The 53,672-nt window shown below is 35.4% G+C and overlaps 1 protein-coding gene and 1 non-coding gene across 2 annotated transcripts; both read left to right on the plus strand.

The window, feature by feature from the left end:
* The first annotated feature begins 24,426 nt into the window (after nucleotides 1–24,426).
* Nucleotides 24,427–30,736, plus strand: LOC112748608 (uncharacterized). Its single transcript, XM_025796835.3, has 6 exons — nucleotides 24,427–24,508; nucleotides 26,698–28,451; nucleotides 28,543–28,593; nucleotides 29,209–29,304; nucleotides 29,981–30,118; nucleotides 30,562–30,736. Exons 2-6 carry the CDS (start codon nucleotides 26,751–26,753, stop codon nucleotides 30,724–30,726), a joined length of 2,151 nt encoding a protein of 716 aa, XP_025652620.1. The 5' UTR covers nucleotides 24,427–24,508; nucleotides 26,698–26,750; the 3' UTR covers nucleotides 30,727–30,736.
* A 10,890-nt stretch (nucleotides 30,737–41,626) lies between these two features.
* LOC112752572 (small nucleolar RNA R71) lies at nucleotides 41,627–41,734 on the plus strand. The gene has a single exon (XR_003177003.1). It is a non-coding gene; the product is annotated as a small nucleolar RNA R71 (small nucleolar RNA).
* The last annotated feature ends 11,938 nt before the right edge of the window (nucleotides 41,735–53,672 follow it).

The raw sequence follows: 53,672 nt of genomic DNA on the forward strand, positions 1-53,672 counted from the left end.
GGACAATTAGCTGACATCTTCACAAAGCCTTTGTCTCCTCAACCCTTCCATCTTAATCTCAATAAGCTTGGAGTTCTCGATATCTTTCATCCTCCAGCTTGCGGGGGGCATATTAAACCATTCTTCTACCTTAGCCCATGACAACAACAAAGAAGTCTCATAGCCCACAAATTCAGCCCAACAGAATACATAAATTCAATTATAATTTTAGTCTTTATTATCTTTATCTTATCTTTAGTTGTTCTTATCTTCTTATCTTATCTTTATTTGCTTTTATCTTTTATAAGACAATGCTCTATATATATGTAGTCACTTCAGTACAATTCAATCAATCAACAATCAATAAAAGTTCTTTTCTTTGCTTTTCCTACTCTTTCACAATTTTATTAAGTAGTCTTTTTTAAAATATTTATACTTTATACTCTGCTCCATATTTTTTTGTATATGTAAAAGTTCTTTTTTTTTTTTTTTCTAATATTTCAATTTGGACCCACATTTTCTTCTCCTTTAGGTGATGTGAAGGAAGAGGTGTTTTTGTTCATTTTAATATCAACTCACTGCATGCCAATCTACAACACAAGAAAGAGAACAATAAAAATGAACCGGTATAGATTATGCGAATCTTATTAAGGATGATGTGATCACTGGAAGCCAAAATCAAGATCAAGAAGTAGTTAACAATTAGTTAGTAGCTGTTATAGTTATGTTAGTAGGTGACTTAGCTTAGTGTTGAATAAGTCAGTGGCATTTGTGTATAAATTAATTGTTCTTGCTGCACTTTTTTTTGCAGATTCATTTGTTCTACTTCCGTTATACATTGTTCTTATTTTTGTCTAACCTAAGCAATCTAAATTTGGAATAATTCTAAATGGTATCACGAGATTCTAGAATATGAATCATGGATTTTTCTTCAGTGAATTTCAATCCTGCAAATTCACATCCGTCTAATTCTGCATACAACAACAACAATGTGATCATCAACAATCTCAATTTTCCACTACACTTTCTAAATTCTCGTCCATTCACACCTATTAATGGAGACAAGCTTGGAGAGTGCAATCACAAAACATGGGAGTAACAAGCCTTAACTGTGATTTGTGGTAAGGACTTAGAAGATCATCTTTATTTTTCAAAAGTTCCTCAACATTATGCTTCTTTAGAAGATCAACAATCTGGTGTTGAATCTGCAGCTTACAAACAATGGCTTTAAGATGACTACAATCTTCAATCATGGTTGTTGGTATCTATTGACACTGATTTCAAGAATAAGATGGTTGAATGTGTCTTTAGTTATCAGATTTGTAACAAGATTGAAGAATATTTTGCTCAATCAACAAAGTATCGTGTTAATAAGCAATTGAAAGTACAACTCAAGAACATAAAAAAACATGGATTATCATCTTCTGATTATGTTCACAAGATCAAAAGTATAGCTGATTATCTTGTAACTCTTGGCTCTCCTTTAACATCAGAAAAACATGTGGATGCTCTTCTTGAAGGACTTAACGAGAAATATTAAATGTTGCTCACTACTGTAACTGCAGATTCTTCCACATTCTTGCAATTTTCAGAATACACAAGACCAGATCAAGTGCATATAAGAAATGTATCAGGTTTACCTATTACCAAAATTGACAATTCTATATGTTATATGCCATAGATTTCAAAAGATACTTTTTATTACAAGATTTAATTTACTCACCTAAAATAACTAAGAATCTTATTTTTGTTTTTAAATTTGCAAAAGATAATGAGGTGTACTTTTAATTTCATGCAAGAATTTACTCGGTTAAATGTGAACATACTAATAAAGTGTTGTTGCAGGGATTTAGAGATGCTGGTATCTAAAGATTTTATAATGTATAGCTGTTTCTTTTATTTCTAACTCAAATAGTTTCACTCAACCTCATAATTTTAGTATATATTTACTCTCTTTGGAGTTGTGACATTTAAGACTAGGCCATTACATATTATGAAGACAGACTTATCTATTATTTTCAATTGTAACATTGCTATTCAGAATAATGACAATTCTCTACAATCTGACATATGTAAAAATCGTATGAATGCAAAAATGTGGATAAAGAAGTAATTGTTAACTACTTCTTGATTTTGATCTTTATCTTGGCTATCAGAGTAAATCATAGGCCAAGCAGGTTGGTCAAAATGGCGGAGTGCATCTGGTTTTATATGCGACAAAAAAGTACCTTTAAAACTTAAAGGTAAATTTTATCGCACCGCTATAAGACCGGCTATGCTGTATGGTACGGAGTGTTGGGCGGCTAAAGGGGAGCACGAACATAAGCTGAGTGTGGCAGAGATGAAGATGTTGAGATGGATGAGTGGTCATACGCGATTGGATAAAATAAGGAATGAAGATATAAGGGAGAGAGTTGGAGTAGCACCCATTGTGGAAAAGATGGTTGAATCGCGTCTCAGGTGGTTTGGACATGTGAGAAGAAGACCGATAGAACATCCAGTCAGGAGGGTGGATGAGATGGAAGATGGATAAAGGGCGAAAAGCAGAGGAAGACCTAAGAAGACCATCCATGAGGTAGTCAAACAAGACCTACATGTAAACGGTCTCTCTGTAGACATGATACATGACAGAGCACAATGGCGTCGTTTGATTCATGTAGCCGACCCCACTTAGTGGGACAAGGCTTTGTTGTTGTTGTATCAATGTACACATCACATTTAATAAATCTCAATCGGTATGAAAAAACTTGATGAGTTTGGAAAACTCTAAATTAATATTTGTGATGTCTAAACATTATTAATTATATTAATTACAAAATTATTAATTTGATTTTCATTTAACCTATGTTAATTAATAATTTTGTGTTGCAGGTTTATTATTGGGCCGAAAAATAAAACAAAAGTTGCAAGCCCAAATCAAAATTTACATTCAACCTTATTGAATGCTTCTATATTATATGGCTGAATTGATTGTTATGTTACTTGGGCCAAATTGATCCATTATTGCTACAAGCCCAAGTTAATCACATTTTGCCATACACCCCAATGCATGATCCGAAAAATAATTCATCAGGAAAGCAAATATTATTGTTTGCCTTATGCCTTCCAACGGATCTCAACTTTTGCCATATGATGGATTTCAAATTCACTCAATTTTCATTAATTGCATGGGAACTATGAGAGAGAAACTGTCATTGATTAGATGGCTTGACTTGATGAGGCATGCTACCTAAAAGCTAAGGGAAGTAAAAGTAAATCATTTTTCTTAATCAATGTATCAATATCCATTGTTTGCTTTTCTTTTCTTCTCTCTCTCTCTCTCTCACTTTCTTCATCTTGTTTCGGTCATTACCCAGCAACCATGGAAGCTACACCTACCCACCAAAAAGAAGATGGAGCAAGCAACAAGACCATCTCAATGATGGCAAGAAAACATAAAAAATATAGTGGCTAAGATCTTTAACCATGAAAGGAAAGATATGGTGATGAGATCTCAACATCTCCATACCAAAAATGGATAAGGAAGATTTCGGCCAGCAAGGAGAAGATCTTGGAGAAGATGGCTTGTCACTGCTTTTGGGTTCACTCATCACAGAAGGTAGTTAGGGTGGCTACGTGAGGGAGGAAGCAAAAGTGGAGCAGAAGAAGCCATCATCATCATGAAGCATCAAGGGCCAGAAATCCATCTTGGAGAGCAAGCCAAGGATGGAGCGCTCGGATTGATGAAGAGTGATGACCAAGGAAGGACTAGAGGTAATTGCATGTTGGGTTTTGCATGGGTTATCTCTTCTCTCTCTCTTGCCGAACCGGTTCTGTTTCTTAGAGAAGAAGAAGTTGGCTTAGTTTTTTAGCTTCAAATGTGGAGGCTTCCCTCTTCTATAAAAAGAGAGAACAACCACGGTTTGAAGCAAGGAGAAAGTGTGAGAGTGCAAGGCACAGAGTTCTCAGAGCTACCTGAACTAACAGATTTCTCTTCTCCTTCAATGTATTCTGTTTTGTAATTTTCTGTTTAATTTTGTCATGTCTTGAGTCTCATGGAAAAAGGCAAACAGTGAGGTTTGTATGAAAAAGCCATAGAGCGAAAAAAGGCAGAGAGTGCAAAATTAAAAGAAAAAGCCATAGATGTCCTTAGAGTTTCTTTGTTCATCTATTTTGTGTTTCATGATTCTGTGGGAATCCCCTTGTAAGTTGGGTTAGCACTTTACAGTCTGTAATCAAGAAGATTATAGTGAAATCCCATCATGTTTGTGATGGAGACTGGATGTAGGCTGCACTGCACTTAGTAGCTGAACCAGGATATATCTGGGTGTAATTTTCTCTCTTCTCTACTACATTTCTGTTTCTACTGCACAGGAGCAAAAACAAAAAATATCTCGTATCAAGTGACGAGACAAAAAAGAAAAGTCTCGTGGCTAGTCATGAGATAAAAAGACAAAAAGTTTCCAAAATTAGTTTCAAAGGTCAGCAAGTATTATCAAGCAAAAAGGGAGCTAAGATTCAACCTCTTCTCTTAGCCACTAATATCCATCAAAACTTTTTAAAAAAATTTAAAGAGTACATGAATGATTATAATAAAAGAAATAATGTATAAATTATAAATATTTTTTAGAAGACAATAGGTAATTTTTTTAAAAGCAGTTATCAAATCCAAACCTTATAACAAAGAGTAGATATGCATTATATTTTCTTCTTCCCCCGTTTTGAGAAAATTTAAGTTGCTTGATTTTGTTGTTCTAATTTCTAAAACCTAATATATATATCCATCCATTCGTTAAAAGAACTGTTAATTTAAATAAATTAGCAGCACAATAAAAGTTTTATTTATTAAGTAGACTAATGGGTATTCAATAATGCTAGATCTCGTGATTTTTTTTTTCAATAGTATTTAGTAATGTAATATATTGAAAACGTGCCGTTCCAAACAATGCACAACTACTTTTTGTCCCCTTTCAAGTAGATTGCAAACCATTTTTGGATTAGGTAATACATACAAACCTATGTCATTTTCCATTTCAGATAGCAATTTATGGATCAATAACTAATAATATTATTATTAGGGTTGAATACAGAAGGGATCCGAGTGTGGAAACAAATGAACTATGATCAGAATAAACGACTTTGTTGAATTTCATCGCATAACCCTGCATCGATTAGAATAAGTATAGAAAATCATCTTTTAATTAGTTAATTTTTATTTTAAAATTCATTTTTTTATTTTTATTTTTTAAAATTTAAAATTTTAGATTGAAGATTGAAAATTTAGTATTTAAAATGTAAAATAAAAAATATTTACAAAAAATTAGCTAATATTAAATTATTGATTAAAAAAAGTTAACTACTCTTTAATAATTAAATTCTATTATATTGTTTAATAAAATTTGCTAGAATGAATTGCATCAAGTAGAGCCACCACTGATCCATATACTAGAGAGTTATCTTAATCTATTAAAGTATTTAGCTATTTAAATACATAAATATTTTTTTATTAAGTAAAGATAATAGCTAAAATATTAACACATTATATTAAATAATTTAATTAAATATATAAAATCATCTTAATTATCAATTTATTATTATTTTTATATAAAAAATATTTTTAAGTAAGCAGTCAAACTCCAATTAACGTAATAGCTCTCTTATGATAGTTCAAGTAGTTGTCCTTGACAGCATCTACGAAAATGAAATCGAACTTCTCGGCCCCTTGTTATTATTGTACCGGTAATACGAGAAAAAAAAAGTTAGAATATTAATTAATAAATATTAAATAAAATAAATTTTATCGATTTTTAATTAATTTTTTATCAAATATTTCTGTTATTATATTATGCTAAACATAGTATCAGAAAACAAAAAATGAATCACAACTCTCACACTAACTCACATTTTAAGCTAACATGTAAAAATTATTATTTTTTTTTAGTGTGATAGTTGTGATTCATTTTGTGATTCATAGTTTTAAGCTAGCATGTAAAAAAATAAACCACATTTCAAAGAAGTATTTATTTTTTTATTTTTTTAAAAAAATTTTTTTAATAGACAAAAATTATTTTATATTTAAATAAATTTTTTAAAAAAAATTTTAAGTATTAAAAATGTTTTTTATTTTTTAAAGTATTGTTAATTTTTAAAAAATAAATAATTACTTTTTTTAATAAAAATATTTTTTTCAAAAAATTTTATCTAAATAAATTTTAAATAAAATAAAAATATTTTATTTAAAAAAAGTATTTTTTAATTCAAAAAAGTCAATCTAAACCAACACATATAACAAAATAAATAACACATTTTTCAATAATTTGTCAAAAACAGAAAGAACTGCTTCTTCTCAAAAATTAATCTTATGAGCAGGGACGGATACACTTGTATAATTATAAAGGCAAGTATCCTACTAAGATTTGAAAATATTTTAAGTAATACATAAAAATTATGTATAATTATTTCCATTATGTTATTAAATTTGATTTTATTATTCTGCTTTTTTTATTTTATTTCATGTAATTTATACTTTATTTCCATTATTAAAACCTTTTAGATTCATCATTGCTTATGAGCTACGCCAACTTTTTCAATTATAGGACTAATTCATAATATTTCTAGTTGATGTCCATAGCCAAGATACAATATATTAATAACAAGTAACAAGTTTATTAGCTATTGTTACGGACCACTACAAGCCCAGTCCAACTAGTCGCCGGGTCGAGGCATCACCTCTGATTCCGACCCAAACTATCTCTTACAAAGGAAATCTAACAGGTCGAACAACAACATTCGACCCGGCCGTCGTACGACCTCACCACCTCCGCAACCCAGCACCACGCTTAGCATGCCGGTCGGATCGGCTTTCTCAGGGCAACACCTGGAGCCCCGACCCGATGTCTGAGACGACCAGCTCGCCCCACGTGGACAGGGACAACTCACAAGTATCCTGATCAGTGGACTAGGTCACCTTTAGGCCCGCCCAACACAGTATATAAAGGGAGAGGTCAGCTCTCCCCCCGAGGTACACATCACCTTACTTAATTTGGCTATCTTTTCGTACGGACACTGACTTAAGCGTCAGAGTGTCCTTGCAGGTGGCCATCCCCTCTCGTTCGTTCAACCGCCGGCTTCGCCAGTCTCCCGCTTGAACCCGAAGACCCGTTTCAGGTCACTCCAGGATCTCGCCCCCTTTATCCTTTCACCACCATCCGACCTGACGAGAACATTGGCGCCGTCTGTGGAGATCTCGGAGCAGACATGGAGCGGCCCCCCACTTCGGAGAAACTCCGCGAAGGAGGCGGGACCTGCCTGAGCAGGGCAAGTTCGACACCCCGTGCCGGCGAACATCCACGATCCTCCGTTCAGCCGAACCAACAAATCTACACCAAAACCCCCGAAAGATGTCCCTTTGGAGGAACGGGGGCCAACAACGCTAAGATTATGCAAGAACTCAGACATAGAGTACAAAACCTTGAGCGAGAGCTGGCAGCGAGGGGCCGATCCCACGGCGACGCCGGCCGATCTCGCACCCGCACTCGCTCCCCCTCCCGAGGACACGATAGCCGAGAAAGGAGCCTAACAAAGCGCGACGAGGCGCATACACAGGCGACCTCCCGATCTATCCAAAGCAGGTCCGAGAGCCGCTGGGAGTCCCAGAGAGGGAAAGCCAAGAAACAACAGGATCCTATTATCATGGGAGCCACTCCTTTCCAACCATCAAGCCGACGGACATGAGGTACGACGGGACTAAGGATCCCCAGGAGCACATCACAGCCTTCGAAGCAAGGATGAACTTAGAGGGGGTAGGCGACGCGGTCAGATGCCGAGCATTCCCTGTGATGCTAGCCGGCCCAGCGATTCGATGGTTCAATGCCCTCCCACAAGGATCCATCACAGCTTTCGTGGACATCTCCCAAAGCTTCCTGGCTCGGTTCACGACGCGCATAGCCAAGGCAAAACACCCAATCAACATGCTGGGAGTTACCCAGAAACCCGGGGAGCCGACCAGGAAGTTTCTAGACAGATTCAACGATGAGTGTCTAGAGATTGATAGCCTTACGGACTCAGTCGCTAGTCTCTGCCTAACAAACGGCCTGCTAAATGAGGACTTTAGGAAGCACCTCACTACCAAGCCTGTCTGGTCCATGCAAGAAATTCAAAGCGTGGCCAAGGAATACATCAATGATGAGGAAGTGAGTCAGGTCGTAGCAGCCAATAAAAGGCAGCTCCCAAACCCCTCAGCTCGGTAGGCCTCCCAGGTCGATAGATACAAGGAAGCCCCCCGGGACGGCACCCTAGGCAAGCAACCCAGGCAACTCCCACGGGTGGGAAGGTTCACGAACTACACGCCACTCACGGCACCCATAGTGGAAGTTTACCAACAAATTGCGGACAAAGGAATCCTATCCAGACCCAGACCATTGAAAGAAAGAACATGAGGCAACAAAATCCTCTACTGCGATTACCACAACGGGTTCGGCCACAAGACCCAAGACTGCTTTGATCTCAAAGATGCTTTAGAGCAGGCCATAAGAGATGGAAAACTGAGCGAATTCTCCCGGCTCATCAGAGAGCTGAGGAGGCGGGAGCGCGAACGCTCTGAAGAAGATCATAGCCGAACTGTTAAGCCAAGACAGGAATCCATAAGGGACACTAACAACCCCCCGACCTTCGTGGTCAACATTGTGGTCGGGCGCGACAGCCCTCCTAAATCCAAGTCGGCAACAAAAAAGGATACACGGATCCTGTCCATTTCAACGGAAGGTCCCACCATCAACAAGGGACCACCCACGATATCCTTTGGCCCGGAGGATAAATGGTTTCACGACCTCCCCGAGAACCCCCCCATGGTGGTTACAGCAATGGTCGGCACAGGATTAGTCAGATGAATCCTCGTCGATACCGGAGCCAACTCCAATATCCTATTCAGAAACTTATTCGACGCCATGGACTCAGAGAGTCTGACATCAAAAATCACCAGCACGGGGTCATGGGACTCGGGGATAACTACATAAAATCCGACGGGATGATCTCCCTCCCAATATGCCTTGGAACCGACGACACCAAGAAGTCAGTTATGGCAGACTTCGTAGTCCTCGGAGACTCCACAGCATATAATATCATCCTGGGAAGAAAGACCATCAACAAACTCTCAGCCGTAATATGCACTAAATTCCTAACAATGAAGTTCATAACAGACAAGGGAACAGTTGGCTCCATAAGGGGAGATTTAGAAGCGGCGGTCGCTTGCGACAACGCCAGTCTCTCCTTAAGGAAAGAATCTAAGAAGGCAGCTGGCGTGTTCTTGGCAGACCTGGATGTCAGGATGGAGGACAAGCCGAGACCAGAACCAGAGGGGGACATGGAAAATTTTCAGATAGGAAAGTCGGCAGACCAGTTTACCTTTGTAAACAGGAATCTGCCCCCCATGAACTTAAGGGCTCCCTTATGGACGTTGTAAGGGAAAACGGCAACCTCTTCGCGTGGACACCATCAGACATGCCGGGGTTGGATCCCGAGGTCATGTCCCACCGGCTAGCCGTAAAACCTGACGCCAGACTAGTGGCCCAGCGGCGAAGAAAGATGTCTCAAGAAATGGCTGACGAAGTCGCCAAGCAAACAGCCGGGCTACTAGAAGCAGGATTCATCAAAGAACTCGAGTATTCAACATGGCTATCCAACGTCGTCCTAGTCAAGAAAGCCAGCGGAAGATGGAGAATGTATGTTGATTACTCTGATATGAATAAAGCATGCCATTAAGACTCTTTCCCCCTCCCCAACATCGACACCTTGGTCGACTCGGCGGCATGATATCGTTTTCTCAGCTTCATGGATGCCTACTTTGGCTATAACCAGATCCCAATGCACCGACCTGACGAGGACAAAATGGCATTCATAACACCAGGAGGTACTTATTGCTACAAAGTAATGCCCTTTGGGCTAAAGAACACAGGAGCCACCTATCAAAGATTAATGAGCAAGGTCTTTCATGACCTCATCGGCAAGACAGTAGAAGTGTACGTCGATGACATCCTGGTGAAAACAGCGGAGTAGAACAAACTAATAGACGACCTCCAAGCCGTCTTCCAAGCACTGGGAAAATTTAAAATGAGGCTCAACCCACTCAAATGCGCATTCGCCATGGAAGCAGGGAAATTCTTAGGGTTCATGATAACACAAAGAGAGGTGGAGGGCAACCCAGACAAATGCGAAGCCGTCCTTAAAATGGCAAGCCATGGGTGCGTCAAGGATGTGCAACGACTCACCGGGAAACTTACGGCTCTATCCCGGTTCCTCGGTGCCTCGGCAGAAAAGGCCATCCCATTCTTCAACCTAATGAAGAAGGGGATCACCTTCGAGTGGACCCCAGCGTGTGAAGAAGCGTTCGGCCACTTCAAAAAGATACTCTCAGACCCTCCCGTACTCAGTAAGCCTAAAGAAGGGGAGCCCCTGTACTTATACCTAGCTGTAACCACACAAGCAATGGCGACAGTCCTTGTCCGAGAAAAAGACAAGACTCAACGCCCAATATACTTCATCAGCAAAGTACTCCAAGGAGCGGAGTTAAAGTACACCAAGTTGGAAAAATTGGCCTACGCCCTATTGACCTCATCCAGAAGACTAAAGCAGTACTTCCAAGGGCACGTGATCATCCTGAGAACCGACCAAGCCATTCGGCAAGTCCTCCAGAAACCTGACCTCGCGGGAAGAATGATGGCATGGGCGATAGAGCTGTCCCAATATGACTTACAATACAAACCTAGGCAGGCAATTAAAGCCCAAGCCATGGCAGATTTTCTGGTAGAAGTCACAGGGGAGGCCCCCGACATACCGAACACATGGTGGAAGCTCTACGTTTACGGAGCATCCAACCAAACATTCGGAGGGGCTGGAATCATTCTTGAAAACTCGACAGGAGTAGCTTATGAACAATCGATCAAGTTCGATTTTCCAGTCTCCAATAACCAGGCAGAGTACGAGGCCTTGATAGGAGGGTTAATGTTAGCCAAAGAGGTTGGAGTGTCGAGGGTGGAAGTTAGTAGTGACTCCCAGAACGTCACCTCTCAAATAAACGGCAGCTACCAAGCCAGGGACGCACTACTGGAAAAATACCTGGAAAAAGTAAAGGAGCTATGCAAAGGCTTTGAGGAAGTCATAATTCAGCATGTCCCTAGAAAAAGGAATGCCCGAGCCGACCTCGTCTCCAAGCTAGCAAGCACCAAACCTGGGGCAAAGAACAAATCCTTAATCCAGGGACTGGCAACCGAACCAGCAATCATCTTATGCGCAAGCCAAACTCCAAGCTCCCTCTCATGGATAGACCCTATCTTCCGATACCTGGAGCACGGAGAAACGTCCCTAGACGAGAAAGAGGCACGGGCCATAAAGAGGGAAGCTCCCAAATACGTGATCATACAGGGGCAATTATACAACCGAGGACTCCACCAACCCCTACTCAAATGCCTACGCCCCGACCAGACGGACTACATCCTAAGCAAAGTCCACAAGGGGTGCTGTGGCCACCATATTGGAGGAAAGTCGCTAGCAAGAAAAATCATCCGAGCAGGATATTACTGGCCCACAATGATGACGGACGCCCAGGAGTTCATCAGAAAATGCAAAAAATGCCAGAAAAATGCTAACTTCCACAAAGCACCACCCAAAGAACTCAACCCGATGATGGCCCCCCGACCTTTCGCCCAATGGGGAATTGACCTCTTAGAACCGTTCCCCCCTGGGCCTAAGCAAGTGAAATACTTGATAGTAGTCATAGACTACTACACTAAATGGGTAGAAGCAGAATCATTAGCTCGCATATCTTCAGCGAATTGCCAAAAATTTATGTGGAGGCAAGTGGTCACCAGGTTTGGAATCCCAGAAATCGTCATGTCGGGCAACGGGACACAATCCACTGACAAGAAGTTCAAAGGATTCCTAGAAGGGCTGGAAATCAAGCAAAGATTCTCCTCAGTCGAACATCCCCAAACCAACGGCCAGGTGGAGGCAGCTAACAAAGTTATCCTGAAAGGGCTAAAGAAGCGACTTGAGGGGAAAAAAGGCTCATGGGCAGATGAGTTAGCTTCAGTCCTATGGTCTTACAAGACCCACCCCCCAATCATCCACCGTTGAAACCCCTTTCTGACTCACATACGGGGTCGACGCAGTCATCCCAGTCGAAGTCGGGGAACCGAGTCCAAGGTTACTCCTCGGAGGAGGAAATGAAGTAATCGAAAAAGATCTGGTCGACGAGACAAGGCAAATGGCGCATCTAACAGAAACAGCAATAAAGCAAAGGATAGGCCTAAGGTACAATGACAAGGTGCTAAAAAGAAGCTTGGGAGAAGGTGACTTGGTCTTACGACAGAACGACATAGGGCTGCCAACCCCAGGAGAAGGCAAGCTAGCCGCAAACTGGGAAGGCCCTTACAGGGTAAGAGAAGTCCTCGGCAAAGGTAGCTACAGGTTGGAGATGTTAGATGAAAGCGAGGTACCGAGAACATGGAACATGGCAAACCTAAAGAGGTTTTACTCATAAGAAGAAGCAACCACGCGATCTGACGACCGCACTCCCTCCCACTAATTCCCTTTGCATCCCTTTTTACTATCTTTCGCTCAATTATGTATTACATCACTTCTTTGTTTAAAAGTTCTATAATACGTATATAATGAATGTCTTTTTGCAAGATTCACATCAAAATGACAAAACGGCAAAAAATAAACGGTCAACCTAACGGAAACCCGAGACTGATCACCCCGGGAACCAAAGGGACCCAAAGCAAAAAGCGGCTCCGCGACAAGCAATAAAAATGGTAAATATCATAAAATGGTAAACCAAAAGGCCGCGACGGCCCGAGTAAGCAAAAAACAAATAATGAAAGTAAGGCCACGACGGCCTGAGAAAGCAAACAATAAACAGAAAACGGCCTAATATAGATAAAATGCCAAAATGTTCGTTACAACTGAAAGGCACCTTAAACAGGCCTAGAGGTAAAAACAAATTACAAAAATAAAAGGCAAGAAGCATGAAAACTCAAGACTTGAAGATGTTAACAATCTTCCCACCCTCAACAGTCTTGAGAGCTCTAACTTAGAAAAGATCGAGATCGGGAGCCAATACGGCCACCTGAAGCTTGATCCCCTCTTCGGTCAGCTTCACGGCTTCCCGGGCCCCCTTTGCAAGCTCCTTGTTCTTCTTCTTCAAAGCAGGCATCTCCTGACGAGCAGCCTCTGCCGAGCTCTCCGCCAACTTCAGCTTTTCCTCCAAATCCTTGACCTTCTTCTCAGCAGCAGTAGTCTCGCCACGAGAAGCATTCAGATCTTTCATCAAGGCGAGGTCCCGATCCAACAGCCTCTTGATCTCTTTTCCTCCTGACGAGCAGCCTCTGCCGAGCTCTCCGCCAACTTCAGCTTTTCCTCCAAATCCTTGACCTTCTTCTCAGCAGCAGTAGTCTCGCCACGAGAAGCATTCAGATCTTTCATCAAGGCGAGGTCCCGATCCAACAGCCTGTTGATCTCTTTGGTATCCTCCTCAGCCTTCTTCCCCTGCTCAGACAACTTTGTCTCCAGTGACTCCTCCCGAGACCTTGAATTTGTCAGATCTTTTTGGGAGTTCCGAAGCTTCACTTCCATAGCATGATAATTTTCCAAGACAGGCTCCACTTTTTTGGCAATAGCTGCAGCTCGAAGAAGACTGCGGTAGATCCACCTCGCCTGCCCAGAGAGGTCGGCATCACGGAAAAACTCTTCGGTGCTAGGGAGCAACTGGGATTCGATGAAACCCCCAGCATCGAAGTTCTTCTCCATAACCGAAAGCGCCTTCCCAGAATCCCGTTTTCTCTTCTTAGGGTTGCTAATGACCTTCAAGTCATCATCACCAAACCCCAGATCCTCCTCGTCAAAAGGAGCTTCCGCCTCCACACTCGGATTCCTCGAAGTGTTCTCAGGGGGGACCTCAACCTTCTCTGGCTGACCTTGGTCAGCCCCGTCAACCCAACCGCTGCCCTCCCCGACATCCCCCTGGTCCTGACTCGCCGAAGGAGTCGCCGAGGAGTCGTCACCACCCTCATCATCCCCTTGGATGAGGTTCATTAGGTCAGCCAAGGTCTTCTTCCCACCAGCCATGGAAACTACAAGCAAAAAGACAAGGTGTAAGTAATAGAAGAGAAAAATGCTAAAGATACAAAAAGTAAAGAACTCACCAACATACGACCGGCCGGCCTCCCGGTCCCCCATAACCATACGAGGGTTAAGATTTTTCTTACAAAAAATTGCCAACAAGATATCGACAATATTACGATCTACCGGACTCAACCAATCATAGGATATTTTTATCAAATAATCGGATCCCGCCCCGAAGCTCCAGTAGGTCGGGATCTGCCTTTCCCCCTCGACAGTAAGCCAAAAAGGTTGATGACCTTCAATTGGCCTAACCTTGAAAAAAGTAGACTTGAAGTCGTGGAAGGAATCCTCAAAAAGGCAAAAAATCATACGACCTTGTTGGGCCCTAAAGGACATATATCCCTTCTTTGCCTTCCCCTGGCAAGAAGGATTCGTGAGAAGAAAGAGGTAGAGAAAAACATTTACAGAGGTCGAAAGCTCCAGATATTCACAAACCATCTCGAAGCACCGAATGGCAGCCCAGCTATTCGGGTGCAGTTGCGACGAAGAGACATTGCAACGATTCAGCAAGCCCATGACGAAGGGGAAAAGGGCAGACAAACCCCCAAGGTCGTGAACATTGGTTCATAAACACACAACCAATCAACGACTCATGGCACCGCCAGGTTCTTCTGGCAAACACGCTCCCGGTTAGTAGGAACACAGACCTGATAAAACGCTTCCTCAGGACCACCTCCACATAAGAGCCCAGCCTGGCACAAGTCCTGGAGGCCCTCCTTCGTGACCTTGGAAGGGGTGTCCTTCACGTTAGAAGAAACCCAAGCATAATGATCAACGAAGTCGGCTAGCGGTCGCTGAGCCTGATCCGGGAGAACGAGGCGCTCGGCCATACCTACAGCGGGGGCACCACTTAGTCAGAACGGGAGATCGAGAACCCCCAAAACAAGTAAAAGCAAAATTTCAACTCCCTAAATCACCCTCTAGATACCACTGCACTAACCCAGAATTCAAGCAAAACCCATGAAAAACCCAGTGGTGCCCCCTCTAAAAGAAGAAGCAAAAAAAGGAAGAAAGAAAAAACCCAGACATGCACAAAAAACGCACAAAGACACCAAGGAAAACCAGAAAAAAGAAGAAAGAAGGAAAGTATAACAACGTACCAGGGAAATGCAGAATCTGAGAAAGACGAAGGAGAAATCCAAAAAGAGCAAAGCAGCAGCGAGAGCGGGAATGGAAGTGGAGGCGGCAACAGTTCGAGAAAATAGAGGAAGAAGAAAAGGAAGGTGACGAAATGAGGAGTTTGTGAAAATAAAAAGTGACGAAGAATGTAACCGTCGGAGAAGCGCCAAAAGGCAGGGGCATACCTGTCTTTTTATACAAATTTCAAATCATGAAATGATGGGGCATTTAATGCCCCGCGCGGAAGCCAAGGAGGCAGCATCAGAGACAAGACAACCATGGTGTGAGACACGAAACGCCATCAACGGGTTCTCGAGAAGAAGAACACATCCCCTCTCGGCGAGTAAGACAAACGCGCTTAGCCGCGAGCTCCAAACCTCAAGGCTAGAGCGGTGGGGGCACTGTTACGGACCACTACAAGCCCAGTCCAACTAGTCGTCGGGTCGGGGCACCACCTCTGACCCCGGCCCAAACTATCACTCACAAGAAAAATCCAACGAGTCGGACCACAACACCCGACCCGGCCGTCGTACGACCTCACCACCTCCGCGACCCAGCACCACGCTTAGCATGCCGGTCGGATCGGCTTCCTCGGGGCAACACCCGGAGCCCCGACCCGATGTCCGAGATAACCATCTCCCCCCACGTGGATAGGGACAACTCACAAGTATCCTGATCAGTGGGCTAGGTCACCTTTAGGCCCGCCCAGCACAGTATATAAGGGGAGAGGTCAGCTCTCCCCCCGAAGTACACATCACCTTACCTAAATTGGCTATCTTTTCGTACAGACACTGACTTGAGCGTCGAAGTGTCCTTGCAGGTGGCCATCCCCTCTCGTCCGTTCAACCACCGGCTTCGCCAGTCTCCCGCTTGAACCCGAAGACCCGTTCTAGGTCGCCCCAGGATCTCGCCCCCTTTATTCTTTCACCACCATCCGACCTGACGAGAACAGCTATAAAATTCATGAACCTTATATATAGTCTAACTTATGCCATGCAAACTAAAGGTATTAACTATGACGTATATATATATTCCAATAAAAATTTTATAATTATTTTTATATAAAAATATTTTATTTTAATTATTAAATAATAAATTATAAAATTTATTTTTAATATATTAAATAAATAATTCACAATTTTAAATAAAAATTTTTATAAAAAAAAAATACTATTAGTATCTTTATTGAAGTAATTATCCAAATATTTATATATGGTTAACTTGGAGAAAAAATAAAGGACCTTTTCATTCGAGGAGAGAGAGTTAGTGAGCACATCTATTTCCATGCAGTTTTTTGCAGTCGTCAACTTTAATCAACATGCTTATTAATTAACTTTCAATTAGGCTTAAACGAATAGAAAGAAATATATGAATTGTATAATTCAACTATTATATATAGCAAGGAGTTAATATTTAAAATGATCTCTAAAATTTAATAATTTTTAATTTAATTTGATTCTTTAATTTTTAATTGATTCAATTTGTATCTTGAAATTTTGAGTCATAACTCAAGTTGATCCTTTTGTTTATTTTTGTTATCGAAAAGATAACGTGATAATTTTAGTTGACACCTAGCATCTCCTTCACCACCAGGATTCACCTGAACCACTATTCTCACGCCACCATCCTCCATCTTTTCTTCTGTACTTCCTCTTCACCATCTTTTAGTCCTTTCTTCCTTTATCGTGAACCCACCACCGAATTATTTTCCTCCACCGTCTCCCTCCCATTGTCGTGTCGTCCAAGCACACTCTCTACACCCCAATCTCTCTCACGTTCAGTCTCTTACAAATTGCTGAGAGTTCACTACTCATCTCCAAATACCACCACACCATCAAAACTCACCTCAGCTACTCGACACATCTCCATTCATCGCCAATTCATGCTTTCCACTGTCATCACGTCTCTCATCAGATTCTCCGCATTGTTATCCCTAGAACGAGAACATTAAACCAAATAAAACCCAAAAATTAAAAATTCTAAACAATTAAATTAAACCATCAATACTAGTCAACAAAAAATTAAAGTGCACACAGAGAGCAAAGTACCACTGTATTGAATGGTGAGGGCGGAAAGAAGGAGGGTTGAGAGAGAGAGACGACGTCGCAATTACTGGTGGAAAAAGAGACAGCGACGTGACGAGTTCAGGGACGGATATAGTGGCAGCGCAACGAGTTCAAAAATGCAGATGACGGCGTGAGAAACGAGCAACAATGAAGGAGGGTTGGACGGAGATGCTGCGACGGGTTAGAGGTGTTAGAATATAATTAAGATTAATTAGGATTAATTAGCATTATTTAGCATATCTGAATATTATTCATAGGATATTACGTCTTTATTATTTCGATTCTCTTAGCACTATAAATATCATTGTATCATTCTAGATAACTTGAATACACTCAATAATATACAAATTCTTTCTCCAGTTTAGTCTCTTATTTCTAACATGGTATCAGAGCCATGGTATCCTCCTTGAAGAGGATAGGTTGTTTTCCTTGTGGTGAAATCACCGTAGTTTTTGTATTTTTTTCTATGCCATTCTTCTTTCCCTTTTGTCACTCCTTTGATACTTTTTTACCTCACCGACTAGCCCATTTTCTCTGTCTTGTGTTTTTTTTAGTCGAATGATCAAACACCATTGTCATCCGCTGCTTACCTATTCTGATGAAGAAATCATATAGTTTTCGCTCTCTTTCAGTAGTTTCATCTGTGTTCTCTTGTAGCAGTTCCGTCTGCGTTCTCTCATGGCAGTTCCATCTGCGTTCTCTCGTGACAGTTCCGTTTGTGTTCTCTTGTGGCAGTTCCGTCTGCGTTTTCTCGTGACAGTTTTGTCTGCATTTTGTCTGTGTTTCCTTGTGGCAGTTCTGTCTGCGTTTCTTTCCGGCAGTTCCGTCTACACTTTCTTCAGATAGCGGCAGTTCCGTCTGCGCTTCCTTCAGACTAACGGCAGTTCCGTCTGCGCTTCCTTCAGACTAGCGGCAGTTCCATCTGCGCTTCCTTCCGTTAGTTCCGTCTGCACCCGTTTTATCAGTTTATGTAGTTTTTTTCTCTTTATTTTGTTGTTTAAAATAAGTTTCAAACTCAACTTGTCACTTGAGTTTGAGGAGGGATGTTAGAATATAATTAGGATCAATTAGGATCAATTAGCATTATTTAGCATATCTGGATATTTATTATAGGATATTACGTCTTTATTATTTCGATTCTCTTAACACCTATAAATATCTTTCTATATTGTGTCATTCTAGACAACTTGTATAGACAACTTAAATACACTCAATAATATACAAATCCTTTCTCCAGTCTAATCTCTTGTTTCTAACAGGAGGAAGGGGCTACAACGTGTTGAGGAGGAAAACAACAGCGTTGTTGGGAGATGAGAGAGTTATGGGTTGAGAGAGGGAGTTACGAGTTGAGAGAGGAAAAGATGAAGAGTTGAAAATAGAGGAGGTAGAATTGATATCTTAGAAAAGAAAGAAAGAGATGTATGTGATGAGATTTGGATGTCACGTCATTTTTTTTTTTTGTGACGGAATTGGACGGAAAAACCAACTTTAGTTAATCTTAAAGTTTTATGATACAAATTGAGTCAATTAAAAATTAAAAGAGCAAAGCATCATATCAACATATTGAATTGGTACGGTGAAGATTATATATATATGCCATGATATGGTGGCTATGGGTAGTTAAATGTTGACCTTTTAATAAAGGGTTCACATATGCTAAAGTTGACTATCAAATTAATTTTCTGGTTATTATTACACACTAAACACTGCTTAATTAATTCCGTAGACGTAAATCAAATATTTTTATCGCAATATTTGTGGAAATTAAAGAATAATTGAACCTAAGTATATAAATGTAGTTTTCTTTTGTTTTTCAATGAAATCCAGTTCCTTCTTCCCACAGGAGTTGAATGTCTTCTTCAACCACAGAATAAGGGTTTTTTATTGGCGAACAAAGGTGAATGAAATGCTAGATGCATTCCAGTAAAGAAATGGTAAGATATGATATTGTTGATGAAGTTAGGAAACAGTCGTTTTTCTTGTGTAACATAAATATATAATTGAACAAATATGTAATTGAATGATAATATATATATATATATTTTTATGACTGACACTATGTATCAAAATTAATCTCTTGCCACTGGATTATTAATGTGAAACAATTTTATGAAAATATTTAGATATTCTTTAAAAACAAAAATAATTTTAGTCAAATGAAAATACATCATAATTTTAGTTAAATAATTATAAAAATAAAAGTGTTCGCAAAATTTTAAATTTGAATACAATAGGATGTTAAATAACTAAATGTAAATATAATAATGAATATTTTAACAAAATATTATGTTCACATTATCAATTAATATATATATTTGTGTATAGGGACGGATTCAGAAGATCAGAAATATTATTATGGGGGCAATAACACATATAATATTAAAAATTATGTAAAAAATTATATAATATAAGATGTATTATAAAAATATACCGATAGAAAATATATTTTAAAGTACAAAAAATATGTGTGTATTTTTTATTAACGAAGTGGTCGATTTTTCGTATCATAAAATTAATCGATAATAGAATTTGTGTCAAATTTTTCAGTAATTTTTTTAATATAATTAAAAAATAATTAGCAAAAAATTTATCTTTCATTTTATTTCTAAGTTATTTTTTACAATATTCATAGTTGGAAAAGATCTCTTAGTTGTAGCAGTTAAAACAGAGAGAATTAATACCAAATGAATAAAAAAAGACGGTCACAAAAAGAAAAAGAATTCACTTTATGAGATTTGAAAATTTTTATTTAATTAAAAATATTAGTAATAATATATTTTTCAGATTTTTTTTAATATTGTTACTTACTTTTTAGATATTAAAAATTATTAATATTTAAATTAGACTGGACTTTCTTTTATACTAGACTAAATACTAAATATTTTTTAAATTAAATTATACGTAATAACTTATTACTATTAATTTTTTAAAAAAAAATTTGGGGGGTCGAGGCCTCCACTCGCCCCCTATGTCCGTCCCTGTTTGTGTATAATAAATATGTATATTTTATTTAGTAAATTAATTTGGGTTGGTCTAGTGAGTAATTTACTAGTTTATTTAAGTAAGTATTGAGAGTTCGAATCTTGTCTTATGTATACAATAATTCTTTGGTCAACAAAAAACTCTTAAATAAAGTTTTGAATTTTGATCCGCAATAAATTAGTTATTGGTATGTCAAGTTGGAGGATATCATAAAAAATAAAAAAATATTATTTATTTAATTCATTTTTAATATATTTTTATATTTTAATATATATTTTATATTAATAAATAATTTAATAACTTATTTTTATATACATATAGCATAATTATTGATCTTTTACAAGTATTGAAAAAAACTAATTAAAGAAATTGTTTTACTTAATTTGTAAATTTTTTAATTCACTCATTTGTTTTCATTTGAAATGATTTATATGTTCTATTTATATCAGATAGATTCTCTTTCTTCATTAAATATTAAATACTCATGATATTTACATAAAATGTATTGTTGAACATTAATATTCAGTTTAATTATTTTATTGATCTTTATAGATTCATTAAATTTTTAATTAGGTCTTTATATTTTTTTTAGTTAAATTTTATATTATTTTTAATTTTATAATTAGATCATTTTCATGTAAAAAATATTAAAATTAACATAATTTTTTTTTTCAAAATACATACGATCAAAGATCTAATTATATTTTTAATTATGAATACTTTTAATTTGTAAATAAATATTCAGTTAATTCTAACATTTTTTATACTATAAAAATCTAATTATAAAACTAAAAGCAACATAGGACCGAACTAAAAAAAATATATAAAAATTTAATTACAAATTTGATAAAATTATAAAAACCAACAAAATAATTAAATCTTAATATTCTTAGGTATGTTTAAGGTTACTAATAGTAATTAATATTATTACTTATTGAAACACAAATACTTTTCGATCTATATAAAAATATTGAAAATCATTTCTGTTATATATCCTCTCTCTTCAATAATTATGGGCTGTTTGGTATTATTTTTTTTAGCTTACTTTTGCGTAACTAATATAATTTAGTTAATATGTGTTTTGAAAATATATATTAAAATTATTAATTAAAAAATTATAAAAAAATAAAAAAATTAATTTTATATATGTATTTATTGTATATTTATTAAAATAAAAATTAACTAATTTTCAAAATAACTACTTAAAAAATTATTTAAATATATGAATTTAATTGAATTATTGTATAAAATTCTTTAATTTGTCAATCAAAATTAAAATTATTTTTTATTAAAAAAAATCATCAATTAATGAATTATATCTGAGCTTTTAGTCGTCATGTTGACTTTATTTTTGTTTCATAATATCTATTAAACTGTCACGTTTATTTTTTAATGTAATATTTTTAATTGAATTATTAATTATACTATAATAAATAAAAATATTAAAAATTATTTTACTATTTTATTTTTTCATTAAGAGTTATTTAGTAAAACTAAATTATTTTTAGATTACTCTTGATTTATTTTAACTCTCTTATTAATTGTATATTATTCAAACAAAATGATAGATAAAAGAAACAACCTAAATTAATTAACAATAAAACGAATAATTTTTATTATAAAATTTTCATAAAAAAATTATATTTGGCAAATATTATAATGGAATAAAGAATAGAGTGACAAATAAAAAACGAAGATAATATATTATATATTAAATAAAGTTTATATTAAGATATTGGATACGAATTATTGTATTATGTAAATGGATTTTATTTTAAACCTTCTGACATTATATATATTTTTCTTATGAAAAATGTTAGGGTCAATCGATTTTGTGATTTATAGTTATTAATTTATTAGTTATTATTATTGTTTTTAATAGTATGAGGTTATATTTAATAGTATAAAATTATTTATTTTTTTATTAGTTAAATACTGATTAAATTTTGATAAAAATGTTGATCTCTTAAATTTTTTCTTTTTGCTATATATATAAAGAATAATGTATTATCTATTTATTTAATGTATAAACACGGTTCATGCATGTATGAAATATTAATGGCAAAAAAATAGAAAAAAAAAACAATAAATGACTACCTTAACTAGAATTCACTCATACTCTCCCTTTTTAAGTAAGAAATATATATAAATATTTTCCTTTCATCAAATTTTTTTAAATAAAGGTAATGAGTCTATATACATTTTCCTACTTTAATAAATTGAGAAACGAGGAATGTATATAGATTATATACTCGTCCCTCTTATATTAAATAATAGAAAAAAATTTGACAAAAGGCAAAAAATATCCCATTATTTATTATGATTTTCAATTAGTTATTATATATATATATATATATATATATATATATATATATATATATATATATATATATATATTATCAATGAAAACATTAAATTTAGTTATTTTTATGTAAAATTAATAGTTGAGAGTCATTTGATGATTTAATAGATTTAACTAAATTATCATTTAACAACTCTTAACTATCAATTTTATATAAAGATAACTACTTGTAGAAATGACAATGGGTAATTATGAGAGCAAAGACCCTTCATTCCCCTACTCCCTATTTCCGTTTAAGAAATTGTCCTACATTCTCTTATACGGGTCTCCATTATTTTCCCTGTAAGAGAGACAAATAAATATCCGTAGATATTAAACTTTTAAAAATAAAAAACTTCAATCATGATAAAATTTTATACAATTCAACTAAAATGTATCAAATCAAATTTAATTCAAACACATTTAATATTACTAAACTCAATTTAACATTATTCAACTAAAACTCCAACATACAAACCAAAAGAAAACGAAATAACAAAGTTTTCAACATAACAAATTTTGATCGACGATTATAATTTGGTGATAGTACTATACTCCATTCTTGTAATGATACAAATTTAAATAATTAATTGGTGTAAATTTAGATATTATGCACAATATTAATTTATTTTTAAATAAAACTGAAAAAAAAGAAATTAGCATACACTTTTATATATATATATATATATATATATATATAATAAAGGATATTTAAGTAATTTCATTCTAGCGGAAATTTAGTCGGTTCCCATGGGGTGGGTATCTCAGTTCCCGCCCCCATTCCCGTTTATTCGTGGGGACGACTAGTCTCTGTCCCTGTGGGGATTTAGTGGATCTCCATTATTTTTCTTTCCATCGCGGGTAATCTCTGTGGATATTCGTGGGTTCGGATTCTTTTATCATCTCTAACTGTATGTGAGTTTTTACTTATTTTATCATACAAAACATTATTCGTACACTAAAATCAGCCACTAATATATTTAAGTATAAATATACACATAACATAATCGTTTATCATATACATGTCATTTTTATAAAACATATTCTATATTAGAAAAATAAGAAACATGAAAATTTCCCCTTTAAAACCAAAAAAAATATATTCTTGAGAGTTATTAATTTTTAGTATTTTTTGTCATTTTTAATCAGTACAAATATAAATTATCTTTATCAAATAAATTTTGTTAATTTATATATACAAAATTTTAAAAATATAAGTATAAACCGTATTAATTCATATACCTAAAATTTTAATAAATATAAATACAAATTATATATTTATTGTGTAAAAAATATCTATAAATATAAGTATAAATTATTACCGGTTAAATACTAACTAAAAATAATAATATTTACTATGACATTGATAAAAAAAATATGAGGTCAATTATGACATAAATGTGACAACCAGTAAAGAGAGCTTTGGTAATCTTGTGAACGATCCGTTGGCAGCTAATTATTACCGTTTCCTATTATAAGTCCTGATATTTTTTCGCTTAAAAAGATGATGTTAATACAAAAATAATTAACTAAATTTATGAGTCAAAAATAAGAATTTAGTGCTAGAATAGATATTACATTAGAATCTAAGATAATAAATTAAATATTTACATAGTCTACGATACCATAATAGGCATTTTATTTTTTTTAATTATTATATATTATTAATCATTAATATTAGGAAGAACCACTTGCCATACGTGGAGGATATGCTTCAATAATTCACTCTATAAATTAGACTTCTCACTAGACTCACATTGTTCATACATACATAGATACACTAGAAGAGTAAGAAAGATACAGTGACAAAAGAGTTCCTGACATTTTTATTTTCTGGTTTGCTATCCACCAATTCTCTTACTCGGTATATGTTAATTCTCTTTCATGTAATCTCTTTACTTTGTAAAAAATAATGAACAGACATACATATATTTCAATATAGTGAGATATATGGGTGCCGATTTTTTTCATTAGTGTTTTTCAATTTTATCTTCTTTCTTTATATATATATATATATATGTTCTCAACTTTTTATTTGTGTTTTTAATTTTTCAGTATTTTTCATCTTTATTAATATAGATTAACTTTTCATTTAAGACACAATTTTTTGAAAATTTTTTAAAATAAAATAAAATATTATTTTTCAAAACAAATTATTTTAATATTATTTTTATACCCATATATATTTTGGATAAAAAAAACAGGTAAACCTATCCTAATTTTGGGCAAAATTGTAATGACCAACTCTAATTTAAATTGTAATGGAGTGAACCTGTAATTTAATCTCTTAAAATTTTGTCGTGTTAATGAATTAACTAGAATTCTATTTGATGTATTTTGATTCAATTACAATAAAAATAAAACAAAAATAAAATAATGAAGATACAAGTTGAAGTATAAAAGTAAAAGAAAAAATTTGATAAGTTAAATGTATTAAATAAGGAAAATTTTATAATAATTAGAGTGTACAAAAATCAGGTGAGATGAGTCCAAATTAAATTAAAATTTGGCGGTGATTTCCCTGATTCCGGCATAAAATCGGAAGAAAGACAGCTGAAAAATGCCAAAATAAAAGAAAAAGTTAACTCGAATTTTTTGAATCGAGATAACTCTATTTAATATTCTAATTTTGTTAAAAAATATATTTTAGTAAATAATGTTAAAATTATTTTTTAAAGTATTTTATTTTATTTTATTTATTTAAAAATATTTTTTGATCTAATAATTTACAAACCCATTAGTATTTTTATTTATTTTTATTTTTTATTTATAGATTATTACATCTGAACATCTTTTAATATTGATCGTGTATCATATTTTTTTCGTTGACCATACATAAAATTAATGATGTAGAATTATTAATTTTGATTTTAGTTTGACTGATTTTAATTTTAATAATTTTAATAAATTTTTTAAGATGATGAATTAAATATATTAATAAATATATTATTTTTATTCACAATTAGACGATATGTTATGCTCATTTAATAAATTAACATATAAAATAGAAGACACAAATTAAAATAAAACTTTTATAACATCTTTATCATGAGTTTGTTCTGAATAATAATGTTTTCTTTTTATTATTACTTTTGTTCCTGATACAGGTTTGTTAGCGATCACATAAAGTGCCGTCTTAACATCTCTTTCTTTAAATATTTGATAATGAGAACTAATTCAACCTTTACAACTATGAACAACCATCAAAGTAACACATACACCATACTAGCTGTAGTCTACTATATCTCATATTACTCTTGATTTTATGATTTATATATGCTATTTGTTCATTTTCAATTTTTCTACGATGAAAATTCAGAGACAATCTTTTCATATCAACAATTTTAATATTTTTTATTTTTAAAATTTTTTATCATAAAATTAAAATTAAATTAATAGAAAAAGATAAATATCCTCTCATTTAGAATTTTTTACATTTTATTTTCAGTCATCTCTCGATTTTAATCTTTACTTTTATCGTATTTAGCTCTCACATATACCCCCAATATATTATTAGTCTTGTTCAATCTTTTTCAATTCTCGCATTGTTCTATTCTATTTTTCTGTAAGGTTATTTTTTTGCTTTTCTTTTGCTCAATCCTTGATTTTTTTTTTGTTTTATCTTGCCACCACTTGTTTTACATAGTTTCTATTGTGCCTCTACTTTGTTTTGCGTTGTTATTATTGCTATTTTATTGTTATTGAAGCTGGTATCTTTTTAGATATATTTTTGAAACTCTGTGCTATTATTGAAGTTTATGTCTTTTAGATATGTTCTTCTGTCATTTCTTTTGCTAGATCTATTGTAGTGAAATATTAATTAATTTTTTTTGTGGCTAATAATATTGTTTACATTTATTGTTTAAATATATGTTGTATATGATATTTAAATTTGTATATAAGTATGTTAATTTTGATGTTGAGGAGTGATTATAGGTTTTTTTTTAGGGTTTTTTTTCAGTTAAGGGTCTAGTTAAAAATATAGGGTTGATTCTCTTACTTTAAAATTCTAAACTAAAATATATGATGTGTTCGGTTTGTGATACGTCACAGAAAATAATAATCAACAGGGTCAAGGGAACAGGCGAAACCCAGCACAAGGGAGAATGAGGGTTTTCACTACTCCTTCATCAACTTCTGGTACTGGTGGTCATAATAATTCGACACTGTTTTTTGAAAGTTTTTCTTCCTCAGCTATTGTCCCTAGGGAAAACAGAGAGACTTCTATCATGCTCCCAATTAACAATAATAATCCTGCTGTTGAAATAATCCACATCAATGATGAAGAACCAGATCTTGAATCATCATTGTTAGAGGTCAATCTTAATTCTTCCTCTTCAATTTTACCAACAACCGAACAAACCAATCAACATGCCTCAAATCTTTTAACATTACAAAGAAATTTGAGAATCAACACCGCCAACAACAACAACCAACAAGATGGTGTGTCACTTGATTTATCCTTACACCAGTTTGGCGGTGATGGCGGTGGCAGCTCTTCTACTATGGATGTCATCGGTGGCAGCGCTGGTGGTGGTGGTGGAGGTGGAGATGGTCTCTTGATGAGCGTTCTCAACAATACTTCTACTAGGCGCATCATGCCGATCAAAAGAACTGCCCCTGATTATGCTCGCCGAGAGTTTACGGTGGGTGAGAGCTCAAGTGCCGGTGGTGCTGGTGGTGGATCTGTTGCTCAACCTATGGCAGCCCCCAAGCGGCGACCCACCGCAAATGAAAATGCGGCGCTGCGCATTTCATCATCATCTAATACCTGCACTTGTACCCCTTCTCCCACTTGCGCTCTCCATGCTTCCGCCAATAGTAATCTTTCTTCATCTTCCAGGGAACAACCCCATGAAACTGCTAACAACAACAACAACAACCCCCAAAATGTTGTTCGTATTCCTTCTAGTTTGTGGCCAATTTCTGATGTGCAAAGAGCTCTTCAGTCTGATAGCTTTCAAGTCCTTCAACCTACTACTACTGCTGCTACTCCTCCTCCTCCTCCTCCTAGTAGTAGTAATAATAACAATAATAACACAACACTTGGTATTCTGCAACTTGATGATGGTTCCTTTATTTACCCCCAACCTGTTTTTGATAGTAGCCACCACCACCACCAAATCCACCATGGCCACCAGCACACGCCATTTAATCCGTTATACCACCGTGGCTATCAACCATTTTTCTCCACTGCTGACACTTCTCCATTCCGCCCAGCCTCAATCAATTACATGGAGAATCTTCCTCATCATCATCATCATCATCATCCGTACGGCGGTTCTTCTTCTTCTTCTTCGACTCCTTCCCCTCTTCCTTGGAGCACCGTGATTAGGCCAAGGGCTATTCCTGTGTCTCTCACTCACCGAGTTGGAGGAAGTAATAGAGAATCTAACAACACCAGAAACAACTATCCTTTTTCTTCTCCTGCTGGAAGGGGAACAATCACTGTGACTCAGAATCGTGGAAACTCATCATCATCAAGCTTATTCCCCGGTGGGTCTCCTTCAACACGGCTACTCGAAAGCCTTGTACAAAACGCCGGTACCCCTTCTTCTGGATCTGGCGCTGGTCAGAATAATACAGCAGGTACTACCGTTGGAGCTGTTCCTGCAGTTCAGCAGCTGTCGAACGTTGCTCGTGCATGGATTCGAAGGCTGAACGCTCATGACGAGGCCTTGACGAGAACGTCACAATCTTCTACCCGTGATAATACTCCTCACAGGGCACTGCGAGCTTCTCCTATTGCTGAGATCTATAATTTGCCTACTTATTTTGCTGATGATTCAAGAAGGCTTAGACAAGAGGTACATATATAATAATTAATACTGTTGTTTCAGTAATCTATGAGTCTCTCTATTTATTATTTGCCATTTACTGAATTGCTCTTTACAACAGATCCGCACTGCCATTGATCATTTGCGTAATGGAGGTTCCGTCCGACTGGAGGTACGTTTGTTAGTTAGGGTTTTATGTATGATTAAGACTATTCATACCAATTGAAGATGTTTTATGTGGAGATAATCGTTCGAAATTATTAAACGATTTTACTTGTAAGACTAATATAACACATTTATATTTTAACTATGAAAATTGAAAAATCAACACTTTTTGACCAACAAATTAGCTACTAATTAAACATTAAAAAGAAATATAAAAAAATTAAAAATATCTAAAATATAAGTAAAAATAATATTTGAAAGTGAAATCAAATAAAATTAATTTAAAATATAAAATTTAAGATTTATAATTTAGAATGATTATTAGCGATCCACAATGGTAGTTTAATTTGATGGTTAATTGATGATAGTAGTAAATCCGTGATAGTTTGATGGTTGATTGATGATGGTAGTAAATTGTATATTAAAAAAAAAGATTATACATGAGTAAGTTTTTCTGTGTGCTAAAAAAATTGACTTATTTATTGTTAATTTGTTGGTATAGATGTTTAACTATTATTTTTATAAGATGATAGTTTTGTATAAATAACTACTAATTTTTTAAAATTCTAAATCTCTATATTATCATTAATTTAATTTACAAATGTATGTGTCTTGTATATAGGAACTTTTAATTCTTGATTACTCCATTGTGCTGAACTTGCTTGACAACATTGAGGAGGAGGAGGATGATGCGGATATGCCGCAGCAGTTTTATGAGGTGAAAGCTATATATATGAATTGAGCTTAGTTCGTGCTTTTGTAATTTTAAAATAAACATCTTTACTTGTTGGCAGGACGTTGCAAAAAATGATTTTGATAATAACTTAGTCATCAAATGAATTGCTATCTTTATTTGTAAGCTTTTATGATGTGATAGATTTCGTTTAGATAGTATTGATAAAATTACTATTACATTTAATATTATTAACATACAATATATTTGAAAGATCATATAGTATTAGGTTAACAAACTTAGAAGTAGGCCAAATCCATTTTTGCTTAAAATCACTATTACTTTTAATGACTTATTAGAAATTATTGTTTGATTATCTAAATCCACATTGTCATAATGTTAGACCATAAAGAACAAAAAAATCGTAGAAGGATACTTGAACTTATGAGTATGTATATGAATGAAGAATTGGGGTTTCGGAAGTTAACATGAGTACTTGATTTTGACTAGAGGTAGTTTTTCGATTTTCATTCAATAAAAGTTTCTTGTATTTTTCTTAATTAGTGTTGAACAACAACGTCTTCTCATGGATAAGAATTGTAAAAACCGCTTTAGTATGGTGATTGAAACCCTAAAATGACTTTATATTTGGCTATATATATAGTTATAAAATAAATTATATCATTTGCTTATTATGATGATGAAAACATTGAATTTGCAGTATCTGGGAGACGGGCAGCGAGTGACCAACCCCGATTTAGGACTGACGGAAACTGAGGTTGCAGTATGTATTGGACGGGAAATTTTCCGAACTGTTGGTGGGCAGCCTCAGAACATTGATGCATGCGGCATATGTCAGGTGAGCCGGTCTGAACTTATCTTATTTATCATTTATTAATTATTGTAACAATTAATAAATGCTAAATAAAGTAAGTTATAACTGGTTTTAGTTAATTTTTTTGTTTGTTATCAAACATTTTCATCAAACGAGAGTGACACCAACTACGTTACATTCTTTAATTTACAAAAGCTCACTCATTGAATAAATCTTTTATAAGTATAAATATATGTTAAATACAAAATCTATATTAAAAATATTTAATTTTAAAATAAATTGATTTATGTTTCATAATTTTTTCAAAAGTAATTTTAACAGAAAGCAACTAATTATTATTTGTCTCCCCCAAAATAAAAATAATTTTTACAATTATATGTGCAAAGTGGGTATCTGTGATCTATATATCTAGTATCTACCTCTTGATTTATTGCTATTTAACATAGAATTTGCGTAACCATTTTCAGGAGGACTATGTTCACGGTGAAGAGCTTGGGAGATTGGATTGTGCGCACAGATATCACCTATCTTGCATCAGGCAGTGGTTGCTCATCAAGAACAGATGCCCAATCTGCAAGAAAATGGCTCTCACCATCATAGACTTGGAGGACGACGAGGACGATGATGAGTGATCAGAAATGTTTGTTGGACTCATTTTGAATAAAATGGCCATGTGCTAGAAACTTTGTTTTATTTTTCATGTTGTTGTCTGGTCTACCTTATGCTTGATGCCGTACATTGTGCCTTTAGCCATTGGTTTTGTTTTTCAAGGATTGGATGCTTTGGTTAAACACTTTGGTTGACAATATTGCTAAATTTGAAACGCCATTCGACTAATAATGCTCCCGTTACTTATTTTCACAATTATAAGTTTATAACGCTGCCTCCTTTGACTATTATATTATATGTCGTTTATGCATTGTTGAATATATATAATCAGGGTGTTAGAATGAGCCGGGGTGAACTCAGTTCGTCGCAGCAGCTTCCTTGATCGACGCGGTGGTTCCTACAAAAGGACTCTACCACTCAAATTAAAAGAGTCTTTGGGATAAAGTATGGTAATGTGATGTGCAGGAGTCTTAAGTATGTATTAGATCATGTCTGAGGAACTAATATATAGTTTTTCAATTTGCATTGTTAAGATTGTTATTTTGAGGCCTTTAGAACTGGTGTGGCTTGAGTTATAGGTTGGTTGTCTTTTAGGCTGCGTTTGTTTTTTGAAATTGGGACTGAGATTGAGAAATTGAAATTGAATATTGTGTTTGGTAATTAGATATTGGAACTAAAATTTCAGTCTCGAAAAATACAAAATTTAAATTTCTTTAGTATTTCTAAAAAATAGTGATGGTTCGAGTTGAACTTGAGAAGGGAGTTGAATCAAGTTGGCTTAAACTTTTAGTTTTAAACTCTGTTCAGCAGAAGCTCGAGTTGCAGGTGATTATTTCATTTTATCTCATGTTGTGCAGAACAAGTAAAGAGTAGGAAAGAAGAGAAATAAGCCAGCATGTATCCTGGTTCGGATTCTTTGTGCAATGAATCCTACGTTCAGTCTCCACCACAAACCATGGTGGAATTTTTACTAAAATTCACAGATTACATTCACCAATACTATTGAATTACTCCCTAATTCAACTAGTATCTATCCTAAGCTTTCTTCACCAAAGCTTAGCTTCCCATAGTGCTGTTCCAACTAGGAAGATAAATCTAACAGATTCAACTTCACCAAGTGCTAACCCAACTTGGCAAGGGGAACTAATCCTAGTTCAAAAACCAAATTACATCAGAATTCAGTGGCTCTTTTGCATCACTCTTGCCTTTTCTCTCTTGGCTTTTCAACCTCACAAGATTAGTCTTTTCTCAATACAGAAAATGACACAAGACAGCCATAACAAAAGAATTAGAAATTAAGCTTGAGTAGAAGAAAAAGATTTCAGCTCAATGTTTGAGATGGTGCTCTGAATGTGTGCTCTCTTTTTCTTGTGTTAAATGATGGAATGAAGTTTCTTATATATCTTCAGCTTGCCTTCATCTTTTGCCTCTTCCTTTTGCTTGTCCTTGTTGCCCGTTGGAGCTGTCACAGCTAGCATGTAGTCCTTCTTCATCATGCTCCACTACCTCTGCTGGATGAGGAGCTCGTCCACTACCTCTGTGGTCCTTGAATTTGCTTTCATCTTTGGCATGAATTCTTTTTTCCTTCTACTTTATTATCTCTGCTATACGAGGAGCTGCACCACTACCTCTGCTGCTTAGAAGTTTGTGTTTTGCTCTCCCATTACTAAAATTGCTTTACTGTTTGTCCTTGGAGTGGTGGAAGTGTACCAACTGTCTTTCTTACTTTATTTGAACAACACTTGTCCTTTTCTTTTTCCAGCTGTCCTCTTATTGCTTTTAGCAAATGCATAACCATATAATTGCTGAACGGTGCCACAAGGAGGAGTTTTGGCTCTTTTACATTGCTGAAACATAAGCTGGTCTTGGGCTGAAGCAACATGAACTTGGACATTTGGGCCTGCCACAATAAAACATACAATAAACAATATTGGGCTTTCAACCCAAAGAAATTTTCTCATCATTTATAATACCCAAAATTAATTTAGACTTAACAATCTTCCCATTGATGACAAACATGATAAAAGGGAATAGTAGAATTTAAAATTAATTGAAATGGGTTAAGGGAACTTCCCTTTGATGTCCATCCGAAGTGCAATACTCCCCCTTAATGTTAGCAATTCTCTCCCCCTTAATCATGGCTTACCTGGACAAAGCTTATGATTTTTGCAAGAAATATGTCATAGTAAAGGTGACTCACAAAATAATTAACACATCATAGGACAAATTAAAATAAGTATAGCATAGTAATAAATATAGCATAATCCTGTATCAGTATCACAGTGTAAAACCCGATTAATTAATGACTAATTAGTCCATAAATGAGAATTTATTCTGAAAAGCTAAAAATATGATTTTTCTGGCTTAATATGATAGGGGAGATTGAGACGAGAATTTCGATACCAATTTTATAGAAATCAGACCAAGATTGAACCGAACGGGCCAAACCAGGCCAACCGGACCTATATTGGGCCCTTGCCCAACATAACTAAACCTAAAACCCTAATTTTCAGCACTCTCTCTCCTCTCTACACACTAAACACGCTGAAATGGTATGAGAATGGGGGAAGAATACTCTCTCAAGTTCTAACCCTTGGTTGATCTTCAAATCACCATAACTTTTGATCTAGAGCTCCGATTGCTGCACCATTTGCGGCCACGCATTCACCGTGAAGAGCTCTACAAAACCCACTACTTTATTCTTGAGGTAAGCTATGATTTGATTTCATTTCTTCATCCCTTAATTTCAAATTTGGAGAAAAGTGTTGATATTTTGGGCTCTTTTATGTTATAGGACCCAACTCTTTTGAAGGAGAAGATTAATCTTGTCTCCTTGAACCTTGGGTGTGGTAAGACTCTCAACCTTAGTGTAATTTTTTGTTCCATGATGTTTGGGTATTGAGTTGTTGTATTGGATGTGATAATTATGGCTTAGGTAGTGTGTATGTGAATATTGGAGCTTGATTGAGATTTTGAAAAGCTTGGAAAAGGACTTTGGTGTGTCAAAAATCTGTTCTTGGAGGTGTTGAGACCTTGAGAGCTTATGGAAAAGTAATTTGGAAGTGCTCCAATTGAGCGGAAAAAATCGGCTAAGGTATGATCTCGGTTTTCTGTATCTAAAATGTAATATGGTGTGAAAACTTAGGCTAGAGGCCCTAAGATAGGACTGAATGGTTGATATTGTTGAATGGTTGAAATTAATTGTGTGGTCATATATGTGATTATGAATATTGATGATTGATGATGTGATGCATGAGAGATATGCATGTTTGATATATGATCAATGAATATTTGAGGTTGGATTATGGGTGGAACCACGTTGAGAGTAAGCATGGTAGTAATTATATGTAATGTTGGCTGATTGGTAATGGTGTTATTGGAAAGTTTGATGAGGAAGGATTTATGACATGTTAATGTATTTGATATTGGGCTATTTAATTGAGATGGGATAAAATGGTGGGATGTTAGCTTGTAATGTGATAAATATGCTAATGTATGAGTTGAAGAGGCTTGAGTTGATTTTTGGTATACTTTCCTTGATTTTGAAAAGGGTTGGAATTGGGATGTTTTGAAAAGGCACTTTGTGGTTTTGTATGAAAATGTGGTTTTTGGGCATACTTTGATGGAGCGTAACTTGCACTCTGGATCCCTGTTTTGTGCCAAATTTATTTAGAAATAAATTGGATCCGGAGTAGTTATGCCATTCAAGAACGGGCAAAAAACGTTTTAAAACGATGAAGTTATGTCCGTCGGAAGAGTGGGATGTGAAACTGTAAATTCTACGGCTTTTTAACTTAGTAAAATTTTTAGCAGAACGCACATCCACGCGTATGCGTGGCCGACGCGCACGCGTCGATGTGCTAAAATGGTTGCCCAGCCAAAATTCCCAAGAGTTGTGCCTGTTTTGTGCCAGTTTTGTGCCTGGGACACAAAAGCAACCATGCGTATGCGTGGCTGACGCGTAGGCGTCTGACGTGGCGAAAATTGGCGAGTCAAGAAATTGTTATAAGAGATACGTTGCAATTACAGTTTTAACCAACCGAAAATCTGTTTATCAATTTAAAAAGGGTTGTCACAAATTAAAATTAAAATACTGGGAGTATGAATCCCAGGTCGTCTCCCAACGAGTTACAGAAAGGTGTGCTATTTTATTAATCAGATGTTTTCTAAAAATAGTTTGAGTTGATAAATAGGAAATTAAATCAGAGAAATTATGTAATTTTAATAAAAACCTTGACTGGGAGTAGATTAGTTGGAAGCCCTATTCTTGTTGGAGTACTCTCAAGATTAATTGATAATTGAAGTTGTTCTGCTTAGTTATCCCTTACTAGGTAGAGGAAAGTCAAGCAAGTTGGAAAGCTATTTCTATTCACAAGTTCCAATCCTTTCCAAGGGAAAGGATTAGTGTCAGTGGCTAGAGGGCAATCCAACGATGAACCCAATTACAATTTTTCTCTTGAGCATTCCAACTCAAGGTCATCCTTTCAATCAACTCCCCATCAAGTTATGGAACTACTCGCTCATTATGAATGTAAACTTCACAACATAAGAAAGGGAAATAAAGAAAGACATGATAAATAGTAATTAAAATGATCAATTAAAAATAAAAGTAATTCTTATATTAATAAATTCTAAAATAATCCAATAGTAATTCTGAATAAATAAAGGACATGGAAAAGTAAGTGACAGATAATGAAACAAACTAGAATGACGAAGTCTTGACGGAGGTAATAACTCTTCTCAATATCCCAATCCAAAAGCAATAAAATCAAAATCCTAAAAACTATCAATGTGTAGAGAGAAAACATAGAGGAGGAGTAAAATCAGATCTAAGAACTAAAACTAGATGGAATGAATGTTCTCCTTGGTCTTTGTATGTTCCCTGGCTCTAATTTACTTTTCTGGGCCAAAAACTGGGTCAAAACAGGGCCCAAAATCACCCCCAGCAAATTCTGCAGATTCTACAGATCGCGCATGTCACGCGATCGCGTCATCCAGGCGTTCGCGTCATCTAGCATTTTGCCTTGCCACGCGTGTGCGTCGTCCACGCCTTCGCGTCACTTATGCAGTTTCCAATCCGCGCGGTCGCGTGAGCCATGCGTCCGCGTCACTGCAATTTCCTCTATGTCGCGCGGTCGCGTGAGCCATGCGCCCGCGTCACTTCTCGTTGGTTATCTCCTTAATTTCTTGTGTTCCTTCCATTTTTGCAAGCTTCCTTTCTAATCTCCAAATCATTCATGCCCTATAAAGCCTGAAATACTTAACACACAGATCACGGCATCGAATGGAATAAAGGAGAATTAAAATATAGAATTAAAAGTCTCTAGAAAGTAAGTTTTCAACCATAAAGTATTTTTAGGAAGGAATTATAAATGCATGCTTATTTAATGAATAAGTGGGTAAAGATTTGATAAAACCACACAATTAAAGACAATATAAACCATAAAATAGTGGTTTATCAACCTCCCCACACTTAGATATTAGCATATTCTCATGCTTAGTTGAAGGAGATAAAATAAATGAATGGGAACATGTAAAACTCATGCAATGCAATGCAACCTATATATGTGAATGCAACTATATGATTTTTGTCTACCTGGTTAAAAGTAAATAAGCTCTTCAAGACAATCACAAATCAAATTCCACTAATTCAATTCTTATACAGTAAGAACAGATAAAAATGCAAGAAGGTAGCTCATGAAAGCAGGGAGCATAGAATTTAAGCATTGAACCCTTCACTGATGATGTATGTATGCTCTAATCTCTCTAGTGTATAGGGTAATCACTCTATCTTTCTCCAATCATCCTTTCTAATTTTTGTTCTTCACCTAACCAATCAACAACATTTAATATACCAATGCAAACATCATGAGGTCTTTTCAAGGTTGTAATGGGGCCAAGGTAAGGGTAAGGATACATATATGGTTAAGTAAGCTTTATAAATTGAATCTTTAATTATCCTAAGCTTTAACCCACACATATGTACATTTTATATAACTTAAATCTCATACCTAGCTACCCAAAATTTATCTTTCATATTTCTTACTCATGTATCAACTTTTATTTTAATTTTATCATACATGCATTGATCTTTGAATTCTTAACTTAACATTGGGGTAATTTTGTCCCCTTAATTAATTATTGAATATTTTTGGATTTTTTTTGAACATAAATATAAAAATAAACATAGCTTATCAATGCACATAGATGTTTAATTCTTATAGTTTCACATGAGCAGGTACCTAAATTCCCATTATATCATCATGGCACATTCCCTTATTATCTTTTGTTCCCACAATTTTCCCATACTTAATTAACACACAATTCTATCTTAAGCTAACCAAAGATTCAATTGGGATATATAATTGTTTTTCCGCTTAAGGCTAGTAATGTGGTAAAATAAAGAACAAATGGGATTTAAAGGCTCAAAGTGGCTAACAAAGATAATTGGAAGGGTAGGCTTAATTTGGATAAGTGAGCTAAACAAATAATGGCCTCAATCATATGCAAGCATATAAATATATTAAACATTGGACATATAGGATGAAACAAAATATAAATTACAATCATAGAGAAGTAAACACACAAGAATAAAATAATTATGGTTAAATAATGTAACCATGTATAAAGGCTCAAAGTCTCACAGGTTGTGTGTTCTTTAGCTCAAAAACCATGTTTCAAATACAACTTCAAGCAAATTTAACACAAAAGTTTAAATTAAAATTAGTGAAATTTTGTTCTAAAAATAGGGTCTTAGAAGAAACTTATTGTCTTTTCAATCAAGTAGAACATGCATGCAACTATGCAATTTATCCTATTCTACAAAAGAAAAACTAACTAAATATCCTATTTTATTGGTGTTAGGGAAGAGAAATTGCCTCCGAAAGTCAGGTACTGACCAATCTCCCCACACTTAAGGCTTTGCACCGTCCTCGGTGCTATCTGTCAGGAACAAAGGTGGGCTGGTAGCAGTATCTCCACAGTCGGGACCATCATGGCTCCCAGTGCTGGTAAAGGAAGTGGAGTCCGGGGTGTCTGAGTCTCTGTATTTTCCCTTAAGTAGCTCCTTGAGGTATGTGAATCGACGCTTGTTACGGTGCTCTCTTAGCTTTGCTTTGTGTTCATGCCGATCCAACCTTTCAAGTATTTAATGGAGCAGTTGATTGGTGGTAGGTGCTTGTGGTGTGGAAGGGGGAATCTCTTCAGCCGGTTCAGTAGGCTGGCTTATAGTGGCTGCTGAAGGTTTGATATATTCCCGTTAGGGACATACTGATCTTCCCGTGGAAGCATGGCTTTGGTGTCCCCAGCTCTGTAGGAGACTCCGGTTGCTGAGACAAGATCTGAGACCAGGACGGAAAAAGGTAAGTTGCCCGCAATTTGTACGTGTCCCATAGCACTCCGGATGTGTCTTGGTAGGTTCAGAGGCTGGTCTGTAAGGATGCACCATAGTAGAACGGCCATGTCTGCAGTGAAGGAGGACTCATGGGTGCTCGGAAAGATGTAATGGGACATAATCTGTGCCCATACTCGAGCCTCCAAGGTAAGTGCGGAAGCCGATATTCCCTTAGGACGGGAACGATGGTACCCGTAGATCCATCTGCTGCCAGGTAGGGCGATAACTCTGAGAATAGCGTCCCAGTCAAATTGGTACATCTGGCGCTTGAGTGCGGCTTCTTGAAATGCGTCCAGTCCTTCTGGAGTAGGGGGAAGATCTAGAGCTCGTTGAATGGCCTCTTCTGTAATGGGGACTTGCTTCTATCGGACATAGACAGACTGCAGAGTTGGCAAGTGGAAATTGGAGTAGAACTCTACTACCCAAGAAAGATTAACCTGCCGTGGCTGTCTCTGGAGGAAACCCCATTGTCTTCGTGTAATTTGTGGCTCAACAAATTCAGCAATATGGTTTGGGAGGATAAAAAGGTGTTCGTTGTTGTAACTCCTTTCTGCCAGGATGGGGAACATCTGCTCACAGTAGCGATTGATAAATCGCGCAGTGTCCTTTGCCAGGAAGGCTTTCTCTTTATCATCAACCTTTATAATCCTCTTAATTCTTTTTGTTGAGGGTTTAACTGCAGTTGAAGAAGGCTTTGCCACTAGTGCTCGTTTTGTTCCTCTCCTTGCTGTTGATTTAGGAGCAGCTTTCTCCTTGCCTTTCTTGGTGGCCATCCTGAAAGGGAGAAAAGAGAAAGTATGTCAAAATGTCAAGGGGTAGAGCAAGGAAGAGGATGGTATGGGTGGTAATCAATGCACATTAAAGATGAATGAAGTTAACACATGGTCATGACTGCATGTGAAAAACTGTCATGAGGAATATAGTAAGTGCATAGGGTGACAATTAAATGCAAGGTGTTTATTGGCATGCAGGCAAAGGCATGAGTAGTATAGATCAAGCATTCAATGTCCATGTTAAATTACCACAGAGTTCAAACTAACAATCTGTTTGTAATAACAATTATATTAAATTAATAAAATATAAAAAAAGAGTTTTGTGAAAAGCAGGCATTTAGAGTAAAAAGAAATCCAAAAATAGTGCACAATGCCATACAGGCGTTTTCACAAACACATAGCATGCAAGGTAGGTAAGCAATTGAAAATAATAAGTGGGGTTTATGGGGAAGAGACGATGGATGTGAGTGGTGAAGAGGTGATGGAGAAGAGTGATTGAGTTGATTGGTGAAGGGTATTTGGGGAAGAGAGTTATGAAAAGGTGTGAAGAGGAGAGAAGGAAAAGTGGGGGTCCTGTGGGTCCACAGATCCTGAGGAAATCCTGTGGGGTCCACAGATCCTGTGGTGATTTTGTGGGATCCACAGATCCTGAGGTGTCAAGGGTTTTTCATCCCTGCACCTTTTAGACGTGTAAAATGCCCTATACATGCAATCCTGGCGTTTAACGCCAGACTGCTGCCTGTTTCTGGCGTTAAACGCCACTTCCATGTTCTGTTCTAGCGTTTAACGCCAGGTAGATGCTTGGTTCTGGCATTAAACGCCAGCTTGGTGCTTGTTTCTGGCGTTAAACGCCAGACAGATGCTTGTTTCTGGCGTTTAAACGCCAGACTGTTCTCCTCCAGGGTGTGCTATTTTTCATTCTATTTTTCATTCTGTTTTTGATTTTTCAGTAGTTTTTGTGACTTCACATGATCATCAACCTAAAGAACACATAAAATAACAATGGAAAATAAATAAATATAATTAGATAACATTGGGTTGCCTCCCAACAAGCGCTTCTTTAATGTCAATAGCTTGACAGTGAGCTTTCATGGAGCCTCACAGACGTTCAGAGCATTGTTGGAACCTCCCAACACCAAACTTAGAGTTTGAATGTGGGGGTTCAACACCAAACTTAGAGCTTGACTTTGGGGGCTTTGGTTGACTCTGCAGTGAGAGAAGCTTTTCATGCTTCCTCTCCATGGTTACAGAAGGAGATCCTTGAGTTTTAAACACAAGGTTGTCCTCATTCAGTTGAAGGTTCAATTCTCCTCTGTCCACATCAATCACAACTCTTGCTATGACTAGGAAAGGTCTTCCAAGGATGATGGATTCATTCTCATCCTTCCCAATATCCAGGATTATGAAATCAGCAGGGATGTAAAGGCCTTCAACCTTTACTAGCACGTCCTCTACTTGTCCATAAGCTTGTTTTCTTGAGTTGTCTGCCATCTCTAATGAGATTCTAGCAGCTTGCACCTCAAAGATCCCAAGTTTCTCCATTACAGAGAGTGGCATTAGGTTTATCCCTGATCCAAGGTCACATAGAGCCTTCTCAAAGGTCATGGTGCCTATGGTACAAGGTATTAAGAACTTTCCAGGATCCTGTTTCTTCTGAGGCAATCTCAGTTGATCCAGATCACTTAGTTCATTGATGAGCAAGGGGAGTTCATCTTCCCAAGTCTCATTACCAAATAATTTGGCATTCAGCTTCATGATTGCACCAAGGTACTTGGCAACTTGCTCTTCAGTGACATCTTCATTCTCTTCAGAAGAAGAATACTCATCAGAGCTCATGAATGGCATAAGGAGGTTCAATGGAATCTCTATGGTCTCTAGATGAGCCTCAGATTCCTTTGGTTCCTTAGAGGAAAACTCCTTGTTGATCACTAGACGTCCCAGGAGGTCTTCCTCACTGGGATTCACGTCCTCTCCCTCCCTTGTAGGTTCGGCCATGATGGTTAAATCAATGGCCTTGCACTCTCTTTTTGGATTCTCTTCTGTATTGCTTGGGAGAGTACTAGGAAGGATTTCAGTGACTCTTTTACTCAGCTGGCCCACTTGTACCTCCAAATTTCTAATGGAGGACCTTGTTTCATTCATGAAACTTAAAGTGGCCTTAGATAGATTAGAAACTATGTTTGCTAAGCTAGATGGATTCTGCTCAGAACTCTCTGTCTTTTGCTGAGTGGATGATGGAAAAGGTTTGCTATTGCTAAACCTGTTTCTTCCACCATTATTAAAGCCTTGTTGAGGCTTTTGTTGATCCTTCCATGAGGAATTTGGATGATTTCTCCATGAGGGGTTATAGGTGTTTTCATAGGGTTCACCCATGTAATTCACCTCTGCTATTGCAGGGTTCTTAGGATCATAAGCTTCTTCTTCAGAAGAGGCCTCTTTAGTACTGTTGGATGATTCCTTCAATCCATTCAGACTCTGAGAAATCATATTGACTTGCTGAGTCAATATTTTATTCTGAGCCAATATGGCATTCAGAGTATCAATTTCAAGAACTCCCTTCCTCATAGGCGTCCCATTACTCACAGGATTCCTTTCAGAAGTGTACATAAAATGGTTATTTGCAACTATGTCAATGAATTCTTGAGCTTCTGCAGGCGTTTTCTTTAGGTGGATGGATCCACCTGCAGAATGGTCCAGTGACATCTTTGATAACTCAGACAGACCATCATAGAATATATCCAGGATGGTCCATTCTGAAAGCATGTCAGAAGGACACTTTTTGGTCAGTTTCTTGTATCTCTCCCAAGCTTCATAGAGGGATTCTCCTTCTTTCTGTCTGAAGGTTTGAACATCCACTCTAAGCTTGCTAAGCTTTTGAGGAGGAAAGAACTTGGCTAAGAAAGCCGTGACCAGCTTATCCCAAGAGTTCAGGCTGTCTTTAGGTTGAGATTCCAACCATACTCTAGCTTTGTCTCTTACAGCAAACGGGAAAAGCATAAGCCTGTAGACCTCAGGATCAACCCCATTGGTCTTAACAGTATCACAGATCTGCAAGAATTCAGTTAAGAACTGAAAAGGATCTTCAGATGGAAGTCCATGAAACTTGCAGTTCTGTTGCATCAGAGAAACTAATTGAGGTTTAAGCTCAAAGTTATTTGCTCTAATGGCAGGAATTGAGATGCTTCTTCCATGTAAATTGGAATTTGGTGCAGTAAAGTCACCAAGCATCTTCCTTGCATTGTTATTATTTTCGGCCATGTCTCCTTCTTTTTCGAAAATTTCTATCAGATTTTCTCCAGAGAGTTGTGCTTTAGCTTCCCTTAGTTTCCTCTTCAGAGTCCTTTCAGGTTCAGGATCAGCCTCAACAAGAATGTTCTTATCATTGTTCCTGCTCATATGAAAAAGAAGAAAACAGAAAAGAAAATATGGAATCCTCTATGTCACAGTATAGAGATTTCTTTATGTGAGTAGAAGAAGATAAGAATAAAAGAAGAGAAATTCGAACACCAAGAGGAAGAGAGGGTTCGAATTTTGAGATGAAGAGAAGTGTTAGTAAATAAATAAATAATTAGAAGGAGGTGAGAGAGAAGAATTTTCGAAAATTAAATAAATAAAAATATTTTTGTTTTTAATTTAAAAATAAAATTCGAAAATTAAGAAAGGAAAAATTTTAATTAAATTTAAAATAATTAGTTAATTAAAAAAATAATTTTGAAAAAGAGGGAAGGGATTTTCGAAAATTAGAGAGAGAATTAGTTAGGTAGTTTTGAAAAAGATATGATTGAAACAAAAAGATAAGATTGATTGAAAAAGATTTGAAAATTAATTTTGAAAAGATAAGAAGTTAGAAAAGATTTTGAAATTGATTTTGAAAAAGATGTGATTGAAACTTAATTTGAAGAAGATTTGAAAAAGAAATTTAAAAAGATTTGATTTTGAAAATTAAAGTTGATTACTTGACTAACAAGAAACTAAAAAGATATGATTCTAGAGTTTAAAGATTGAACCTTTCTTACTAGGCAAGTAACAAACTTTATATTTTTTTTTGAATCAATCACATTGATTGTTAGTAAAGATTTGAAATTATAAAACAAAATAAGAAAAAGATTTTTGAAAATCATTTTGGAATTTTCAAAAATTATGAAAGAAAAATGAAAAAGATTTGATTTTTTTGAAAAAGATTTGAAAAAGATAGAGTTTTTAAAATGAAAATTTGATTTGACTCATAAGAAACAATTAATTTTGAAATTTTTGAAAAAGTCAACTCAAATTTTCGAATTTTATGAGTGAAAAAGGGAAAGATATTTTTTTTATTTTTGAATTTTTAATGATGAAAGAGAAAAACAACCCAAAGACTCAATGCATGAAAATTTTGGATCAAAACATGTGATGCATGCAAGAACACTATGAATGTCAAGATGAACACCAAGAACACTTTGAATGTCAAGATGAACACCAAGAACTTATTTTTGAAAAATTTTCAAGAAAATAAAACATGTAAGACACCAAACTTAAAAATTTTTATTCTTTAGACATTAACAAATTGAAAATGCATCTGAAAAACAAGAAAAGACACAAACCAATAAAATATGAAGATCAAACAAGAAGACTGGCCAAGAACGACTTGAAAATCATGAAGAATGCAATGCATGAAATTTTGAAAAAATAAATTTTTTTAGAAAATTAAAAAGATGCAATTGACACCAAACTTAAAACTTGACTCTAGACTCAAACAAGAAACATCAAATGATTTTTGATTTTATGATTTTGTAAAATTTTTTTTTGTATTTTTCGAAAATAAGAAATAAAAATCTTAAAATTAAAATAAAATTACCTAATCTAAGCAACAAGATGAACCGTCAGTTGTCCAAACTCGAACAATCCCCGGCAACGGCGCCAAAAACTTGGTGCGCAGAAATCGTGACGGTTCCATTCCATGGTAACGGCGCTGAAAACTTTATACGCACGTTCATAATCTTAATTCTTTGTCACAAATTCGCACAACTGACCAGCAAGTGCACTGGGTCGTCCAAGTAATAAACCTTACGTGAGTAAGGGTCGATCCCACGGAGATTGTCGGCTTGAAGCAAGCTATGGTCACCTTGTAAATCTCAGTCAAGCGGATTCAAATGTATTAAGAGATTATAGTATACTAAAAGATAATTAAAATAGGATAGAGATACTTATGTAATTCATTGGTGAGAGTTTCAGATAAGCGTGTAGAGATGCTTTCGTTCCTCTGAACCTCTACTTTCCTGCTGTCTTCATCCAACCATTCCTACTCTTTTCCATGGCAAGCTTTATGTAGGGCATCACCGTTGTCAATGGCTACATCCCATTCTCTCTCTGAAAATGGTCCAATGCGCTGTCACTGCATGGCTAATCATCTGTCGATTCTCGATCATACTGGAATAGGATTTACTATCCTTTTGCGTCTGTCACTACGCCCAGCACTCGCGAGTTTGAAGCTCGTCACAACCATCCCTTCCCAGATCCTACTCGGAATACCACAGACAAGGTTTAGACTTTCCGGATCTCAAGAATGGCCATCCATGGGTTCTAACTTATACCACGAAGATTCTAATATCTCGGACTCGGTCCTCTGTATTAGATATCTAAGAGATACTCATTCTAGCTTATTTGCATGTAGAACGGAAGTGTTTGTCAAGCACGCATTCATAGGTGAGAATGATGATGAGCGTCACATAATCATCACATTCATCATGTTCTTGGGTGCGAATGGATATCTTAGAGAAGGAATAAGCTTGAATTGAATAGAAAAATAGTAGTACTTTGTATTAATTCATGAGGAACAGCAGAGCTCCATACCTTAGTCTATGGTGTGTAGAAACTCTACCGTTTGAAAATACATAAGTGATAATAGTCCATGCATGGCCGAATGGCCAGCCCCCATTAAATTCTAAGATAGCATAAAACTGATCAAAGATCCCTAATACAATAGTAAAAAGTTCTATTTATAGCTACTAGAGTTTACAGAAATGAGTAAATGATGCAGAAATCCACTTCCGGGGCCCACTTGGTGTGTACTTGGGCTGAGCATTGAGCTTTACACGTGTAGAGGTCTTTCTTGGAGTTGAACGTCAGTTTGTAGCCTGTTTCTGGCGTTTAACTCCACTTTGTAACCTGTTTCTGGCGTTTGACTCTAGAATGCAGCATGGAACTGGCGTTCAACGCCAGTTTACGTCGTCTATCCTTAATCAAAGTATGGACTATTATATATTTCTGGAAAGTCCTGGATGTCTACTTTCCAACGCAATTGAGAGCGTGCCATTTGAAGTTCTATAGCTCCAGAAAATCCACTTTGAGTGCAGGGAGGTCAGAATCCAACAGCATCTGTAGTCCTTCTTCAACCTCTGAATCTGATTTTTGCTCAAGTCCCTCAATTTCAGCCAGAAAATACTTGAAATCACAGAAAAACACATAAACTCATAGTAAAGTCCAGAAATGTGAATTTTAATTAAAAACTAATAAAAATATACTAAAAACTAATTAAATCATACTGAAAACTATGTAAAAACAATGCCAAAAAGCGTATAAATTATCCGCTCATCAGAGGTTCATCAGGTCAGCCAAGGTCTTCTTCCCACCAGCCATGGAAACTACAAGCAAAAAGACAAGGTGTAAGTAATAGAAGAGCAAAATGCTAAAGATACAAAAAGTAAAGAACTCGCCAACATACGACCGGCCGGCCTCCCAGTCCCCCATAACCATACGAGGGTTAAGATTTTTCTCGCCGAAAAATGCCAACAAGATATCGGCAATATTACGATTTACCAGACTCAACCAATCATAGGATATTTTTATCAAATAATTGGATCCCGCCCCGAAGCTCCAGTAGGTCGGGATTTGCCTTTCCCCCTCGGCAGTAAGCCAGAAATGTTGATGACCTTCAATTGGCCTAACCTTGAAAAAAGTATACTTGAAGTCGTGGAAGGAATCCTCAAAGAGGCCAAAAATCCTACGACCTTGTTGGGCCCTAAAGGACATATATCCCTTCTTTGCCTTCCCCTGGCGAGAAGGGTTCGTGAGAAGAAAGAGGTAGAGGAAAACATTTACAGAGATCGAAAGCTCCAGATATTCACAAACCATCTCGAAGCACCGAATGGCAGCCCAGCTGTTCGGATGTAGTTGCGACGGAGAGACATCGCAACGATTCAGCAAGCCCATGACGAAGGGGGAAAAGGGCAGACGAACCCCCAAGGTCGTGAACATTGGTTCATAAACACACAACCAATCAACGACTCGTGGCGCCACCAGGTTCTTCTGGCAAACACGCTCCCGATTAGCAGGAACATAGACCTGATAAAATGCTTCCTCAGGACCACCTCCACATAAGAGCCCAGCCTGGCGCAAGTCCTGGAGGCCCTCCTTCGTGACCTTGGAAGGGGTGTCCTTCACGTCAGAAGAAACCCAAGCATAATGATCAACGAAGTCGGCTAGCGGTCGCTGAGCCTGATCCGGGAGAACGAGGTGCTCGGCCATACCTACAGCGGGGGCACCACTTAGTTAGAACGGGAGATCGAGAACCCCCAAAACAAGTAAAAGCAAAATTTCAACTCCCTAAGTCACCCTCTAGATACCCCTGCACTAACCCAGAATTCAAGCAAAACCCATGAAAAATTCAGTGGCGCCCCCTCTAAAAGAAGAAGCAAAAAAAGGAAGAAAGAAAAAATCCAGACATGCACAAAAAACGCACAAAGACACCAAGGAAAACCAGAAAAAAGAAGAAAGAAGGAAAGTATAACAACGTACCAGGGAAATGCAGAATCTGGGAAAGACGAAGGAGAAGTCCAAAAAGAGCAAAGCAGCAGCGAGAGAAGGAATGGAAGTAGAGGCGGCAGCAGTTCGAGAAAATAGAGGAAGAAGAAAAGGAAGGTGATGAAATGAGGAGTTTGTGAAAATAAAAAGGGACGAAGAATGTAACCGTCGGAGAAGCGCCAAAAGGCAGGGGCATACCTATCTTTTTACACAAATTTCAAATCATGAAATGATGGGGCATTTAATGCCCCGCGCGGAAGCCAAGGAGGCAGCATCAGAGACGAGACAACCACGCGTGTGAGACACGAAACGCCATCAACGGACTCCCGAGAAGAAGAACACATCCCCTCTCGGCAAGTAAGACAAACGCGCTTAGCCGCGAGCTCCATACCTCAAGGCTAGCGCGTTGGGGGCACTGTTACGGACCACTACAAGCCCAGTCCAACTAGTCGCCGGGTCGGGGCACCACCTCTGACCTCGGCCCAAACTATCCCTCACAAGGGAAATCCAATGGGTCGGACCACAACACCCGACCCGGCCGTCGTACGACCTCACCACCTCCGCGACCCAGCACCACGCTTAGCATGCCGGTCGGATCGGCTTCCTCGGGGCAACACCCGGAGCCCCGACCCGATGTCCGAGACAACCAGCTCCCCCCACGTGGATAGGGACAACTCACAAGTATCCTGATCAGTAGGCTAGGTCACCTTTAGACCCGCCCAGCACAGTATATAAGGGGAGAGGTCAGCTCTCCCCCCGAAGTACACATCACCTTACCTAATTTGGCTATCTTTTCGTACAGACACTGACTTGAGCGTCGAAGTGTCCTTGCAGGTGGTCATCCCCTCTCGTCCGTTCAACCGCCGGCTTCGCCAGTCTCCCACTTGAACCCGAAGACCCGTTTTAGGTCGCCCCAGGATCTCGCCCCCTTTATCCTTTCACCACCATCCGACCTGACAAGAACAGCTATAAAATTCATGAACCTTATATATAGTCTAACTTATGCCATGCAAACTAAAGGTATTAACTATGACGTATATATATTCTAATAAAAATTTTATAATTATTTTTATATAAAAATATTTTATTTTAATTATTAAATAATAAATTATAAAATTTAATTTTAATATATTAAATAAATAATTCACAATTTTAAATAAAAAAATTTTATAAAAAAATTACTATTAGTATCTTTATTGAAGTAATTATCCAAATATTTATATATGGTTAACTTGGAGAAAAAATAAAGGACCTTTTCATTCGAGGAGAGAGAGTTAGTGAGCACATCTATTTCCATGCAGTTTTTTGCGGTCGTCAACTTTAATCAACATGCTTATTAATTAACTTTCATTAGGCTTAAACGAATAGAAAGAAATATATGAATTGTATAATTCAACTATTATATATAGCAAGGAGTTAATATTTAAAATTAAATAATTTTCGATTTAATTTGATTCTTTAATTTTTAATGATTCAATTTGTATCCTGAAATTTTGAGTCATAACTCAAGTTGATCCTTTTGTTTATTTTTGTTATTGAAAAGATGACGTGATAATTTTAGTTGACACCTAGCATCCCCTTCACCACTAGGATTCACCCGAACCACTATTCTCACGCCACCACCCTCCATCTTTTCTTCTGTACTTCCTCTTCACCATCTTTCAGTCCTTTTTTTCTTCATCGTGAACCCACCACCGAATCATTTTCCTCCACCGTCTCCCTCCCATTGTCGTGTCGTCTAAGCACACTCTCTACACCCCAATCTCTCTCACGTTCAGTCTCTTACAAATTGCTGGGAGTTCACTACTCATCTCCAAATACCATCACACCATCAAAACTCACCTCAGCTACTCGACCCATCTCCATTCATCGCCAATGCATGCTTTCCATTGTCATCACGTCTCCCATAAGATTCTCCGCATTGTTATCCCTAGAACGAGAACATTAAACCAAATAAAACCCAAAAATTAAAAACTCTAAACAATTAAATTAAACCATCAATACTAGTCAACAAAAAATTAAAGTGCACAGAGAGCAAAGTACCACTGTATTGAATGGTGAGGGCGGAAAGGAGGAGGGTTGAGAGAGAGAGATGACGTCGCAATTACTGGTGGAAAAAGAGACAGCAACGTGACGAGTTCAGGGACGGACGTAGCGGCAGCGCAACGAGTTCAAAAATGCAGATGACGGTGTGAGAAACGAGCAACAATGAAGGAGGGTTGGACGGAGATGCTGCGACGGGTTAGAGGTGTTAGAATATAATTATGATCAATTAGGATCAATTAGCATTATTTAGCATATCTGAATATTATTTATAGGATATTACGTCTTTATTATTTCGATTCTCTTAGCACCTATAAATATCATTCTATATTGTATCATTCTAGACAACTTGAATACACTCAATAATATACAAATCCTTTCTCCAGTTTAGTCTCTTATTTCTAACATGGTATCAGAGCCATGGTATCCTCCTTGAAGATGATAGGTTATTTTCCTTGTGGTGAAATCACCGTAGTTTTTGTATTTTTTTCTATGCCATTCTTCTTTCCCTTTTGTCACTCCTTTGATACTTTTTTACCTCACCGACTAGCCTATTTTCTCCGTCTTGTATTTTTTTTTAGTCGAATGATCAAACACCATTGTCATCTACTGCTTACCTATTGTGATGAAGAAATCATATAGTTTTCGCTTTCTTTCAGCAGTTTCGTCTGCGTTCTCTTGTGGCAGTTCCGTCTGCGTTCTCTCATGGCAGTTCCATCTGCGTTCTCTCGTGACAGTTCTGTTTGTGTTCTCTCGTAGCAGTTCCGTCTGCGTTCTCTCGTGGCAGTTCCGTCTGCATTTTCTCGTGACAGTTCCGTCTGCATTTCGTCTGTGTTTCCTTGTGGCAGTTCTGTCTACGTTTCTTTCTGGCAGTTCCGTCTGCACTTTCTTCAGATAGCGGCAGTTTTGTCTGCGCTTCCTTCAGACAAACGGCAGTTCCGTCTGCACTTTCTTCAGATAGCGGTAGTTCTGTCTGCGCTTCCTTCAGACAAGCGGCAGTTCCATCTACGCTTCCTTCAGACTAGCGGCAGTTCCGTCTGCACCCGTTTTATCAGTTTATGCAGTTTTTTCTCTTTATTTCGTTGTTTAAAATAAGTTTCAAACTCAACTTGTCACTTGAGTTTGAGGGGGGATGTTAGAATTAGGATCAATTAGCATTATTTAGCATATCTGAATATTTATTATAGGATATTACGTCTTTATTATTTCGATTCTCTTAGCACCTATAAATATCTTTCTATATTGTATCATTCTAGACAACTTGTATAGACAACTTGAATACACTCAATAATATACAAATCCTTTCTCCAGTCTAGTCTCTTGTTTCTAACAGGAGGGAGGGGCTACGACATGTTGAAGAGGAAAACAACGGCGTTGTTGGGAGAGAGAGAGTTATGGGTTGAGAGAGGGAGTTACGAGTTGAGAGAGAAAAAGATGAAGAGTTGAAAATAGAGGAGGTAGAATCGATATCTTAGAAAAGAAAGAAAGAGATGTATGTGATGAGATTTAAATGTCACGTCATTTTTTTTTTGTGACGGAATTGGACGGAAAAACCAATTTTAATTAATCTTAAAGTTTTAAGATACAAATTGAGTCAATTAAAAATTAAAAGAGTAAAGCATCATATCAACGTATTGAATTGGTGAAGATTATATATATATGCCACGATATGGTGGCTATGGGTGGTTAAATGTTGACCTTCTAATAAAGGGTTCACATATGCTAAAATTGACTATCAAATTAATTTTCTGGTTATTATTACACACTAAACACTGCTTAATTAATTCCGTAGACGTAAATCAAATATTTTTATCGCAATATTTGTGGAAATTAAAGAATAATTGAACCTAAGTATATAAATGTAGTTTTCTTTTGTTTTTCAATGAAATCCAGATCCTTCTTCCCACAGGAGTTGAATGTCTTCTTCAACCACAGAATAAGGGTTTTTTATTGGCGAACAAAGGTGAATGAAATGCTAGATGCATTCCAGTAAAGAAATGGTAAGATATGATATTGTTGATGAAGTTAGGAAACAGTCGTTTTTCTTGTGTAACATAAATATATAATTGAACAAATATGTAATTGAATGATAATATATATTTTTTTATGACTGATACTATGTATCAAAATTAATCTCTTGCCACTGGATTATTAATGTGAAACAATTTTATGAAAATATTTAGATATTATTTAAAAACAAAAATAATTTTAGTCAAATGAAAATACATCATAATTTTAGTTAAATAATTATAAAAATAAAAGTGTTCGCAAAATTTTAAATTTGAATACAATAGGATGTCAAATAACTAAATGTAAATATAATAATGAATATTTTAACAAAATATTATGTTCACATTATCAATTAATATATATATTTGTGTATAGGGACGGATTCAGAAGACCAGAAATATTATTATGGGGGGCCAATAACACATATAATATTAAAAATTATGTAAAAAATTATATAATATAAGATGTATTATAAAAATATACCAATAGAAAATATATTTTCAAGTACAAAAAATATGTGTGTACCTTTTACTAACGAAGTGGTCGATTCTTCGTATCATAAAATTCATCGATAATAGAATTTGTATCAAATTTTTCAGTAATTTTTTTAATATAATTAAAAAATAATTAGCAAAAAATTTATCTTTCATTTTATTTCTGAGTTATTTTTTATAATATTCATAGTTGGAAAAGATCTCTTAGTTGTAGCAGTTAAAACAGAGAGAATTAATACCAAATGAATAAAAAAAGACGGTCACAAAAAGAAAAAGAATTCACTTTATGAAATTTGAAAATTTTTATTTAATTAAAAATATTAGTAATAATATATTTTTCAGATTTTTTTTAATATTGTTACTTTTTAGATATTAGAAATCATTAATATTTAAATTAGATTGGACTTTCTTTTATACTAGACTAAATACTAAATATTTTTTAAATTAAATTATACGTAATAACTTATTACTATTAATTTTTTTTAAAAATTTGGGGCCGAGGCCTCCACTCGCCCCCTATGTCCGTCCCTGTTTGTGTATAATAAATATGTATATTTTATTTAGTAAACTAATTTGGGTTGATCTAGTGAGTAGTTTACTAGTTTATTTAAGTAAGTATTGAGAGTTTAAATCTCGTCTTATGTATACAATAATTCCTTGGTCAACAAAAAACTTTTAAATAAAATTTTGAATTTTGATCCGCAATAAATTAGTTATTGGTATGTCAAGTTGGAGGATATGATAAAAAATATATTATTTATTTAATTTATTTTTAATATATTTTTATATTAATGAATAATTTAATAACTTATTTTTATATACATATAACATAATTATTGATCTTTTACAAGTATTGAAAAAAACTAATTAAAGAAATTGTTTTACTTAATTTGTAAATTTTTTTATTCACTCATTTGTTATCATTTGAAATGATTTATATGTTCTATTTATATTAGATAGATTCTCTTTCTTCATTAAATATTAAATACTCATGATATTTACATAAAATGTATTGTTGAACGTTAATATTCAGTTTAATTATTTTATTGATCTTTATAGATTCATTAAATTTTTAATTAGGTTTTTATATTTTTTCCTTTTTAGTTAGATTTTTATATTATTTTTAATTTTGTAATTAGATCATTTTTATGTAAAAAATATTAAAATTAACATAAAATTTTTTCCAAAATACATACGATCAAAGATCTAATTATATTTTTAATTATGAATACTTTTAATTTGTAAATAAATATTCAGTTAATTCTAATATTTTTTATACTATAAAAATCTAATTATAAAACTAAAAGCAACATAGGACCGAACTAAAAAAAATATATAAAAATTTAATTATAAATTTAATAAAATTATAAAGACTAACAAAATAATTAAACCTTAATATTCTTAGGTATGTTTAAGGTTACTAATAGTAATTAATATTATTACTTATTGAAACACAAATACTTTTCTATCTATATAAAAATATTGAAAATCATTTCTGTTATATATCCTCTCTCTTCAATAATTATGGGCTGTTTGGTATTATTATTTTTAGCTTACTTTTGAGTAACTAATATAATTTAGTTAATATGTGTTTTGAAAATATATATTAAAATTATTAATTAAAAAATTATAAAAAAGATAAAAAAATTAATTTTATATATGTATTTATTGTATATTTATTAAAATAAAAATTAACTAATTTTTAAAATAACTACTTAAAAATTATTTAAATATATAAATTTAATTGAATTATTCTATAAAATTCTTTAATTTGTCAATCAAAATTAAAATTATTTTTTATTAAAAAAGTTCATCAATTAATGAATTATATCTGAGCTTTTAGTCGTCATGTTGACTTTATTTTTGTTTCATAATATCTATTAAACTGTCACGTTTATTTTTTAATGTAATATTTTTAATTGAATTATTAATTATACTATAATAAATAAAAATATTAAAAATTATTTTACTATTTTATTTTTTCATTAAGAGTTATTTAGTAAAACTAAATTATTTTTAGATTACTCTTGATTTATTTTAACTCTCTTAGTAATTGTATATTATTCAAACAAAATGATAGATAAAAGAAACAACCTAAATAAATTAACAATAAAACGAATGATTTTTATTATAAAATTTTCATAGAAAAATTATATTTGGCAAATATTATAATGGAATAAAGAATAGAGTGACAAATAAAAAATGAAGATAATATATTATATATTAAATAAAGTTTATATTAAGATATTGGATACGAATTATTGTATTATGTAAATGGATTTTATTTTAAACCTTTTGACATTATATATATTTTTCTTATGAAAAATGTTAGGATTAACAGATTTTGTGATTTATAGTTATTAATTTATTAGTTATTATTATTATTTTTAATAGTATGAAATTATATTTAATAGTATAAAATTATTTATTTTTTTATTAGTTAAATACTGGCTAAATTTTAATAAAAATGTTGGTCT

The sequence above is a fragment of the Arachis hypogaea genome, chromosome 15 (genome assembly GCF_003086295.3).
Source record: "Arachis hypogaea cultivar Tifrunner chromosome 15, arahy.Tifrunner.gnm2.J5K5, whole genome shotgun sequence".
NCBI lineage: Eukaryota > Viridiplantae > Streptophyta > Magnoliopsida > Fabales > Fabaceae > Arachis > Arachis hypogaea.

What these genes read in the sequence shown, in the direction of transcription:
- LOC112748608 (XM_025796835.3), top strand. Translation starts at nt 26,751, where the DNA reads ATGAGGGTTTTCACTACTCCTTCATCAACTTCTGGTACTGGTGGTCAT. An exon ending in GAGGTTCCGTCCGACTGGAG is followed by an intron (nt 28,594 to 29,208) that starts GTACGTTTGTTA and finishes TCTTGTATATAG; the next exon opens with GAACTTTTAATTCTTGATTA. An exon ending in TGCCGCAGCAGTTTTATGAG is followed by an intron (nt 29,305 to 29,980) that starts GTGAAAGCTATA and finishes TTGAATTTGCAG; the next exon opens with TATCTGGGAGACGGGCAGCG.